The sequence below is a fragment of the Apteryx rowi genome, unplaced genomic scaffold, assembly GCF_003343035.1.
Source record: "Apteryx rowi isolate R43461 unplaced genomic scaffold, aptRow1 scaffold_43, whole genome shotgun sequence".
Taxonomy (NCBI): Eukaryota; Metazoa; Chordata; class Aves; order Apterygiformes; family Apterygidae; genus Apteryx; species Apteryx rowi.
The window spans coordinates 598,391-666,771 of NW_020450683.1; the positions used below are offsets into that span (position 1 = coordinate 598,391).

The 68,381-nt window shown below is 46.2% G+C and overlaps 1 protein-coding gene across 1 annotated transcript; it reads right to left on the minus strand.

Moving 5' to 3' along the window:
• Positions 1-18,786: 18,786 nt before the first annotated feature.
• Positions 18,787-53,033, minus strand: LOC112971161 (lethal(3)malignant brain tumor-like protein 3). The gene is made up of 17 exons (XM_026076302.1): positions 52,950-53,033; positions 49,496-49,584; positions 48,590-48,694; positions 47,789-47,924; positions 47,195-47,286; positions 46,063-46,214; positions 44,570-44,646; positions 43,009-43,094; positions 37,754-37,864; positions 36,912-37,026; positions 36,703-36,802; positions 35,177-35,356; positions 33,659-33,790; positions 33,187-33,248; positions 30,447-30,613; positions 25,980-26,042; positions 18,787-23,077 (listed from the first exon to the last, which is right to left on the minus strand). The coding sequence occupies exons 1-17, from the start codon at positions 53,005-53,007 to the stop codon at positions 22,949-22,951; spliced, it is 1,854 nt and encodes a 617-aa protein (XP_025932087.1). The 5' UTR covers positions 53,008-53,033; the 3' UTR covers positions 18,787-22,948.
• Between the last annotated feature and the right edge of the window lie 15,348 nt (positions 53,034-68,381).

Consider the following 68,381-nt stretch of genomic DNA (forward strand, 5'->3'; position numbering starts at 1 on the left):
ATATCGATTTTATTATTGCCGCTTCCCCGGGGCATTTCCCTGCCTCTGGCTGCGCTGAAACCCGGCCCGGCCCCGGGGACCGGCAGCGAGAAGGGCTGCGGGTTAATGCACCGAGCGAGGCTTTCGCTCCCCGCTCTGCCCTTTGCGACAGGGACCCCCGCTTCCAGCAGCAGGACGAGACCTGCCACTAAAGCAAATGCAGGGAGGCTGGTGAAGGGTGAGCGCTCGGGGGACGGGGACGGGACCCCTTCTTCCCATCCCGGGAGGAGGGAGCCGCTTGCGAGAGCTCCCAGCCGCACGGCMTACGATGGGCCATCGGATGCATTTCTTGCAGCCAGGGCAGCCTGCACAGGGACTGCGACCGTACTAGCGACACCCTTTACTTTCCCTCTTCCAGCTCTGAAGTTCCAGGAGAGTTTAGCACTTGGAATAAACGCGCGATACCAAAGTTAACTTTTGCAGCCAAGCCGTTTGCTAGCTGTCGCCTGCAGGCAGCATTTAAAGCAGGTTGCAAAGGCGCTTTCCCCTCCGGTCGGGTACAAAGAAAAGAGCTTCTGAGCGAAGAGGGCTTTGACCATGCTGGTTTATCAGGCCTTTAGTTAAAGAGGTCCTAGGCTTGGATTCCTCCTCTTAACCATAGTTGTGGTGGATCTAAAAGCATCAAACCGGATCCCTGCTCTCCTAGGAGAGCCGCCAGCCCCAACTCTCAGTGCTGCCGGACTGGAGAGGTGCCCGGCTCATCGCAGTGATCCAGGAGAGCTAGAACAAGACTTCGCAGGGAGGAATTATATTTGACTTTGGCCTTTTACGCTATTCAGCAACACATTCAGGTCTCCCTTTGCTACTGCTGGAGACCATCTGGGCTCTCCACAATCCAGGAGAAATTAATGCTTTGGAGAAAGATCTGATTTCTATTCAGGGGCTGTACCTGTGCCAGATGTAGCCAGCCAATGATCCAGAGATGGAAGTGGCAAGAGCTCAGCGCCGCCAGCCGCGGGAGGGAGCATTTGTCAGCCTGCATCCCCGCAGCAGGAGAGGGGAGGGATTCTCGCGGTCCAAACGCAGCTGGCCAAAGGGCTGTTGCACTGGCACCRTCACTGCTTATTCACTCCAGAGGAACGTGCTCAAGAGCAGGTCACCAATTCTGAGTCACCGGGAGCCAGAGCTGGGCAGGACACCCCGAGGGCGTCAGTCTACCCATGGGTCTACCATTAACACGATAAAGAGTCGGGGACATGGGAACTGGAGTCTGCCCGGAGGTAGGCATGGAGGAGAGGACCCTCTGCTATTCGTTGCCTACAAGGTCCTGCAGAGGAGGAGGAGCTCCACATGGTTCTTCCACCATTCCTGCAATACCCAGACCACCGAGGGGGGAAGAGGATGTTGCAGTTGCCCTCTTGCCTCCTGCTTTTACTCTTTGCAGAACGTAGGATAAGCCCAGGATACAGAGAAGATAAAATAACCCCCTGGGGGCAGAAGTGCTGCAGGGAGGAAGAAGCAGGGATGAAGAAGGACAAGGGCAGAGAGGAGGCTCTGGAGTTCGTTGCAGGACAGGAGATGCGTAGGACCATGGGCTCAGGTCACTTCCCGGTGCTTCGGGAGAGGGCGGGCAGTGTTCACTCTGGTACAGACACATCCCGGAGAGGGAGGAACAGCAAAAGACAGTGCGGAATAAAAAAAAATCCACGTCACTGGCTCTCTTTTTAAAGAGAGAAACAAAAACCCTCCTGGTCCTGGTCACCTCCCTCTTGATTTGGGGGAGGGAGAGGAATCCGAACGGGCCTTTTCTAAGCTCTTGCGGCTGGCGATCCTGGCAAAGCCTTCTCCGCTCTCTGCTGCCTCTTTTGGGGCTTGAGCCTGGATAGCAGGAACCCTGCGGAACGAGGCGGGAGAAGGAGACAGCGGCTGACGGCAGCCGGGATCTTGGATCGCAGAGCAGGAATGTTGTTGTGGAGCGGCTGAACGCTCGGCGCGGGGATGACTCACGCCGGAGAACATACAGCTGCCGGAGCTCGGACTTGGCAGCGGCTTGCCGAAGCTGCAGAAACCTTCTCTGTTAGCAGAGCCGGGAGAGAGGAGCCGCCGCGCGCCGGGGCCGGGCCCGGGGAGGTGTTTGGGGTAGCGGGAGGGCAAAGCAACGCGTCCCCCTGCCCAGCTTCCCGCGTGTGTTAGGACCGAGGCGTCGTGCTAGCAGGGTCCCTCTCGGAGCAGGGACTCGCACCCCTAGTTTTAGGGCTCTTCTGCTCCCAGCGAGGCTCAGCTGCGTCCTATTGCCCCAGCTCCGGTGCGTCTCCCACGGCGGAGACCCAGGCTAGAGCCCCGGAACGGAGGGCTGGGCACGAAGCGGCACAAGGTACGAAGCGGACATGCACGGATCTTCCCTAGTGCCGGGGAAACTGAGGCACGGAGCAGAGACGTGACTTGCCCCCGGCCACCCCGCCAGTGAGCTGCAGGGGTAAAAGGAGGCTCCCACTGGCCTTTGCCCGCCCACGCTCCACGGTCCGGGGAAGGCGCAGGAGCGTTTGGTGGCTGGAAGCAAGCTCGGGATGGGTCGGACCGCTRCACGTCTCCCGGGAGTTGATGTCTGTAGGGTGCAAGTGCTTTAATCTCTTTTTTTGTCCACGGACCCCTAGGAGAACAGAGATGGGAAGGGTGACGGCCATTATCCGGGCGGTGTTCCTAGCGGTGGGGATAGGAGAAGGCGGGAAGCGAGCCGAGCAGCCTCCCTCTCTGCAGGGACCGGAAAGGACGGATGCTGCACTAGGCCAGTGTCTTCCCAAAGTCCCTCGCAGCCGCATTTTCCGGTGCCGTGCGTGGCCGGAGCCACAGCATGCCCGTCTCCTCCTGCAGCTGGCCCGTCCCGCTTCCGAGGTGGCTCCGTTTCGGTGGCGAGCTCTGTAAAGGCTTATGCAGCCGAAGGGCCGGGTTAGGATGAGCTGGGGGAGGAAATCCGCATCGGAGCTGGTTTTAATCTCGCTCTTTAAAGCGGAGCGCGTCCGGTCTGGTATGGACGGGAGAGGAAGCTGGAATAGGGAAGGGCCGGAGCTCGGCCCCGCCGAGTAGGTACCCACCTCCTTTGGGGCTGGCTCCGCGTGGGGATCCGTGTCCGACTTTTAAGCAGCCAGCGGTGTTCAACGGAGGGGTTTGTGCACGGGAATAGATATGTCCGGCTGCACGGACCTGCCTGTTACCTACAAGAGTCGATGAAGAGCGGGCGATACTCTAGAAAGAATCAGCCTAAAATACGCCCGAATGGATGTCCTCCTAGCACTTTTTCCAGATTTCGTGCAGGCTCTTGCCGTGTTCAGCATGACTCCGGATGCACGAACGCACGGGCAGACGCCCCGGCTTTCTCAAAAAAACTCCGAGAAGAGCAACCGGAGGGTTTCTCAAAGGCACCGTCAAACTTTTCAGCACGAACGCATCCAAATGTTCAGGTTACGTTCAAAATTACTAAGCATTAGTACGCGCTGGTGTTAAAGGAACCGAAATAAAAGCCGGAGCGAAGCACCTCAGTGGAAGCTGGGATGGGATCTTGCATGGAGGTGCAATATTCGGCGATTGCCTTTTCGTTTAGAAATGAGCCATAACGTTTCCGACTCTGCCTGTGCCTTGTAGGAAGGAAATTCTTCTTTTCGATTCTTCTTTTCAACCATCTCTCTCAGACSAAGCAGCCACAGCAGCAGGGCGAAAYGCCGGACGGGCTCCGTTCTCGCCGGAGGCAGAGAGCTGCCGCCAAGCTCTGCAAAATCGCGGCGGTGCGGGCGAGAGATCGGGCAACGCGTCTTCGTTACGGCTCATCGTACAGGAGAAACCCGGGGGGAAACGCTCAGGCACCAAGTTTAACACACGCAGAGGAAAAACAACGCGTTTGCAGACCGCGCTTAATTAAATCGCGGACCCCGCCGCCGTYGGAGATCACAGCGAGCCCGGCAGGCTCGAAAGGCGATCGCTCGCGTTGCCGGAGAATTGCTTCAGCGGCAGCTAGTGAACGCGACAAGTCAGACGAAGCCCAGCGAAGCCTTTAAAGCACCGATCGAACGGGCAGAGCGCACTGGAAAGGGATCGCCCTCTCCGTTCCCGATTCCCACACCCTCTCCGATGTGCCTGCAGCCCCGGTCCCCGGCCGGGAGCATCCTGGATTCACCCCCAGGGCACGTTTGCATCCACGGAAAGCCAGAGCAGAGCTTTTGGGGGGTTTTTTTGGCTTCTTTGGGGCCATATGGCACGGCCCGACAGCGTCGCAGCCGGGAGGAAGTCGAACCAGTTCTTAAAAATTTCATCTTTGCAATTTCTTCTGCTGAGCGAGGAGATCGAAAGGAAGACGACACTAGCGAGGGGACGCTCGCTGGCATCATTTTCCTTCCCTGTTTGAAAGGCCGGACAGGAAGGATGGGACTCCGGCATTCCGATAATTTCCAGGAAATTATTATTCGGGCTACAGCATCTCACTTTGCTTGACCTGACAAGCAACGGCCGGGAAGGGACAGGAGYGCGCTCTCTAGAAAGACGGAGGAGAGCAAGGAGAAGCTATTAAAGCTAATGGGCGGGAAGTGGCCATGAATAAATCAGAAGCGACTCTCCAGCCATCAAAGCGGCATGATCCCGAAACCCTCCAGCTGGGAGCAGCAGGGCCTGGAAGCGGAGGGGATTTCAAGACGATGCACGTTCGTTTTATGATAGGGCCAATTTGCTGCCTTTACCTACAAGCGCAGAAGTCGGGTCCCCGGGGACCCCTCCGCTCTGCAGCAGCAGCGGCCGTTTGCTGGCTGTTTGCTGGCTCAGGAGAGAGCGAACAGCGAGCAGGACTAATCCTCGTTAGCACTGCTGGATTAATTAAGCCAAAGGGGCAGGTTGGCAGGGCTGGGTGCTCTTTTCCGCACCGGCTTTGGCGCCGCGCGGCCGCCCTGTGCCTCCGCCGCTGCAGGAACGAAGGGCAGGAGCCGCCGCGGCTCGGCTCRGCTCTGCCCGGAGCAGGGAGACGAGACGCGGGGCAGGACGGCCGCTTACAACCTCCCTTCCAGAAAATAAATTGGTCTGCCACAAACCGTCCAGGCTGGCCTCCGTAATCCCAAATCCTTCGGCATTAGGCATTTAATCTCGCATTTTATCATGCACCTTCTTGCCAGGGGTCTTAAATTAAAAGGGAAGGAGGGAAGGTGGAAGAGTCGAGCTGCTGCGTTTCGAATCAGTTCTGGCGGGTAAAAAGTCTCTTTCCCGCTCCAAAACGCAGCCCCGACGTGGCTTTGCTCCGCTTGCATTTACGGCAGCCCCGGGCCCGCGGTCCGTGCYGTGCCCCGTGGTCCTGGGCCACCGGGGAGCCCTGGGGGCACCGGCACCGCGGCCGGCCCTTGGCCTGTGAACCTGCATCCCTCTCCCCATCCGAGCGTTTCCAGGGGAGCTGTAATAAATTCAGGGAGAGGGGAAGAGCTACCGCATCCGGGGAGGAAGGGGAAAAGCACCCAGGCCCGGCCGGAGGAGAGCTCTGCGTTGTTTCTCGGGCGCGAGCGACGGCCGAGCGGCTCAGTGGCGCCGTGCCAGGGACCTTGGCCGGAGGCTCGCGACCGTTTTTTCCATGATGCAGCCGGGGTGGGGGAGAGAGGCCGAGCCGGGACAAGGGGGCAGCCGGGAGGGCGCACCGGGAAACGCTACCCCCAGATTCTGCAAAATCTCGCTACTGCCAGCTCTCCAAATCCGCTACCGACCTGATATCTTGGTGAAAGCCCGACAGATTCACTGCTGAAGCACGCGGCTCCCCTGCCGGCTGCATCAGGATTTGCCCCAGACCGTGCTTTGGGAATCAGTGACCCGCAGGAAGCGGATTGACTTTGACGCTTGTCTCCYTCTCTCGACGCCCTAGTTAGTGATGGACATCCCATGGGACAACCCGCGCTGGCACCCGATGGCCAACAAGGTGAGGACACAGCAGGTACTGCCAAGCCAAAGAACCACAAGCCAGAAGGAGCCGTTCCCTCCGGAAAGGGGATTTATGGGACAGAGCTGCAGGTAGGGGAAGGAACAGCTCCAAGGATGAAGAGTTGCCTGGAGAGAGTTAGGAGCAGCCATCGGATACCCGCCTGCATGCCAGGGTTATCCCGACCGCCAGGAGCACCTGCCCCCTTTGCTCCCTCACCAGCTGCCTTTCTGGCCAGCGCAGCTAGCGGGAACTCGCTCTGCTATGTGTCATCCCGAAGAGGATGAATTTTGGAAGAACCTCATGCACTTAAAAATAATGCAACCCGCCAGCCACTTAACGTAGGCCAGATAAATGAAGCCGACAGTTGGAGCTCACCCAGGTGAAACTGCCGGAGCAAGGTGGCTCCAGGGACAGGTGATTAGCTTATGAATAAAGTAGGACAGTTTAGGACCTGCAAGGTCTTTCCCTGTGCAGGCAGGGAAGGTTTTGCTCAGGAGCGTGGGCAAGACAGGCAGGTYGGACGTCTCTTTTCACAGCCCGCTGTGCTAATGCCCTTGCGAGCCGCTTGCGTTTGTGCAACCACCTTCTCCCACCTTCTGCCTGCCTTGCTGCCATTCAAGAGAGCAATCGCAAGGATAAGTGGATGATAAATGATCCAGAAATATGCAATTTCAGGCCGCCGGAGTGGCAAATCATTCCCCTGGCAGTGAGCCTGCTACCCCGGAGTACCTCCTCGCTAAAGACTGCAATTAAGATTAAAGTCAGGATTTTTACGGTGAACAATTTTTCTCCTTAAAAATAAGAAAGAAAGAAAGAAAGGAAGGAAAAGGAGCGTGATGGATTAACCCAGCTCTTTCTCCTTTTTCCTAGCGAGCTCCCTCAGCCTTGCATCTCCTCTCGTGCCAACCCCAGCATCTCCTATAGTCTCTAAGTCAGGAGCTGGTGCCTCTCCAGACACTTCTTTCAGGGCAGTTAATAAATATCCTCCCCATGGCAGAGCTCAAACCGAAGCAGATTGCTCAGAAATGAAAGGAATGAGAGCGGCTGGTGCCGGGGGGGTAACGAAAACCAGCACGYGTACGAGGGAGGGGAGTCCGGAGCACGGCCCTGCCCTGCGCTGGTCCGGCCCCACCGGCCGCGGGCTTCCCGCGCGGGCGCCCAGCTGCCTCGCCGGTGCGATTTAGACGAGGGCTGTGCCTCACCCTGGGTTTGCCGCTGGCGGGTGGACAAAACTCCCTTCCCCTCCTCCTGGAGATGGGGTTGGACATCCCCGAAGCGGCAGCTCTGCATGTGTTCCCGGGCCCACACGCGGGAATATTTTATGGCTCAAACCCATCGCGAGGATTAGGCTCTGCCCGTTCCCGGCAAGCCAAGTCTTCCGCAGACGTACTGCTCCATATGGCAGTCATTACTGCTTGCGGCAACCGGAATAGTTTGCACCGCGCACGCACACGCACGCTCTTTCTCCACCCCTGCCAGCCTCCTGCCCTTCTTTGTGCATAACGAACTACATATGCAGAAGCTAACGAGCAGGCTGGCGAGGCAAACCTGCCTCCTCCTGCAGCGAGCGTTTGCACGGAGCTCTTCCTAACCCAACACAAACACGGCCTCAGCATTTCCCTCAAAAAGAGCTGCAAAAAACACAGGAATAAATGACACGACAAATGCCGGAGGTGAGGCACTCTTCCAGCCGGCAGCCTGCCGTAAGTCATCGCTGCTCCCAGGGAGCAGCTGTGCTGGAGCCCGCGGGACCTGGGTCTGCGCCCAGCCCGGCGCGCGGCCCCGAGAGCATCCCGCGAGGGCACCCGCTCGGGGGCAGCAGCACCCTGCAGCGAGTGGTGGGGAACCGGAGCAGGAGGTCTCAGCTCGGTCCCTGGAGGGTTTGCTGCACAGCTCCCGTTCCCCAAAGCAGCAGAACGCACTGGGTACTTTGGTTCTCCACCACGGCAAAGGGATAACGGCCAAAACTCCTTCTCCGGCTGCGGAGAGCAGTCGCTGTGAGCTCCTGGGTGCTTGGGATGGGTTTGAACGCTCTGCTGGCGGAGCCGGACGGAGAGCCCATGCAATCGTGGCAGCGCAGGGTTCAGTTTTGCAAGCAGTGGAGATGTGAGCAAAGCCAGTAATGCTGTTTGCAATTAAAATTGTCCGACCCTTTCAACTACAACTTCTTGTCACTGGACTTCGGTAAGCTTCAAAGTCCTTGGCTGAAGTTTCTTGGCTTCAGGCAAGTTTTTCCCCCTCTTCACCGACAGCCTCACTAGAAGTGACTTGGCTACTCAGGCCAACGAGACAAGAGCAGAGGTGAAGAAAGCATACGCAAATGCACACACACGCGGAAAATCAGGAGGCGAAATAACCCAAGTTACTGTGTTTTGCTGAGAAGTTTTAGCTTCTTTGCATAGGGCCTCCCCCCTCCATAAGCTTCCCAAATTCTGGCATGGGAGCAGGGGTGGGGTGGGAACCTTGGCGTGGGGTGGAAACCTCAGTGTGTGCAGGACCTGCAGGTCCTCCTTGGACAGACCCGTCTCTTCTAGCAGGGAGAATGCCCACTCCAGCCCTGGCTATGGCACTGGAAAACCCAGCAGGGAGCTTGAACCACATCCCATGGCCCAGGAGCAGCTGGTTGAGGCTGCATGGGAGCCCYCAACAGCGGCATCACCACTTGCAAGGTGCTCACACGCACGGACTCTTACGCTTGTTCAGTGAACATCAGGTGGCTCCTTTCCCACCGCTTCCCATAGGTATTAGACCAAATAACTTGAATTTTGCACATCAGCTCTTTCTGCTCTACAGGCCAGAGGACACTGAGCAAAGCCCATCGCAATCCTGGCGTGAACGGGCAATCTATGAGCATGGAAGATCCTTGCACACGTGGCACCACCACCTGACTCATTCGCTGCGAACACCGCCAGGGAGGCTCGCAGCCCAATGGCCTTCAGCTTCTTCAGCGTGAAGGCAATGACAACCATGAAAAATGCTGACAATAACCCCCCCGGGGTTAAGCTGAGCTGATTTCAGAAATGAAGATGTTTTATGGTTACCTAACAGCTGAGCAGTGGAGAAAACAACACCAAAGAAACCCAGGATCGGTGGACCTACTGATTAGAAACAGTAAGAAACTACATGGGCAGGATGACAGCACTGGGGCGCTTCGGGCTGGCAGGAGGAAAAGGCTGCCTAAAGAAAGGCCTTGAAAAGAAAAAACAAAGCATCCAGCAGAAAGCATTTCCCAGATCTTCCTGGACACTTTTGTTGAGGCAACCTGACACTGTTCTCCCCAGCAAGTTTTCAATTATATAATGGCTAATGGAAAATCCTGTAATAATTATGTCAGCGTTGTAGTGTTATGGAAAAAATACTGTAATGAGATTAGCTATGCGTTGCATTCCTCTGGAAAAGAGCCTAACAAAGTGCACACGCTGCCCGCAGGTCGCCGGCTCCTCCTCCTGCCTCTCCTGCTCTTGGGGARGCGGCTGGGGCTTAGGAGCCCTCACGCCGTCTGAAACGCTGTCGGGTTTTGGGTAAGCGCTTTGGGTTCCTCCCACCTTAAGCATGGACTGGAGGGAATTAAATCAAGGCCCTAGTCACCCTAGACTCCTTCCATGGTCGATGGAGAGGGACAGGCTCCTTGGGGCTCCGTTACCTGCTGGACTTTGCTTCCCTACTCTCTCCCACTGAGCAGCCTTGTCCRCCCAACTCCAGCCTTCCCAGAATCCCGCACCACAGCTGTCCTCAGGCTGTCCGTGATGGCATGACTCTTGCATCTCTTTTCCTTTTTCCTCTTTTAAAGTTTGCCTCCTGTCACCAACAGACAGAAGCCCTCAAACAAGCCCTCAGTTCTCCTCAGTTTTCTGTATGGCTCTTTGGTGTCCCCAGCCCCTCGATCCTCTCTAAACACTCAGTCCCTCAAGTCCCTGCTCTTGGAGGAGGTTCTCTGAACTCTCATCATTTTCAGCTTCATAATCTCCATCAGTGATTTTTCCGGGAGATATTTATGGCTCATCCCTTGTTGATTTCCATGTCCCACTGAATATTGCATGTGCTAGTGCTCCCTGAGGACCGATAGTCTGAAGAAAGCTGATTCTTTGCAGGCTTTTCTAGAGCTGCTAAATGGCACCTCTTCTCTTCCCTGGCGTTATTACGTCTGTGCATTTACCACTGATTATGTTTGCAGGCAGAGCGGAGCGCGATTATTAGCTGAAGCCTGTCAAGGAGTCAATCGCAGTTGTAAGTGCATCTCTGGGAGCTGCAATTGGAAACACAAAAGCAGCATCTTTCCTTCCTACTGTGGCACACGTTGGAGCCCAGCAGAGCTGAATGGTCACAGCTCAGAGATGATCCACTCCAGGAGACGCCTGACCCACAGGAACCATTTGTTCCTGCTCCCTTGGAAGGGCAGTCGTCCGGAGAGCAAGACCTGGACGCAGATAGCTGGGCCTAGGAGATACAGCCAAGCTAGGACTAGATGCCAAAACCAGAGAAGAAACAGAGGACAGGAGACAATGTACAATGAGATGAGGGCAGAGACAGAGGCAAGGACCACAGGGCAGGCAGGGTCAGGCTTCTGGGAAGGTCACTGAGCGAGGGAGGGGATTTCCTAACAAACCTACCAGATGCGGTTGCCAGCTCAGCTCCCAGGGCAAACCTTAGTCTTCTTGGACCATGCAGGAGCTCGAAGGCCTAGCTTTGAAGGTCTGCTTGGCTGTGGCATGATTTGCATTGCGAGGGGGCCATGGAGCAGCCGAGATCTTTATCATTAATTCATGTAAATCCAGATTTGCACTCCAGCAGTGAGGAAGAAGGACTCAGGAACTAATTAAGTAGCAACTGAAGAGCAGCTCCAGCAGCCTGGGCCTCAGCTCTAGCCCTGAGCAAGTAAGTACAAAGATCTGGATCACAGATGGACAAATTTCCTGGACTGAAACATGCTTTAAGGAAGCTAATGAGAGTAGCAATTCCTAGGAAGAAATGATCCAGTACTGAGAGGGAACTCCAGCTGTCAGAGTGTTACTTTCTTCAATGTGCCGTTTAGACTTTCTAGAGATAATTTGAAATTTGTGATGATTTTCTGGATAAGAAATAAATGAAGAGACTTACAGACACTGGAGTTCTACCAAGGCAACTGTGCAAGCTCTTTTGGCGTTGGAATGGTATAAAATGGGTTCCTTCTCACTCCTGAACAGTCCAGGGTAAAGGGAACATCTGATTAGCAATGATCTTTGACACCACATTAAATAGAAAACTTGGATCAGATCTCCAAATGACCGTATCTAGATGAAAAACAGGGAAGGGAGGAGGTGCCATTTGGGAGAACAATTCACTAACCCTGCTAACAGATGTTAGAGCAATTACGCATGCAGTTCTAATAGGCCTGAAAATAATTAACACTGCCAAGGGCTCACGTAGTCGCTTTATGAGTTCTGCTGAACCTAAGCTCCCATAGGGGTGTCAGTGGTTTTTCTTTCTTTCTTTCGGGACTCTTTCTTGATCTCACATGCAACTATTGATTTTTTCCATCTAGTGGTTCATGCTAAGCTGATCTGAGCAGCAGAGAACTAGATGGCCCTGAAAGGCAACTGTCCCTGACGCGCAGAACAGGACGGGACGCACCTTGCCTGCCCGGGACAACCCGAGTCTCATGGCTACATCTCCCCCTAAAATTAATCACCATTTGCTGAACCCTGGAAGAGCCTTTCTAGGTTAATTACACTCCGATATCCTGTGCAGCCAGCCAGAAGGAAAAGGGAGAGTGGAGAAAAATCCTGCCATGTGATTATAAGAACACATGCAATAATAYTGAAAGCAGCCCATACATCCATCTCCTCTCCTGAGGGAACTCATTGCATCTGACCTCAGTCACCTGAAAGTCAGATGTCTAAACCATCCTCTGGGCTCTCCCTAGAGTTAACGGGAAAGTCAGTGGCTCCGTGCACCCTATCCTGAGACAGCTGGGTACAAGAACAGGATTAATTAATTCCTGCAGATGCTGGGCTCTCTTCCATTGACCGGCGCAGGAGCCGGGATGACTCAGACGAGACGTTTAACTTTTAGAGGGCTGATGCTAGCTGAAATGAATGCATTGTACTTTTGACACCGGCCTGTACATCTCTGGACCRCACTAGATCACAGAAAATCTGTCCTATCGCACCTCCCTCTGYCCTTCATGGTTCAGGGTGAAGGGATGACAGCAGACAGCACACGCGTTCAGTCAAAACGTGCTCAACATGGAGCTCTTGTCCTTATTTGCCCTTGAACGGGGCAGTTGATACTCTGGCGTTATAGCTACCAGCAGACAGGTCTCCACCTCAATGAACCTGGATGATGAAGATCTCCCGTACCACTCCCATCTTAATGGAGCACTAACACAACGGCGTCACCTCTCTGCTTCGCTACCCTGCTGAATCCTGACCCTGACTCTCTCCCCGCAGACGCAAGGTGACCAGATCAGCGTGTCCGACACTGCCGCACTGTCATCTGAATTGTTGTTCTACCTCTTGAAACTGGGGAAAAGCAGTACAAGATGGTCCTTTGCAGGCCAAAGCCAAAGTTTGGCTGTTGCCTGAGAGAACAACAGCGTGAAGAGGGTAACGGGAGGTAAAAATCATCCATTATATCTGGAGGTAGGTTTGGAGAACATCCCTGTCATTGCAGGTTTTATATTGCAGGATCAATGGAAGACTGTTTTTTTTTTATCCCCTCCAGTAATTCATCTATTTTATTGCTAAACAACGGTGCCTCTTTGAAGGGGAAGTCTCCTGTTTTAAATTCTGTTTCAGAGCAAAGGGTAGATGATCTTAACCAGACGTGTCTTCTTAAAGGGATGCAGATGCTACTGCTCTGGCTGAAAACTCTGAAAGATGAAAGGGTGCTCTGAGAACTTGCTTCACTACATCTTGTTCCTCTGAGAAGACACTTAGCTGATTTATGCAGACCATACATATATCCAGCTTTTCCCCCTGACAAAGCATATAGAGAAACGTAACATCCACCTCACCTGTGGRCTAGGAAGCTCTGAAGAAGGATGCGGGCAGTAGCAAATACCAGAAGCTCCATCTTCTCACCATGAAAGCAGTGATTCCCCCATCTCTTGGTGTCAGTTAAGCACATGTGGGATAAAGGGCAAGGCTTGGCGCTGGCTGCTTCTGCCATGCTGAGAGCCTCCAGCCAAGGCGGATATTTGTCRCTTAGGGTATCGGCATGTTATACTCCTCCAAGCTACTGGTATAAGCTCTYTGCAGACTCAGGTGGACAAGACCACTTTAGATGCCTTCTGTGCTCATGTCCAAGACTTTCTTTACAATTATAAGGGCAAAACTGTGCTTTTATCCCATCTGGAAGAGAGTCCTTGGCTTCATGAGCAGGTAGCTCCAGGTCCAAGTTTATAAAGGTTTTCTGTTCGACTGTGGCAGCCGTGCAGTACGCTGGCTGTACCRAGATGGAAATATGGCAGTAACATGAAACAGTGCTATCCATCGCATCTCTTTGGGTGTTTAATGTAATTTGATTGTAAATAGACATAAACAAGCACTGGCTTTAGGGCAAGAGAAAAGCTTCAGTGACTCTATCTGGGAGATAACCCTGTGCAACGTCAAAAAATAGTCTGCTTCCTGCTTCCTGTCCTGGTTACATAATGTCCTCATGCACRTTTTATAAGAGACATTGCCTGGGTATAAAAAAAATGACTCACCATGAAACTGATAACATTGAACTTAACTCTGTTTTGATCCAAAGCCAAAATGTTTTATTTATTTGAAGTGTAAATTATTCCTTTATCTATTGCTCGGTTCACAAGGAGTTTAGGGCAGTTTGCTTCTAAATGAGTCKCTAATCACAGGGTTTTGCAAAATGCTGTGGAATTTGAGAAAGTGGCTTGGAAGAACTTGAAACCCCTCCTGGTCGATTTATGGAGGCGATGTTTTGAAACCAGCCTCCCCGTCCCTCCAGCGCCGTCGTCCCTGGAGAGTTATTGCTAAGGCTGCTGCAACGGTTAGAGCCGAGGAATGCAGCCCGCGCCCCGGCTGCCAAGATTTCTCTCCTGCTAGCACCAACTGCAGCTCCAGCAAGCATTTCTCCTTCTGGCCTAGCCTGCARTCTCTAATTGGGGGTCACTGTAGGTGCACAAACATCCCAAGTGTCAGGAGATGAGTCCTTGCCTTTGAGCAACGGGGAACCAGCACTCGTTTTGGCACTGCCCTGGCTTGGCATTGCTCCTGCCCGCAGCGGCCGGGCGCCTAGGTCTTGCTCATGCCAGCAGCCTGGTCTCTTCTCAGGCTGGAGAGACTTGTTTGCTCCTATTTATTCTTTGCTTTCTGTGCTGCAGCAACCTGCCAGAGCTGGAAGATGGGCAGCTGCTGGTGCTGGAAGTGCTGCTGTCTGAGAGCATCCTCATCCTGTTTTGCAAAGGGATTTRGAGGAGGCGGTGGGGAAGCCACCAGGTGTCGGATGCTCCCTTTCACYACAGTCCAACTCCGTGCAATGCTTTCTCTTCCCTTTTTTCTTGCAAGTCCTCTACCTGCTGCGGCCCTCTAAGCACAGGCCRGCTATTGCTCGGATGATGGGGAAAGGAGGGATGGGTATAAAGAGARGGGGAAGCCAATGGGTTCATGCATGTGTGCGCAGCTTCCATAAATGGGGAGGGAAGAAAATTGATTTTTGGAGAGCAGCAGAATTAACTGATCACGTGAAGAACTGATTGGTGGGGAAACAAGTTTCCCAGGGAAGCTGAGCTGAACTTTGGTGGCAAGAGAATGGGGAGCAGGCAGGAAAAAAAAAAAAAAACACAGAGGAGGAAGGAGACCAAGGGAGAAGAAAAATAATCCAGACAGAAAGGGGAGAAAAATGGAGAAGATTCACACAGGAGACTCCCAGGAGAGAGGCAGGAAAATAACCCCTCGGGCTCAGAGAGCAAAGATGCAAAACAACTACTGCAGTGGATCACRGTAGAGTTGGTCTAGTCCCAGGGTCACAAAGCTGTTCAAAAGGGTTGAAAAGCAATGGAGAAGGCCTGGTCATTCGAAGAAAGCAGGAGATGCTGCCAAGTCACTTGAGGAGTATCTTGGTTCCCGCAGGAGTGGGGACAAGGAAGCRGCTGCAGTTAGGGGATGCAAGCACCGTGCCAGCCGGGGAAGAGCTAAGCACCTTTCGCTGCCRGCACCCAGCTGCTCCCACGCTGGCATTTCCGCCGGCTGCTGGCGCCGCAGCCYTCCCCAGCCCCAACAAACTGAGCCGGCCACCGACCAGCATCCAGCATGCTGGATCTCAGCCAAGCCTGGGTTTAAACTAGGACAGATAGAATGAAACAGCACCAGGACTGATGAGCCAAAGGGGAATTATATTTTGAAAAACCTGAAGAGCGGGTCTGGTCCATGGGCCAGTCTTCTGGYCTTTTTCAATTCCACCCATAAGAGAGACAAGTTCAAGATGGTTGCAAAAAACCATCTAGACAGACTCATTGAATAGTTGTGTGGTCCTCCTTATTAACACGGAGACATACCACGGCTTCCCAGCACTTGCCTTCTGCCAGAGATAACAAAACCCAGAGCTACATGCCACAAGTACCTGGAGACCAAAGCGGAAAAGCTTTACTCGAGTTTTTGGCCGGTGCTTGAACGGAGGGCATCTGGCAGCCCCAATCCTTAGGGCTGGAGGGTCCCAGCTCTGCACCGCAGGTCGTTGCCTGTGCGACTGTCACAACACAACCACAGCTCACACCATGAGCTGAGCCACGCAAACGATCCGAGTTTGAAACAACCTTTTTTTGGTTGGGAGAAGCATTTTTTATAATTTGGGTAACTTGAGTCAACTCACAAACACTTGGACAACTGAAAAGGAGACTGAATAGAAGTATACAACAAATACTTGGGGGAACTGCTTAAATCATATTTGTTGGAAAAGCTGCTTTTAGGTCCCCAAAGTGCCCACCACGGAGCATTCATGGGAATACCACTCACCACTGACCCTGCCGAAACACAAAGTGGCTCTTGAGAACAAACTGTACTCACAACTCAACGCTTGAGTGATTGAGGACACCAGTGAATCACTCTTAGATAGGATTTGGTCAGTCTTCACAGAAATAAGTTTGTCAGAGGAATTTCAAAGCTCCCCATGCCAGGATCTCTCATGGCTGTGGAATTAATACACTGTTTGCAGAACTCTTCAATGTGTTTCTCTGAGAAATGGCTGGAAATATTCCAGTAGTAAATGTATCCGTCTCCGAAAGGGGRAAAAAAAATATCTTGCTTACATTAACAGCGCCTGCATGGTGAAGAACGCAGAGACAAGAAAGCATCACGGGGCAATTAATAAACCAAGGCTGCRCTTGGTGGCAAGGATGTAAGGAAATATTAGGGAATGTGACATGCAAGACCAATAAATAGCGGAGCGAGGGCATTATTTGGGGAAGGGACCTGCAGTGCTGCTGATGACGGGGGGGCAACGAACACAGCTGGAAYTTGTGCATCGGCTCACACGACGGGCCCACGGGTTGGTGCATGGAGAGGACACATTTCCCCCTTCCCTCCCTGCATCCTTTCTCCCACCTGTGCTTGGACTATGAGGTTACTGCCGTGATGTTCACTTTTACGGCTCCTGCTCCTGGCAAAGCTGCTGGGGCTTGAACGTTTAAAGAGGCCAGATGAGATCTCTGCGTGGGAATCAACCCCAGAGATGGTGCCGGGGCCACGGGAGTCCCCAGAGGGGTCRAGCCCTGCGCGCACATAGGAGCAGTTAAGAGCTCACACATCCCTGTGCACAGCCCCTTTTATGCCTATCAGTAATAGCGGGTTAAGTGAGCACTGATAAAATACTAATTAAGAGCTGAGCACTGCTGCTAAATCACAGTGAAAACCAGTGTTTTTAAAAGCATGCAGAAGGCGAACGGCGTTGACYTCTTTTTCACTTAACGAGAGACGCTCAGCAACTTTCCTGCACCCGCCCCGCGCTGAGGCTTGCGGACATGAGGACACCGGACACTCGCCGCAGCCCCCAGCCTTTCCCCCTCGAGCCCTTTGCTCCGGCAGTAACAGCCACATCAGGCCCTTCGAGCACAGTCCTGACCAAACCGTGCGCAACTTTGCTTCGGGTTCCCCAAGTTCGATGCAATCACTCCCGAGCAGCGGCGGCAGCCTGCTCACAGCGGTGCAACCCAGCGGCTGCAGAGCTCGGACCAGCGAGCTCAGAGCTCCGCGCGAGCAAGGACATCACGCGGTTCCCCCCTGCGCAAGGCCGGCTCGCGAGAAAACGGCACGTTTCCAGCAAAAAAAAAAAAAAAAAAAAAAAAAAAAAAAAAAAAAAAAAAAAAAAAAAAAAAAAAAAAGGCAAGAGGCGGATGTTTCGGCCCATAACTCACCACGAAGCTCTGCACCGCCGTCCTCCTGGTAGAGCCACTGCGAGGGAGGGAGACGGCTCCGGGAGACGCCGGCCGAGAGGGTTAGGTACCTGCTCAGCCACCTGGGAAGCGGATTGCGTGAAAACGCAAGGCATTAACTCACAGCAGACGAAGCTCAGCGTAATTACAGTGGTTTGACAAGCGTTTGGGACAGAGTTCAGCATTTTTGTTCCAGCTAGGCTGGGCTTAACCGATGAATGATACGACCAAGATTAGTGGTTTGCATTCCTGCAGCAACCGGCACCGAGCTCAAAAAGGGAGCGATGTTAGGCAAAAGGACGATGAAAAATGAYGTGACACATCCCTTACACCGCTCCTTTGTGCTCAGCTTAAAACCAACAGAGCCCCCAAAACCTGGGGTTCAAACTCTGCCAGAACAGCGTGCAAAGGCCTCAGCAAAAATGAAAAATTGCTCCCCAGTAGCTGGTGGGAGCTGAGCAGGGGGTAACTCGAGCATTTAGCAGGCAAAAAATAAATGACAGGTCTTGCCTGCCTAAGGAGCAGTATGGAGCAAGAAGTCCCGCRTCTCCTTGAACGGAATAATCTGCAAATATAAGCAGCCAGTTTGGTATTTAATGTACCCCTCTGCATTAAAACCTCGCTGTCAAAATCTTGGTTTAAAAAAAAGAAGAAGAAAAAAAAAAAGGCTTTCAGCATCTGTAGAGAAATMCAGATATTAAAAGAGCGACGAGGCAGGCAAGCCCACATCCCAACAAACCCTCAAGGGAACCAACAGAGAAAGCAGAAGCAAAACTCGACGTTTCTAAGCAGGCAACAAGCATCCAAGCGAACCAGACCGGGACTCGGATCGCTGTAACGAAAGCAAACAAGCCGGGGTTTAAATAGAAGCAAAAACCTTGGGAGGGAAAAACCAACGCAAGCGACTGTTTACCCTGATGATGGGATAGTTTAGAAATTATGGCCGGAYGCCAACTCTCCAATATTTTTAGTTTCAGAAGGTCTAATCTCAAGTTAAAAAGTAAGTGCATCTGTATCTGCAGCCCCTTCTGGCTTTACATAGGGTGATGCATTACCGGTTCAGCATTTGGGCTGTATCAGAAACACCTGTTTAAAGGACAAAAGCTTCAGCCACCTGATTTKGGGGGAAACCAATTGACAGCATATTGCACAGCGTTTTGCAATTTATCAGATAAATGCCATCTGAACAGAAACAAAAGCCCAGGTCATTTAATTAGAATGATTATACGAGGCACATGTTCAGCAGGGAGCAAGCCCAAAAGGAGAGCACAAATACRCAGCTTTGCTCTGCCCGATAAAGAGCTAAAAGATAAAAATGCTCCCTACATTTTGCTAATCGGGTTTACGGGGGGGAAAATGAGGGAGAAACTCCCCCCCCAGGGACCTCTGCAAGGACCAACTCACCCCGATCCCGTCAGGGCAACGAGCCGCAGCAGCTTCCTTGCAAACGCGTGCCGGCGTCGCACCGAAACGCGGAAAGAAATGAGTCAGGTTCAAACTTATATTAATTTTATTCACATTTCCAGAAGAAAGCATTGGTGGAGCGCAACATTGTGGCTAGCATCAAAAAGCTCAAGTCTTCGTTTGGTTTCAACCAGGCAAACATTTCAAACCCTGAAACAAGCCAGCGGATGCACGCTCCTTGCCCCTGCACACGTTTCCAGTTCAAGTAATAGGAATTTCAAGAATAAGTGAGTCCATCACATGATGGGGAGACCGTCAAAACCTTTAAAGCTCTCTGTGGTATAAGTCCCTAAGCAGGGCATGAAAATAGCAGGCAGGAAATCTTCTACAGCTGAACTAGCTTATCCCCTGGCTGATTTTTTTTAAATTTTTTCTCTCTTTGGTTGTAAAATGTGGCTATTGGTGCTGCCAAATGCTTCCGCCCAGCTCTAATGCGATTCGTTACCCAGAGCAGAAATTTGCTGCTGCAGGATGACGAGGCTGATCATTCGTGCTGGCACGGGAAAATTTTAGCAGGACTGTCTACTAAGGAGGAAAGAGAAAAGGAGGAAAAAAAAAATGACCATTTTGGATTTGAGGGACACATACAGGAATAAGACACATTTTAATGTGGAACTGAGACTTCTCAATGCACTGCTTGGCCACGGGAAGTTTTCACAATTCTGCCTTGCTTTTAAGTGATATATTTGTTTTCTAAGCGACTGTTGGGTTCAGCTGAGCCCACAGCCGGCGTATGCTGATATTTAGGCAATTACGAAAACCTCCTAACCCAAGTGGCATTAACCAGTTTCAGCTTTGTACAATACGCAGCCACAACTTCAGGCTTTCTGCTTCGAAGCGTGTGCTTCGAATCAGACAACAAGGCATTAAACAAACAAAGGCATCTGCAGACCCCTTGCTCAGATACAGCCCTTGATCAGGGCTGGAAAAAAAGGCAAATTTTGGTAAAGTCTGGAGAGAAGAAAGTCACCAAGCCTCACATGAAAGTGGGGCTCACTGGTGCAAGCAAAACAGCACCAGCACCCAGTGAATTCCTAAGTCATGGGGCAAAGTCAGGGCTAAAAACATGTTTTTCTTGGAAACATTAGGAAATTTTAAACCTGTCCAGTTTTTTGCCCTTGCATTACTTTAAAGTTGCTTCATTTTATTAAAATATAGCTATATTTGGCAGAAGAGTTGCTAATAGATCTGTGCCCACTCTTGCTCGCTCTGGGAAGACAACTGTCAGATTAGCAGAAAGGCACAAGAAGCAGAGTCTTGCTTCTTCCGTCCCTAAGAGGTTTCCTCCCTTCCTCCTTGCCACTGCTGTAACTGAATAAACTCCAAGTACACATTTTCTTCTTTGATCCAGCTGGCTTGGAAGCCCCTAGGATTAAAGATCTCTCTGCTGTTTGAATAATTTCAGTGACTGGAATTTCACTGCTTGTTTCACCAATTCTCTTCATCCTCTGTCTATATATAGTAAAAAAAAAGAAAGATGAAATAATATTATATTTTGTTTTTTTCCCCGCTGGAGGCAACCTGCTGTCCCCACCTCAGTCTCCCAAAGGAAGGAGGTAAAATAGAAAATTCAGCAGGACCTGCCAGCTGGAAACAAGAACAAAGTGAAATTGCACTCGAACGTCAGCCGCCAGCTGCCGAAGACCTCAAAGCCCCTGCACCAGGCGGGGGGTCGCAGATGGGGAAACTGGAGCAAAGAAGGGCCGGGGGTTATTTAGCAAGTGAGCGGAGAGCCCCCAACGGAGCGGTGCGGCTACCGATCCTCTGCTCCAGCTGTCAAGTCCCGCTCCTGCTTTGCCTAGAAGGTGAACTGTCTCAGCTCCCAGGTCGTGCCRCTTGCAATTCATCTTTACACAGACTCGGGACCCTCTGAGCGGGATAAAGGAATGTGACTCTTTGGCAAATATCCTTGTTATCACACTAGAAATATATTTTAATAAATTAAATTCATCTCTTGTCTAGCCTGCATTTAATTGCTAAACTCTCCTGCAGCTATGCRGTGAGCTGTCTGTTATTTAATATTTTGGATATTAAATATCCCACCATCCTTACGTCTTCTCCATGGAAGGCTTAAACTCCTTAACTTCTCATACAAAAATAGAAAGCATGGAGACAAATTGCTCCGTATGTTAATCCAGGACTGAATGGATTCAGCAGCTCGGATTCTGCTCTATTGACAACTTTAAGGAACTTATTACTTTAAGAAGGTCACAAGGACCTTCTCAGAAGCTGAAAGGCTGGGCAAAGGACATGGAGCGATGAAGGAAGGAAGACGAAGCGTGTTCCTTGTGTCATCCCACCATTGTGTAGAGTGTGTTCATTCTCAGTTCGCTACAACTGCTGCAGTAGCTGCAGGACTGGGACTAAGGCAACAATGTCAGGGATAAAGATGTCACGGACAGGAGGGAGTCTGAGGCATCTGTGGATGGATGGATGACWCCTGAATCATGCAACACCCTGAGAAATTCACACAGCCTGGGCTGGATTCGGACAGCACACCCGTCTTCGGCAATGCTGCAGAAGCAAGCCCACGGCACGCAGAAGGGTTCACTCGTTCACGCGCAGAGGTTTCGCCTCGGCAGCTTTGCACAAAGCGGTGGAAAGGCATACCTAGCTAAGATGACTCCAGCTGAACYCCAGAACAGCCAAATATCTAACAAGGAGAAGGGCCAGAGACAGAGTCGCAGCCTCGCGTGCTGCCAGGCACAAAAGGAAACATTAAACAGAGCTCCTAAAGTGCTAAGCACTTCCCCCAGTGCTTCCAGGGCAGGAGGAYGACTCTGGGAGCAATGGGGGAGAAGTCCCTCACCCGGGACAGCCTAGTCCTAGATGCATGCTCATAAAACCATGCTCTGACTCCCAGAGGARCAGGAAATACTAGTGCTCTCCTACTGCCAGCAAAGCGCACAGATTGCTACCTACACGCAGGGCAGAGCCACAAGCTTTGCTTCCTCCTGGGTACAGACAGATTAGCTCTCTCGTTTAAGAATCATTCGCACCTCGTTTTGCTGTCTGTTCAAACCCTGATCCCCCTCTGGTCAGCCTTTCTTTCACGTTCTGCCTGACTCGCCACTAGAGACGTGGAAGACCTGGTGCTCTGCTGTTAAAGCACGCCGTCTCATTGGCAGAACAGACCAGAGTCCACCTGGAGGCCATAAAGGCCGAAGCACTAACTGTTCATAGGTTTCAAATAGTAGGAAATCAAAGCAAATTGTTTGGGACATCTGTTTGCATCTGTACGCACATGCTGGCCATGGCCGAGTTTTCAACTTGGACTGTTCCTAGCAACTGGCTGATGGGTGAGGAGAGTCTGGATGAACCCAGCAAATTCCCAAGTGCGCCTGATCGTCTCATTTTGCCGTAAGGTGTTGATGGTCTAGACAGCAATGGCCCCAAAGCACTGATGGGAGAGCTAGAGCTAGGAATGTTTTTCTTTGCCTCTTTGCGGGAGATACATTTATGAGATCTCTCTGCCTACCCCAAGCCCATCCAAGGACAGGGCTCTCTCCTCCAACCGTCTGGTGGCATGAATGAGAAAGTCTTACTTGTTACCAGAAATAATGTAAGCCATCACTGATGAAACCCTTTGCCCGTGGTACCCTTCTGTTGTGGTGCAAGCAGTCCATTAGCCAAGATCAGTAAGGAGAAAGTAAGTAGTAAGATCAGCAGGAGAAACTGGAATTTAAAAATCAGTCTTGAAAATGTCAGCGCAGGTCACAGCTCTGAAGGATACAGGTGAGTTGCTCTGAAGTGCATATTTTTCCTATTTTCTCACTTTCCTTTCTCAGAGTTTTTATATATACATATGTACATACACATATATTAAACATGCTGGTGATAATTCAGTCTCTCTTTCAGGCACTGTCATGGGACACAGCAGTCATTTTACTCATAGCTTTTTCTCGCTGTTTCAGCTCCACCAATGTTACCCTGGATTTCCCCTTATAACTGGAGGTTTCTTCTAGATCTCAAAAAGAGATGGATGTATCAAAACCAAATGCAATTACAAAATATAATAATCTCTTCTTCTTGGAAGTGAAGCTGCCCCATATTCCAGATTGTGGCAGGATTTTTATGTCCTCAAAATAGTTTTAACAAGTTCTACTTAAAATATGTCCGAGCCCCAATCTGCCTGTTCGGCACGTTGTAACGCTGAAGATGTTCCCTGTAAATCCTTCTTGGGCTCTGGCAAAGRACTCTTCTCAGTGCTCTTCTGCGGACTTGAGCATGAGGATGGCATTGTAGATTTTCAGGGCAGGACCCAGCTTGATATTGAGTATTTTAACTAAGTCGGTCTGGTTCAGGAGTAGAAAGGCCTCTCCATCTATTTGCTAGAGGTTGGAAACACAACAGAAGATAAGAGATTATTATCTAGAAATGGACAGGTTTCTTCTCACTTCTAGTCTTTCCAATTAAACAACGTACTTAGAGCTGAGGAACAAAAGCACAAACACAGCCTTGAAGACTGMAACCTTATATTTCTCCCTAGTTCCCACACTGGTATCAGCGCGAGCTCCCAGGCACGCTGCCCCTTTCAGAGGTCTCGGGCCTCATCTAGAAGCTGGCTTTCTCCAAACAGAGAAGCCAGAGCATGGTCAAGGCTTATGGAGAAATCACGAGGAGGACGCCTGATCATTAATTAGACTTTATGTTCAGTATWAGGATAACTACTCTGAAATCCAACAACTGTCAAAAATCCTAGAGCTTATTCACAATCTGCGGCCAGAATTTTGATGAGGAAATATGGAACACAAGTCTTCAGCAGGCAGCTATCCCAGAAGTAATATATTACGCTGATCTACAACGATCAGCAATACAGAATCACCATTTCCTACTGTGTTCGTTACACGCTGTCACTGGAGATTTCTGGGCTCCTGTTAAGCTGTTCAGGGTAAAACTTAAAGCTGAATGCCCTCTGTGCTGACGTTTTGGTCAGCTTTGCTAAAAACCTTCCAGATGAGAAAAATTCCTGAGATGTGMACATCTGGCTGTTCTCAAATCTAATATGCCCACAAACGACAAGTCTCCATTTAAAGGAGAAACAGAAGGCTATTGCAAAACCATTTTCAATGGCAGCAAATGGGCTTGTTTAGCCCAAGGTAAAAGAGACGATGCCCTGTATAAAACAAGGCCTAGTAAAGAGACATAAGCTGTCTGGACTTGCACATACACTCTCATAATACAACAGCAAGGAGACATCCTATGAGACTCCAAGTAAGCAATCTAAAAACTATGCTACTTTGTGAAAATATAGGACGTTCTAGGTACCAGTGAGTGAAATCATAATTTTTTTTATTTTTTATTTTTAAAAAAAGAAGATTAGAAATTTACTTGAGTTCACAAGAACATCTGCAGTTACCCAGAGATGACAAAGATATAATTAATACAAATTCCAAATGCTTCAGGGAAGAAGCCAAGGATTAATGGACAGAGACAGGGAATGTGCATCTCCCCAAGATACATTACTCCATTAAYATCCATTTACAGCGACCAACAGCATCTCATCCTCTTCTTTGATGATCACCAGTTACAGTGGATGACACGGGACATTCATCTGATCCAGAGCAGCAACTCTCCTACCCTTGTAGCTCTCCCAACTAGAACTTCCTTGCATTTCAACAACCGGTAGAAGTGGCTACATTTAATTAACTCGGACAAACATATAATTAAAGCAAAGAGCTGGGAGCCAGGAGATTTGATTTCCCCTTTTCTGCTCTAACCACATGGGAGACCGTTGGCAAGTTACTTAACCTGCAGGTAGCTACACTGGAAACGACAGCAGTGCTCCCAGTCCACAGCTCGCTTCACCGATTCGCGTTTGCAAGCTGCCTAGAGTCTGCATTGCTGCAGCGAACATGCTAAAAATACCTTGAAATAAACGGATCACTGCTTCACTTAGAGTCAAGAGTAGACTAAACTGCTGGAAAACAGTCCTAGGTTTCAAAATGCTTTTGAGTCTAATATTACTATGCTTCGCTTTCACTGTGTTGCCTCTAAGATGCCTTATTTTAAACAGACCTGCCCTGGACACAAACACAATACACTGCCTGTGGTTTACTATGTGTTTCTTTGCTCCATCTTATTTGAGTGGTTTTTAAAATTCTGCGCACAATTTGTTCTCTTTGTTCCTAATGTAAGCAGCAGCTCAGGCCTCTTCCCCCCGCCAACAGAAGTCTGCAAGGGATTTATTTATCCTAAACAGAGAGCACTCGAAGGCCTGATTACCGCTAATGGACAATTCTGGTGGAGTTCAGCAGCGCTGCCACTCACACATGAATTCTGGCCAAAGCCAAACTGCTAAGAGGGTTTTAATTTCAAACTGGCGATTTAGTTTGAGCATAAACCTGAAAAAAAAAACCCAAGCCCCTCTCGCTTGACAAAGGGAACGACACTCTGAGGCTGCAGAAAGTAAGATATTAAAACAGAGCAGGGCTACACCTCTCTCTAAAATAGAAAACAGCCACTGGAACTGTGGTTAGGACCACTGAACTTACGACTGCAAGAAAATAATAAATTGTGAATGGTCAGATTAGAAGACTGGCTAGCTACACCTCACTTACCAAGCCCTAATCGCTGAATACATCTTCACTAGGATTTAGGATGCATCTTTTACGCTCAGCTATACTGACAGACTGGTTCATTTGGATAAATTCCATTATTCCCACCATGTTCAAATAAGCAGTATCCTCCTGTATTGTTGCTTTGCAAATAGCTCAGGAAGAGGCAGACAGAACTACCGGACAGCACGTGCGGGAGATGCTCCGGTTCCCCAAACAACTGCTCGTTCGAGGAACGGTTCCTCCATTGCGCTCATCTCAGGCCACGGGAGCGGCCAGCGATTCCTAAGAAACTCCGCTTTTGCCAGCCTCGCCAAGAGGAGCAGGCATATGTTCCCATTGGAGGGAGCAGATGAGCTCCTCATTGCACCATTCCAACAGGACATCTTTATAACGGTGCCAAAACCACTACACAATAGTCCAAGACAGGATGTTAAGCATAAGCTAAGTGACTGGAACTGCAGGGAAAATTTAAAGCAGCAGAATGCAATTAACCGTGCTGCAATTCAGCTCGATGCTGAAGCTGCCTCCTAAATGCCAGAGGCTCTTTAATGACAACTCTGAGCATGTCTAAGCCATCAGCACCGTAACTCCGGAATAACACGGGCACAAAAGCGCCTAGCTGCCGTCGGACCCTCCAGTGTCTCAGCACAGGATCTGGGCAGATTTTACTTACCTCTTCCTTGAACACAGCTGCTTGTTCTTTGCAGCCGGGCAAACGCTGGATAAAGCTTGCCACCTGTGATTAAATGTGGGAAAAGAGAAACACGGACAATTAAAATGGGACATCATCAACTAAAAAGATCTTATTCCTGTATGCGAGTTTTATATGCAAGAATTTTTTCATACTTTAATACTTTTAGCTCTCCCATTAATGAAGGAAACCCAAGAAAAACAGCACTGGGGTGTTCCAACACAGCCCTGCAAAGTGTCTTCTGGTTACCAGTAATGCTCTCTGCATTGTCACTTAACTGATTCTGCAAGCGTCCAGTTTCTCTGTTGCTCAAGAGGGTCCTTATAAAATACCATCATTATTTTTACAAATTAAAATCTGTATATGGCTACACTATTCTAAACTCACCTACAAGGTTCATTTTCTGTGTGGTTTTGTCAGAAAGCGAAATCAAAAAGAAAAAGGATTTAGACAACTTCACATGACAACATCTCTTTGAGAGACAAGATTGAAAACTGGACTACRATATACGGATGACAATAAGCGCTATGAAGGAAAGGAGTTTTGCTTTTCTTTAATCTGTGGTGGTTTGATGGTCGGGATCCATGGAATCAATAGGATTAAAAGAATATAAGTGAACTTGACATTTAATATTAGGGAAAACATTTCTAAGGGGGAATCTGTTAACATTTGGAATAATCGCCCCRGAGATGCAAGCAAGCAACCCATGGATTATATCGTATAAATGATGTACGGAGCATTCCTGAACTCAGTGGAGGATGACTTAATATGTATTGTCTTTTCCATCTGCAGCTCCACCRGTTCGCGAAAGATTTGTATCGGAGGCACAACAAGAACAAACATCTCACGCTAATTGGATGGGCCCTTGCAGGAACAGCTCTATTTCGTGAGGCATATTCATTTGAGTTATTACAGATGTGACATTGCTCCCACGAATACGAACAGACAAACGGTCGAGAAGGGTCGCTGTCGCATACTAGCTTCCCTTTAACTCCCGATTGTCAGTCTCTCCTAAATCATTTCAGCGCGTCTGCGGCTGATCCCTTCCTCCACTCCAGACTATGCAGGAACGTGACTATCAAAGCGCCCTCTGGGTTCGCGCTATCCTGGCAGAAGCTGATTTTTGGTGAAGAGCTCCGACTCCCGTGGTTTCTGTTATGTAATCTGAAAAGTCAAGCATCTCTCCCACYGGGTACGATGCTTTGCTATTATTTGGTGCTAGCAGGGAGGGCTCCGTTTTTAGGGGAACCCCCTAAAAATCAAGAGCTTCATCATTCAATGACTCCAGATTTCGTAATGCAGACGTGCAAACTCCTACTATGAGCAAATAACAAAATGCTGCTTTCTCTGTATTTCCTTTTGAAACCTCCCCCATAGAATTAAAACGCAAACCTGTCTGCTGGGTCAGTCTGACCTTTGARCAGTCTGACCTTTGAGGGGAGGTGATAAAACCCTTAAGGGTCGATGGTATTTAGAGGCTGGTAGATGTCTCAAGGGAATAGCATACGCTTGCACTGCGCCTCTGTCCTTCCCGGACAACTGCAGCTGGCCACTGTCACAGACACTGGGAGCAACGGGCCTTCGATCTGTCCCCAAAGAGCCACCTGGCTCCCTGGTTGAGGGACAAGGGAGGCTTAGGGGCACAAGGCCAAGACACAGGAGCACCAAGGGGTAGAGGAAACTCGTCTGCCCCACGACGATGGCCGTGGGACCTTTAACCAAGGGGAAGGGTGAGGCTGGGAGGGATTCAAGTGGGGAGAGAGAGAGGTGTTGGACCCAGGAGGGAGCTGGAGGTCTGTGGGATGGTCAGGAGTGCAGGAAAACTTGTTCGGGGATCTTCTGGTTCCTTGACACCATCAGGAGACGGCAGAGCTACCTGTGCACCTCAGGGCTTTTGCTCCGAGAAGGTGAACTCCTGCCCACCCTTCTGGCTGGCAATGACTTGTAAGGCAATGCTAACGGAGCTCTCTGGTGGAAGTGTCTTCCACTATGACTTCTCATATTGAGAGGGCAGGGAGAGGGAGGAAAAGAGGTGAGATTTACTTGCAGAGTTTTACGTGATTTTGAGAGCACCTTAAAATTCCTTGCAACCCACAAGGAAGGCGCTCATGAGATCCCAAATGTGTGCGGCATATTGAAAGCAGTACAAAATCGCTGTATGCGTYTGGTAAACTTTGAAGGTAGCCTGACACAGCACCCCTTTAATATCGAGCTATAGCAGGACTGACAGTGCCTGGTGAAAACATGCAGATAGGAGCTGGCATTAACTTGGATTTAGTAATCCACAAGCAATTAGCACAAGGACGCTTCCCCCCGCAACGTAGTAGCATCTCATGCAGGATTAACTAATGAGCAATTCAACTGTGTGACCTATCAGTGTTCTTCTGCGATTCAATATCCTTCACTGACTGTGCTTTGAAAACATGTAAGGAAGCTTTCAATAAATAACAAGGCTGCATTAAAATAACTACTCCTGTTGATTGTTCAGCGTTACTGAGAGTCTCTTAGTTTGAGGGACTTTAAATACTGCTGCTGCTCTGCCAGTTCAGCTTTTCTCAACCAACAGAGAATTAAAGAAAGACTTTTTTTTTCCCCCTTAATGTGGGTTTTATAAAATGAAAACAGTTCTTCATCTGAAACCAAAGGAGAATTTTACGCTCCCTTTGCTCATGTTTCAGACCAGCAGAATGGTCTCCTTTGTGCCAGAGTTCAAAGCGCAACTCATAAGCAAATCTTTGCCCTGTAGGAAGATTTTAGGAACCCAAGCGCCAGCAGATCAGATCTACTTTGGACTCACTAAAACCCAGAAAGTCCTGCTTGCTCTCCTCTTCACAGACCTGCGGCTACATTTAATTGCACATGCTGATCTTGCAAGCGCTCGTACAGAGGCCAAATTGATTCCTATGGGAATTTGCGATGAGCATAATTTGCAAAATCAGATCCATTTTATTGAAATTCGAGACAAAACCTGCAATGATTTTAGCTGGTCCGCTGCGATGCTGCAACTCATCTTGTTAATGCGCCATTCACTCTCGCTGGTGGCCACTTCACCTGTTTTTTCAGACTGCAGCACAGTTCAGAGTATTCTGGGTTTTGAACCACCATGTCCAAAGCGCCTTCATTCATTCACTGCTTACGCTCATCTGTTACCTAACTAATACCCCAGTTAAATTTACCCTGCAGTTGCTTTAAAGGTCAACTGCAAAGGAAAAATTTTATTTGGCTTGTGTCCTGACTCTGCTTTTCCATGAAACGACCTCCATGTTTTATCCAAAAGAAAGGTATTCTGCTTGTTTTTATGTCAGAGGATTAACTGCTCCTGCCCTCATTGATTTACTATAAGACCTTTTGGAAAAATCCGTGCAAGCTTTGAGAAAGGATATGAACAGCAAATCTCTCACAGAGAGATTTTTTTTCCTCCATATGTTTGCTACAAATTCAATTCAAGCACATTTTCATTAAAACACAAAACAAAACAAAACAGGACCGAGTTTTAAACAGTCACACTAATTGCTCTAGCCCCGTCCCAACTGCTCTGGTTCCCGTCTCCTGCGATACTGCAATCCAGTACCAGACTCAAAGTAGTCCTGCAGCATGAAGAGCAAAGTCAAGACTGGATTTATCTGATGTAAGAGGCACTTAAGGAAAACGCGCTTTCTAAAAGTCTCTGAAGACCCTCGATGCTTCGTAAAAAAATGGCACCTTTTTCCTGCTTTGCGGATTAGCTACTTCCTTGCAAACGTGACATTACACCATGTTTCTCCTGATTTAAATGGCCTCTGATTAAGCGCCAGGATCCAAATTGCCACCGCCTCCCGAGCGGAGGTACAAATATTATTTATGCCCAAGGCACCGAGGCAAAAACATCTACTCAGCACACAAAMGATACTAGCTTTGTTACAGGCCACCTAATTACAGGAGACATCTCAAGAGCTAGGACTGCCGAGACACATCCCCGGGCTGCACAGCTACCTCGGCCAGAAACCAGGTCAGGCTGTGGGCAGTCTCGTTGCAGGGGAAGCAGGCGGGGAGACGGAGGAGGAGGGGGCAGGCACAGTGCAGTCTGGAAGTATCTGCAGTGTAAAAGTGAATCAGCAGCCAAAGGCCGGGAGAGGGGGAGGGAGATCAGAGAGAAGCAAAATCCGCTGTCGGAATCATGTTTCGGGCCTGAGGACTCCAAGATCAAGGAGTAAATAAACAAATGCAAAAAAGAATCCTATTCAGGGAAATACCCCATGGAGAGCAGAGGGTTAATACAGATCCTTCCCCTCCCTTTTAAGGGGACTTGGGTCTAACTTCTGAGTCAGTAATTTATTGCATATGCCATAGCTGTAAAGCAAACCGAAAGGCATTGCCTGGGAAGGGAAAGGGAATAAAGACGTCTCCCGAGGAGCTCTAGGAGCGCCTGGCTTCCCCCCAGGCCCCGAGGGCACGGAGCGGGGGACTCACCTCTTCCACGGTCCATTTGGCCACGTGCTTGGCTGTGAGGCCCGAGACCTCGGGCAAGAGCTTGCAGTGCTGCTCCCAGCAGAGGTGGAGGCGGTGGCTCGGGTTAGAGGCCAGGGAAGGCATGAAGATGGACTGGTGGAGGGCCTGCTGGAGATCGAAGTCAGAGTCTGGAAAAGGAAAGGAGACAAGTCAGAGCGAGTTTCGAGAGCAATTACAACAAAGCAGGGTCACACTCTGGAGGGCGAAGCGGAGCAGGGCACGCGAACACAGCCGTGCGCTGCCGGTACATGGCACGCGGCGATTCAGGGCCTTCTCCCCAGCCTCCCGAGACAGGGAAAGAAAAAGGCAGACAAGATTGCCAGGGCGGAGGCTTTATCGTTAGCTTCTTCTCAGCCAAACGATGTCACGCTGCTCACACGGAAGATGTTTGCAGCGTTTTATTGACAAGGTGGAGGAGTTCTGGTAACAGCATCTTCAGCTGGAAACGAATGGCATCGTTCCAGCTCACAGCTGTAGCCAGCCTGCTAAGAGCCCTACACACGCCAGCCGATGGCCCGGGCTCGCTGCCTCCCCAGGAGAACCCCAGGCCAGCAGCGCTGCAGGTTACCTCCAGACATCAATGCCATCCTCACACGTCAAACGATGGAGGCTTTTTAAAAAAAAAAAAGGGAAGAAAAAGAAGAAAAAAACATCACCCCTCCCCAGTGAGATCACTTGGGTAGTGCAGAGTCATGGTCCTACAAGGATTTGGCCGCTTATCCAACAGGAAGCGGAGCAGAGGCTGGAAACAACGTGCACCGCGTTCCTGCGGTTCGCAGCGGTCGCGGGCCCTGTCCCCTCGCCTCCCCCCGCACCGCTGCCCAGCCTCRCACCGCTTCGCCCGCGCTGCGCCAGCTTCCAGGCGCCATCGCGCGGCACCGGCACGAAACACCCGGTTTCCGACTGTATTAACAGTCATCCACAGCACCGAGAGCGCCGGGTCTAGCACAAGGTTACTGCCCTGTTCCCAGGGGTGCCACCTGACCTCATCTCCGTTCCCTAAAAGATCTGGGACAGCATCAAATACAGGTCTCTGTTTTTAATAAGGAGACCAAAGGAGGAAGATTAACCTGATTAAGAACCGCTCRTCACGTAAGACTGCACTTTAAGCAGGCAGCAACCTGAAATGGGGATGATGTACGAAGGTGCATCTGGGGTTAGGGAGCATCCTCTCAAAGCGGGGCACATACAAGGGATTAGGTCTTTAGCAGGTCAACAGAGCCTGAGGGAGCACAGGCTGGTCCAGCCGGTGGCCTACAGGCTCCATCAGCTCTGCGTATACTCCCGCTTCTTCAGAGAGATGGCCTTAGCCCCACCGCTCCGGGGCTGGAGCTCCTGCCTGCGCCCAGCGCTGCTGCGTGAGCACCGCTTCCATCAGCGATCAGCTCCCCRTCACTTTACACCCTCCTCATCCTCATGTCTTCTGCCCACATTCTTCTATTCCCACCCTGATCATCACCATTAATCCTTCCAAACTTCGGTCACACTGACAGACCTGCAGGTAACAACGAACAAAAAGCATGTCTGCTCCAAAGCGGGCATGCGAATGGTGACAGGCACCTGGAGGGACAGGGAGGCTCACGGTACTACTAACTGCAGTACCTTTTTCTTCACTGAACCCAAATCCTGGCGGGGAAACGTCCAAACTACCATCTGAAGAAATTATTTTCTTTTTGAGAAGGAAGCAGGGTTCRAATAGTTTAAATATAGGTGGGCTGAAAGCTTTGGGCAATTGTGAGATTACAGGTCAGTGGATTATTGGAGAGTTTCCCTCCCCTGATTTGTGCCGTTCCGTTTAAGGTGAATGTGAAGGGAARGGAGACAGCTTTGCCTGCCAACCGCAAGCGCAGCTCAGAGCTGGCAGACTTCTCTAGCTCTGACTGCAGAAGTCAGCACTAGCTAAAAATGAAGAGAAGAAAAGCTAGGCACCTGTCCCAGTTTGTGCCTGCTTAGCTATTTTTTGACTGGAGACTTATTATCATGTTAAATCCTCCTAAAAGCCTGGTCAGCTTGGTTCCCTGATATGGCTTTTTATAGCAAATCTGAAAGTTAAAACATATGGTTTGCTAAAGTGACAGCAGAAAGCTTCTCTTAAAACTTAACCTGTCACATACCAGAAAAAAAATGATATTGTTTTTCCATTTGATTTTTTTAATTTCTGTTTCATTCTCAGGAGAATTTTAAAAGAGTCACTGCCCCAAATATCTGAACATGTTTCTGAGAGTCCAATGGGCTCCATAGAGAGAAGTCAACGAAACTTGGTCAAAGCCTGGCAGACAGATGTTAAATTTAACTTGTCACCTCTCAGCAGAACTGTCTGCAAAYGTTTCCGGGTGACTTCGTAGCTACATTCTTCAGCAGCTCAATAAATACTGTGCCTGGCACAGACTGCCTGGGGAATGAAACAGAAGAGTACGCAGTGGTACAAAAATTGAGGCAAGCTTGTCTTCTCGATTAATAAATAGGAGGCTTCACCCTACAAAGTATTCAATCTTATATCACTAAGGGATTTTACCCTTCCTCCTCTTTTTAAAGGAAGCAAGGGGGAAGAGAGTTAAGACTACTGTGACAGCATCCCCTCGCACGTGCATTTTCTCTTGGCTGTGGAATCAAAGACAAAAAAAACGTAAAGCTTTAAGCGGTCCTTGTGGTTTTTGTATTTAACACATACACACGCGCACACAAAAAAAAATCAACCAACCTTTTCCGTCGTCTTCCTCTTTCACCAGCTGTAACTTTATATAGGCATGCGAGCAGCCACGCCTGAAAGCATCAATCACAAAACATTTCAGAAGATGCACAAATTGAGATAACTACTCCTTTTTACAAAGATYAATGGGACTTTTAGAAACTAAGACCTTTTCCCTCTTAAAATTGGCAGTTGYGCCACACTGCCCCAATCACTCTCTCTGTCTCCACGAGAAGGACTGTGCTATTAAATTCATGGCCAGAACTCAGACGCAAGTTTACAGCAGGAAAAAGAGCCCGCAAAATAATGGGAGGAAGGGAGGGGATTTAAAGTTAACATGTCATTCTAAAACCCTATGCTACAAATCTCTGATCAAAGTGGGCTGTTCGAAGCCAGTGATTTACACCTGTATTTCAGATAGAGCAGCACCATCAAGAAACACAACTGTTAATACATGAAAACACATTGCAAAAATCTTATTTACTTTTTCGGTTTGGTTTGGATGGCTGCRGAGGATTCCTCTTCTACACAGTCTCTCTCTTGACTGTTTTCAGACTGTTCCGACAGACTGGGAAGGCTGCTTTGGCATGATTTTTCACTGCCTTGTGCAGATTTTCTGTAGAGACAGATAATTGACACTAGCTAGGCCAGCACGCTCTGTTCCCCCTTTTCCCAGGGGAGAGCAAAGCTGGCTGTTTCTTGCAAGCGGAAGCACCAACCACCATCTAGTGGTGGAAGCTTCCCTCTCTCCCAGGATAATTACTGGTGCAGCACAAAGTGCTTTTTTACTCTTTAGCACCAATTCAGAGAGATTATGGGAAATACATTTTCCCCTGTGGACCGGGGATCTGATCCCAGCAGCTACAAGAAATCCATGGAAACATGCATTCTGGTGAAATCAAGAGATTTAAGATTTTTGAATCTTGATAGCTCTGGAAAACATTTAAGAGAGTTTCCATGACTGAGTTTGATGCATAAATGGAGCTACACAGTTGTCCAAGGAAGGGACAAGCAGTAGGGTGTTATAAGATTTGCATAGTGAATTCAAACCTCCCACTATCAGGAAATGAAATATTTAGAATAGAAATATATTACAGTTTTAAAATGCCTTTCTCCTGGGAGGATCCTGAAGCTCTGAGAAAACTTTATGGCAACAGTGCTATTGAAATGCAGTCAATTCTGGGGTTGAAGCTAGCAAATGGAGAGCCCTGCATGCTACTGGGATGAGGGAAGGGAAACTTTGGCCATGTATACCTAGGGGGAGAGAAGTATTCCTTTTGTTTTACCAAATACAGCTTGAAAATGTTAAAAATCTAAGGCACACAGACTTTAAAACATGTAAGAGTCCTCATCTTCTACAAAGACCAAAAGTATCRCTGGAGATCGTCCTAGTGAGACTGGATTCCTACAGGCTAAGGGTGACAACAGTTAAAGCCTTCATGTCCAAGTCTGTCCAGTGACACATTTTAACTGCCTCCTGCTGTCAAAAAACTAATACACAGATAATATGTACATTATTTCACAATACTCAAGTTTAAGATTTTCATATAAGACAATAAAATATCTGAAGGAGCTCAACTTGATTGCCAAGTGATACACATACAGTCATTACACCAACCAGCGTAATGTAGCCGGCTCTGGGGTGGAATGCAGTTACAGTTTAATAGTGCAAAATAATCTTGCTTGACAGTTTTAGGACAGGAAATGAAAGAAAAGAATATATATTAAATTGAAACAGCAAGGAAAAATTTACGGAGAAAGAATGCAATTTCCTTTGTTGGAATGTGACCAGAGCAGCAGGATTAAGGACTCAAGAAACCTATTAAAGCATGTGAGGGTACAGAAGTGCACTGTTCTGTGTTAAGGCTGTCTGGGGCATGGGTCAATATTACAGACAGATTAACTCAATGCTTTACTGCTTCTCTGTCGATTCCTGTGTTTTTCAGCCCTGTAAAACAGTTTTGCTCCCTGGTTATCTGCAAAGGAAAAGGGCTGAGCTCACCTGGAGTGTGGAGAGTCCTCCTGAGAAGGCTCTCCTGCTCCCCCCAGAAATGGAGCAGCCATATCTGGCATCTTGTTTTTCTGAATGCTCTGGCTAGGGAAGAGTCTCTCCCCGCTCAGACGGTCCTGTAACAAGTTCTCTCTGTTGAGATTTACATCAGAATATGGGCAGCCAACTAACCTGCGTTACCAAAAAAAGAGAGAGAAAGAGAGATTATGATGCATGTTTTTAGGTCATCTAGTCACACCAGCCTCAGGCAGACACATTCATCAACAAACACAGGAAAACAACAATTCTGGGGATGCTGCATAAATCTTTAGTGGAGCAGACTGTAGGCTTAATAGCTACAGGTGGTCCTGGGTGGCACAGAGCAAGAGAGTAGCAGTGGGCCAGGAAAGCAGATGGAGATGTTGCTTCATGCTGTGCTGGCAACTTAAATGGATGAGCATCAATATAAGCAAGAGAAAAATTAATCCTAGGGTCCAGAGCAGAGGATGGTAGGGAGAGAAGGAGAATAGCAAGCTGAAAGAGTTTTAAGGCGGGGGGTTGTCAGAAAAAGGAGCACAATGCTGCAAAGCTAATGGCATGAAGATGTTTCAAACACACAAGACAGGTTCTTTTGAGAGAATGAATGGGAGCATTAGGGGGAGCTGATCTGACATCGAAACTGAAATGACATTATCAAAACACAGGCAGGTGAACTTCTTCAAAAGCAGTGTTTCATGTATTCTACCACAGCGCACGACTCCACTACTGCTCAGAAGGACACAGCCTTACAGAAACAAAAGAACTGAGGCCAAAAACACTTCTGAAAAAGAGATGCTATTACCAAGTTTTGGGCATGGGAAACCAGAGGACTGCATGCAGAATTAGAAACCAAAGGCACCTAATTCATGTTTTTAAAGTCAGCCTAGTCAGAGAACAACAGCGCTCTTCCTCTCTAGCCTGTTTGAGCAATATTTCATGAAACAAAAATCAGTCCTGCAAATTTCACTCTGAAAACTTCAAAGCCCTTACCACGTTATGTGATACTGGATTTTCAAAACTCCTCCTATCTGAGAATGTTTTTGTACTCTGTAAGATGATTTAACCAAGAAAAATCCTCCTTTTCCAAGAACACATAAGAAATTGGAGGCAGAGCACAAAACAAGAGCTAGCTCTCCCCACACCTATGCTATAATAATTTATCCACACTTTCTCTCCTTTTAACCACCTGCTGGCATGCTGCTCTTGGATATGTTATTTTACAAAAAAGAAATTCCTTCGCTGATTCTGGGAAGTAGAAACTGAACTGAATTAACCTGTACTATTGCAGTTGCAATGATTCTACTGGTGTAAACTGAACTGACAGTGGAATAACACATTTAGACACAAGAGGGAGCTACAGTTACAGTTATAACTATCTCCAGAATAACCACCCTGTGATAATTTCAGTGTAGTGCAGGAGCTTGTTGCTGCATTATTCCTACGGACAGCAACCAGAATCGGAGAGGCAGAGCACATATAAGGAGACCTCACACACGTACGTATAATGTGTTCCATATCGTGGTCCTTTGACATGACCGATACCGAGACAGCCTGGAGTAGGACATGTTTGTCCTGCTGTTCCCACTGGACCAACAGCACCTGATAATGAAAAGAAAGTTAAACAGATTTGTAAAAGCTTCCCGCATTTGAAGAGCAAGTTGCACTTAAGAAAATGTACAACATGACAATATGATGCCATCTACTTTACCTAGTGGCACTTGCAAAGCATGTCCAGTTTTTGCACACCAGCCAACTGGGTGAATGTCAGGGCTGTCCACATCGATCCAGAAATCGTAATTATAGTCCCAACCATCAAAATGTATCTAAAAGAAGCACATAGCACACAGCCTCAGTGAGGGATACAGTTAAGTATACGACTGAGCTTTTATTTTAACTTCTCCCTTTGTTTCACCTTGCCCAACTTGGGCTGACTCATTTGATTCTTTAAGTCGTGCACAATCATCCTTTTTATGCTCAGTGTAACTATTTGTTTTCCTGACCCCTGCAGTTATGTTTTACAGAACAAAGAGGTTCTGGTGACACGGTCAAATCACACGGCTACAAGAAAGCAGAGTATGGGTTTCCCCATCAAAATCTATACTTCTGACTAAATATCTGCAAAAAGAATTGCAGATTTTTTTTTTTCTTCTGAGAATCCAAAAAACACCATAAAAGCCAATGAGTTTGGCCAGTTTTGCAGTGAACAGATTAGAATTTTCTACCGGATGAAGGGACTAGTAACAAGATTTGAAACACTTCGCATTGTTGGTTCAGCTCCAGGTCAGGTTGACAGAGACTAAAGATCACTGCTGTTTAAAGGCTGCTGGGTTGTTTATGTTGTAGCGTTGCAGCCAAATGTGTGGCCGCACTGCAAATCATGCTACTATATTTGGCAAAACTTGACTTTTTCCTTGCAATCACAGTGATAAGACTGAGAATCAAATGGCCAGTGGGGAATAGACTCCACTCCTGCCCATGTGTCATCCTTCAGGAAGGAGGTCTGTTGCCGAAGAGCCTCCATCAACACAGCCTTCATTTTCTAAGTTGTACCTTGATACGACGGTCGTCTTTGTCAACTATTGTTGCCACTCTTATCAAGACGGGATTTCTTCTGTCCACAGCCTCTAGCTTCATACTAACTTGGAATCCATGAGCAGGACGCTGGAAAAGAGAATTGTGAGTAGAATGTAAAATGCAGGTGAGGTTAGGAGAGCCCAAAACACCCCACTGTTGAGCATCGCTCTTCACTACCTATTACGTGATGTGGAAGATCTTGTTTCGGTCACTGTGGACATTGTTCATGCCCCACAAGCCCCCACTTTAATGGTTAGCAAATGGTTAAGGGCACTGTAAGCTCCTGAGCACATGTGAAGAGTTTAGTGGTACAGGAACCGCATCATCTCTTAATAGGAAAAGGACTTCAAGTTAGGGGCTGAATTACATCGAGGCACCTCCTGAGCAGCCTGTCTTGCCGCCACTTGTCCTCTTTTCTTTGCAGGGAAAAGCACAGCGAGCCATCATCTGATGATCTCAATCCCACCAATTCTACCAGCTTGAAAATCACTTAACCATCTGAAGATATCTGAGTAATGTATCCTTCTTGGCATCAGATGCAGCAATCTCTGCCTAAGTCTTTGGATACTACTGGGAGTCACATTCTCCTCAGCCTGCATTTGGCGGGTGGGCTGGAAAATGCAATTGGTTTCGCTTCACTGCAGTGCGAAGTTTTTCTCTTGTACAAACATTTTGTCATACCTGTAACTTCACACTGAGGACACCCCCCTTCCTTCCCAGCATGAGAAGAACTCATAGTGGGAAAAATCCCTGTTACCAAGACAACTAGAGGTATTTCAGATCTTTGCTTTGAGCCTGGGCTTAGACCTGCTTCAGGAAGAGCTCTCCAGAACAGTATCCAAAGCTAAAGAATATCAAGCTAAATACAGGTTTAAAAAGTGCTATTCAACTCAACTTACTTGCAGCAGAGCACTGACATCAAATGTAGGGAATGCAAGGATATTCTTCCCTTTCAAAGTACTTAGTGGACAAGCAATAGGTGGAGGGTGAAAAAAAGGCTATACAGCACTGGGGGAAGGGCAGAAAAGTCAGTCCTAGGAAACTAGGAATTACATTAAGGAACTCGTTGGCATCGCAGGCACCAAGCTATGGAGCTGATCTGAGCTCAGTAGACAACGTAACCAAGGGGACACACTCCAATCTGAAGTGTGGCTGGTGAGGGACAACAGCGGAGGGCCAGGGACTGAGCCGAGAGGTCAGGATGGAAACTAGCATCTACTCTAATAACTAGCATCTACTTGTTGCCAACTGCTGAAATGAAAGCGCTGGGGAACAGCGCTGGGAATCCTGAGCGGTTCCAACTGGAGGAGTCTCACATCTGCAGTTGTCAACTTACCCTTTCCCAAACCACTTCCCTCAAACCCTAGTGTCTTTAAACTATTTTGTAAAAACACCAGAATGTCCTTTGATCTGACACATCCCTTTGCAACATCCACAGATGTAAACCTCCAAATAACAGGCAGCATTTACGATTTTTTCCATTTATCTTTAAATTCCTCCTCTGAACTCCTTAGCTGGGGGTTATGGAGCACCGGATACTCATTCAAGATGTGTCCTCCTTCACTTGTGCACACAAAGGTCAGGATTTTAGGCAGAGATGACAGTTATTTCTAACTCATGTGTCTGAACAAGACCAGAAGGTTAATGAAAAGATGATTATAATCACTCTTTTCCTCAATCTTCCTCACCTTTTTTACTGTCAGCAGCTAGGGGGAGGGAAGGAAGTCCACTTCCGAGATAAGGGGATTACAGACTCCAAATCTAAAGTTCCTCTCTGTTTTTTTCACATGGATGCAGACATTTATCCATAGGCTTCCAGCCATGTGACACACCAGAACCTGGACAACCTAAACCCCTTTTAGTTTTAAGAGCGTCTGGCTGACCTTGTCTGTCTGTCTTGGGGAAGAAGTCTGAGTGTTAGAGAACAAAGTTCTGCCCAGATGATGAGCAAGGCTACCTGTTTAAGCATTGCTGGCATTTTGGGCATTGGCTTCTGAATACTTCTGAATTTACAGCCCATGACAATGGACTGAAACAGTGACAGAAGTACTGACAATGAAGCTGTCTCCTCCTGTGTTTTGGGTGGTGAAGTCCAGATACAGGATCTGCTATTTGTGCTGATGATCAGCTTCTCCAGACTACATATGATAGCTCTCGAAAACTGTTAAAAATTAATTCAGTGAGAAATGCCAGTTCTGGCTCTCAACCCATATTTTTATGTACTGATTTGCTGTAATTGCTAGCTGTAATAATAATAATAATAATAAAATCAATAACTGTGCCATGTATTTGCACTGGAGACCAACCAGGCCAGAAACGAAATGAAATTTGATCTTGGAAGAGTTCTATTAACCGTTAATGAATCAAATGCCATTTTTTCTGTCTCATTTTTTGAAACAGAGTCTTGAATACTAATTTATAGTCTGGAGTTTCATGAGAGCCATAATCAGCCCTCCCTACTGCTCTCTCAAAGCTAGATTTTTGAAGGAGCAAAGCAACGGCTGCAGAGATAATGGTAATACGGGCTAAAAATTCAGACAAGGCAGGCGCATCCCCCTTGGAAAGACACTGCATTTTAGAAGAATACAAAACAGGGAGTAGCCAATACTGAACAGGCTCCCTGTCCCGAGGGAAGCGCTCGTATCTTTGGGTGTCATTTCTCATCATGTTTTCAGAAAGTTCTCTTTCATATTCTGAAAATTTGAGGGAACAGCACCGCAGTGATAGATTACTGAGGATTTAAGACTGGGAATTTTAAACGGGTCGTATTTCACCGTTTCTCGTTGTGTCTTAAAGAATTTTATCACCCTTCCATAATATTTTGTATTTATAAAAAATTAGTCCTATCGTTCCTGCGTAGAGCAATTACTGCATTTTTTCCTCTCTTGATATATGGAAGGTTCCCATTTTCCAGCACGGCTGGGATTTTATCAGCACGGCTCAGAAAAAGGCTGAGCCTACACCAGGGGCAACAGATGAGTCCTGCTGACAAGCTTCATTGATTATCCAGTGCCCCAGCTCTGAGGTGGTTCATGTGCTGCACTTATGATTGAAGACGTCGTCTGTGGAAAACCTTAATCCAAAGGATGCTTTGGAATTTCACTTTCCTGCAGAAGACTCCAGCTAGGGCCTTCCCATTCTAGAGAGGCAAGATCGGCCTCTTCCTACTCTGCAATACCCCCTTGCAGCCTACAAATGGACACCTGCTGAAATCTAGCAATTATCAGTCTTGTCTGGCCAGATTTTTACCTTCCTTATCTGAAGCCTCCCTGATTGCTTTTCCCTCCTCACTCCCAAAGAGCTTACCAACAAAATATACTGGAGGGCAGCAGGTATTAACCTGCAAGTCTAACTTCATCGAGCGCAACCCAGACAGGTGTCGCAATTGCACAGTTTTCATACATACTGCCAAGTTTAGTGAGGTGAGCCATCAGCCTGGAAGAAGCCTGGAAAAATCAGCATTAAAGTATGGGGGTTTTAAACCAAAAAAGCCTTGAAAGTAACTTGTTTTTGCTCACAGCGAGCTTCCATCCAAATAAATGCACTGAACTCCTCTACAAGAAACTGAAGCCCACGTTCCCAAGGTTGAAAGAACTATCTTCAGATTCAGTCTGAAGGATGGTCTCGCACCATCTAGGAGTCTGGCAGAAATGCTCTATCATCTGGTATGCTTATTACTGTGGAGGGCACAATGGGCTTCTCCTCAGAAGAATTTCAATCTATTTGATAAGTAAGCCCTTGACAGGAAATTTTCACTCTATCGTATTTCAGCCTCACCAACCAGGGGAAGAAGGATCTGCACAATTTGCAAGGTGAAAGTATTTTAGAAGAGTTTCTTGAAAAGACAATTTCAGGCAGTAACATACACCAGTTCCTGATCGACCCCAGGGGGAAGTGGACCAGATCACCCTACCCACAATACCAAAAGAGAAGCAGGCAGGCACAGATCCTTTCTTAAGCTCCTCAAGGAAACTACAGCCGGTTTTGACTTCCTTTGGGATCACCAGAAGGCAGGCAGACACCGACAAGGTCCATTTCCCAAAGAGGATCTGAGTGTCAGCTACTAAATTCAAGGTGGAGAAAGACCATACAGAACCACTGGGTACCATGGAGACTGTGGGACCCAGCAGCTACAGCATAGCAGATATGCAGGATGTGAGAAGGAAAAGATGCTTTGTTGTCTCCTCATTTATTTCAGTGCAGACTTTCCCTATAGCTTATCTGGCAACTAGAATTACATCCCCCAAGTTACTACAGAGAGATTTTCTCTTCCCCCAGAGTTAGGCAGCTCCACTGAAGTGTTCTTGCTTGTTCAGCAAACTGCAGAAAGAAGGTATTGCATCAAGACCCCATCCCTTTCCATTTCTCTGAAGTGCCTCCAGTCCCCGTTCCCCAGTACTGCCCCACGCCTGCAAACTACTCGCTGGGCGAGACGCAGCACACGTGTCACCTAGCCAAGCTCAGCTGACACCTCCGTGCTTGCAGTGCTGCCTTTCCCTCTCTATCATCTCTCACGCATGCATCAATATTCAGAAGATCTGTCAGGAAACATCTTTGAGCCCACTAATTCCCACCAATTACAGGCATATTTGAGGAACAGGTTATCTAGGGGAGAGGGGGGACATCTGACGGAGGAATTATAAATATCTTGTTCTCCCCCAAACACCCACCCACACACCTCCTCCTCCCCATCCCTGAAAAATGTCCCCAGTTCCAGGCCAGTGACATCCTCTTCTGATCCCAGTGGAGAGAGAATCTGGAAAGTCTGCTCAACCAGTGTGAGCCCTGCTCAGATGTCACCTGGGAGGTCCCCTTTGCCCACCCAGTTGGAACATGAGCAGAACACCAGCTCTTTCTCCTCTCCGTGCCTTCTCTGAAGTGTGGCACTGTCCCTCACGCATTCCTCCAAAAGCTACAATTATCTGTATGCATTGGAGGTTTTTCCCTTAAATCTGCTAATGGAGGAACTGAAGACATTTAGTCAAAAATCCTTTTAAAGACAGCTTTTCGCTGTGTTTTTTTTAAAGTCTCATAGACTGCTCTTGTGCTTTCTTTTAGCAGCAGAGAGGGATGATCTTAAACTCAGGCTCAAAGCAAAAAAAACACAGTTTTACCCATTTGGCACAGACATGGTGAACCACTGTCACATAAAAGATCTAGCAAGAAAGGGTAAAGAGCAGCACAGTTTCCTCTACTCTCCTGACTTAAGAAAATCAAAGAGATTCACCAACCAGTTTGAATGCTCTTGCTGGGGCTGCCTGAGAATTAGTTTCTTCCAAATACTTCTCCCATGAGAAGGCTTTGGAATCCTTGTATCCTGGAGGAGGGGGGGGGGGAAAAAAAAGGAAAGATTAACATTTAAGAAAAATCTGCAGTTATTTGTTACAAACAACAGAGAGGAAGCTATGTAGCACATGGCTATTACGTTAATTTAGCACTTATAAAGGACGGCACTGGAAAGCGGTCCGTTTATTCAGACACACCACGTACAGCACGCACAAGAGCGCTGCAGATTTCCACAGCTTCTACACAGGGCTTTAACCCTGACGGGAAGAACTCGAACAGTTTATTTCTGCACAACTTAATCAATTCTTGTTCTCTAGAGAAAGCTGCCAATTAAAAGCTAGTCAGAGGATTTTGTGATGTGGAATGGCACCACCAAATTAATTTCTTGTTTTATTAACTATTCTGTGTGAGTGGCTGTCAGATTGTAGAAACTTCTCATCACCTCCTACCTACTCACCCATAGCTGGGTAAAATTAGCAGCCTGGAGATAAAAGACTCCATCACCATTACCATAATTTCAGGGACCTACATGGGTTTGCTGCTGTAACAACCATGGAACGTTTCTCTCTGGCAGCAACTCCTAAGCTACATTTAAGAAACGTTTCTGCTTTATTTTCCTTGTTATTTCAGTATTTTTGTAGCTTCCGTGTTCTCTTTTGGCAGGAGGGCCCATCACAAAATGCATAGGACAGTGTGCAAATTACTCTGCATATGAATCTCTCAGCAGAGAAACCAGAATTGGCTGCAGATCCTGCTAGGGGCATAGGCAATTCTGATTTTAGCCGAGGAGCTGCTCGCCATAGCCTTGTCGCATGCTGCAGGAGAGGGAACGGATGGGGTGCTGCTGAAGAGTACGAGTTTATAACCCCTTTAGCAYCTGCAGCAAAGCCACAAAGGCTAATCCTTCACTCTTGAGGGAGCTTGTATTGCCACCCACTCTACTAAATTTGATAATCGGTAATTACAGAACTTCTTGCTCCAGGGCTGTCAATCTAGCAAACAGCAGACTTTTTATTTTTTATTTTTTAAGGTGAATGAGAGCTCTCAAGGCCTGAAAACAACGTTGATTATCCTGTAGGCTCTGTCCTTTCTCATTCGCCACCATTCCTTTTCATTTACTGAATGCCAGTGCAGCAGCAAAAAAATGTGGCTTCAGTTAATCCTTCATTTCCAAAAATTCCATCTTACCATCGACAAAATCGTGATACCGATTCCTTTTTCTTCCAGCTCACCTTAGAGGAAATATTGAAAATACTTCAAAACTCTCTTTCCCTTCCGAAATCAAATTCAATTGCAAATTACCAAACCTCATTCTACTGCTTGAAAGAGCTATAAAACAAAATAAGCTACAGCAGCAACAAGTACGAACAATAACATTGTTCAGTCAGTAGAGAAAAAGAGAACTGAATGGAACCTGTAACTTGCAAATACATAGTTAAATGGAAGATGGAGCTTGCAGGTTTTTTAAGGTTTTGAGGCAGGAAATAAGTCTCACTTTCAACATACCAGGTGGTGTTGTCAGTGGGGTTCCAGTTTCTTGGCAAAAACCAACAGGACGAATATACGGGCTGCTAGCTTCGCACCTGAATCAAAGAGAAAAAAATTGGCACCAGCCAATTTCAAAGCAAGAAGAAACACAGCAATTCAAATGCTGCCTGCTATGCCTTTGCTGGGGTAACAGATGCTTTCAGTGGGTGTGATCACAGTGTAAAAGACAAGCATTACCTTCTAAGAATTGATAAAGTTAAATTTTCAAGGCATTCAAGCTGCCCCGAAAGATAGGCAAACACAAAGAAGCCTTAGAATATGTTTGGTGCTTAAAAAAAAAAAAGTGAAAGCTGCATGTTTTTTTAATAAAACATGGACCATACAGACCACCATTCAGCCTGGACACAGATTGTCAAAGTTAAAACAAATATGAACCAAAACACTCACCCCCAACAGAAATACTATTAATTTGGCAGAAGGGGCAATGACTTTTAAGGCCTTAGCTTAGAAATGCATGTTAGCCATTAATTATAGTTGAAGACTAGTGGTATTTGTCTTGGCTCCTAATTTTATTGCATGTTTTGATCTTCTGAGTCCCTGAAGAAGATGGGCCAATTTGAAATAGCTCCTTTAGTCGCATCTGCTCTGAGGAAGCGACCACAGCAGTCTTTCAGATCTGGGAAAAGCCTGTGTGGTGTCAGCCAAACTATACTTTGAAGCTTTGTTTGCTTGTATTTTGCATTGCAGTTTTCAAATTCAAAGCAAAACATGGCATGGAAACAAAGCTTCACAGACCAAAATAGTAAAGGAATGAGATCTAAAGTCCTGTAAATTCAAACACCGGTATTACAAAGCTCTGGGTGATGTATCTAAGGCAAAGAAAGAAAAGATCAACTAGCCACCAAGCAGGTGCCTATTCTGAGGAGCGAGCAATACAGGGCACCCCCTTTTGTTTTTTATAGACAAATTCAAAGAAAATGTCTCATTTCATGTGGGCTGGAAAACATGGACCATAGAGGGAAAACATTTCCTTTATTAATACTCCACCTGGCCCCAGAACGAGGGCAGGAGATCAAGATTCTCAGGTGTGAAACAACTGAAGTGCAGGTCAGGACTTAAAAGCCTAAATGTTGGCAACCATTTTTACTTCAAAGGTACCTTTTCTAAACTCCACTGAAACAAATGGAAAGATTTTTATTGACTCCAGTACTGCCTGCTTCCAAATACAACCTGCAGAGAGGCATGCCATCACCTGCTGCTAGTTCTGGAGGAGAGGATGCCACCACTTCCAGATGTCTGTCACCATCGAGTGGAGCTTACCCTTCCTTCAGCTCTGCCAGAGCAACAGATAATGTGAATGCTCCTTAATTTTCTTATATATATATTTGAGCGCTGATTCAAGATCCCAACTTTAGTGACTACGTTTAAAATATTAGCTAATACCACTAGCGAAAAGGTGAAATAAACCACAGTCTATTTGCAGATATATTTTAAAAATACATTTCTTTTACCAGTAGTCAAAACTCTCATCCCAGTTATCAAAGTGAATCAGCAGGCGGTTATCCAATATGTCAGTGATGGTTGCGACGCACATCAGCAACGGATTCTTCTTGTCCACTGCCTCTAGTTTCATTCCCAGACGAAAACCAGATGGCGTGACAGGCTAAGGAACAGGACACCAGGAAAGGGAACATCAGCCACGCTGTAGATTAGGCTGTTTAAATCACTGTTATAAATGCATTTGTTGCAGGTTTTAACTCCGAAATGCACAGATCAAAATACACTACAGTTACTAGTCTGACGGTGCATCTGGCAAGAGAGCTACAGACAAGATTTCCGTGTGTTCTGACAATAATTGTTACCATTTCTAATAAAGGCCTGAACAACCGGACCTCCAGGTACACAACAACACTGCAGACTCCAAGGAGGAGATGCACGCAGTCTTCTGGTGATGAGGGTCAGCGGGAGCATTGCAGGCCCTGCCTTATTAGTGGAGAAGTTAGAGAACCTTCAAGGTTAAAAGGTGAATCGGTCAGAAGCAGAGCTACGTGGTCAGGCCCTGATCCTACCGAAGCCAACGCTCAATCCACCTGCAGCGTCAATCCACTGTGTTGTGGATTTTGTGTCATGTGAGTGACATAAAACGGGAATGAGTGCTATACAAGAACTGAAGCCAACAGCTAAGAGAAGAACAGTGCTGCGTGAAGGATGAAAAATGGTCAAGCTCCGTAACCTGATGATGGATCCCATGGTGCACATGAGCATGCTGCTGGAAAGCAGAAATTATTTTGAAAATTATTAAAATAGAGGAAAATAACACAAATATTTTGACTGTGGGGACACAGCAAAACAGATTGTTGTAATATATTTAACAAATGGYCGTGTAAATCTTTTCCTCCAGTATTAAGGAGAAGGGGAAACAAATTCTCCGTCTGGAAAGCCAGTGACTGAGGGAAGGAAGAAAAATAGCACTAGTTTCCCGTCTTACAAATAAATCACAGCAGGAAATAGCTTGCATCTGATTGCACGCCACAGTTGTACCTCTGGCATGAATGTATTAGAAAACCATGTAAATATTCCGGTCAAAACTTGCTTCACATCAGACCTATTTGAAAACATATTGTATTCAATACCACCACTTACTGCGCTGAGGGTCTTGAAAAGGCTTTTTGGAGCAGCTTGAGCTTTGCAATTCTTCAAATATGAAGTCCAATTAAATTCTCCTTCCTTGAAACCTAGAAAGAGAGGTAAAAGATTGTTTTACATAGCCCCATTACATTCAGATTGGTTTTTCAGAAATGGAAATTACCTGGGAAGAATTTGAACTTAGCATAACTGCCCTTGCACAATCTCCAAGGGTTATGCATTTTTGTTAAAACACTTCTCTCTTTTTCACTGCACTTTTCAATGCCTAATCATTAATCTGAAACTGCACAAGTTTCTAGGAAATGGAAGGCAGGAAAGAAGGAAGAGCTGTGTACCCCAAAGAGATTCCCTGATTTACACACTCATCCAATAAATAGTTTCTAATTTGACTAACAACCTCAATCTTCAGGAATACTGAAAGGAAGCTGTTTTGCTCTTCTGTGATTCACTGCCTTAATTACGCCTCTGCCCTCTAAACAACTCAGATTGAGCTTGTCAACAAAATCTTATTAAAAATGAAACATGGATAGCCAGGACAACTAGTTCTTAGCAGAAGTTATGGCTTCTTGTATACCACTATTGTTTGCATACCTTTAGGAGGGAGCAGCTTACGACTTGTTTTTTCACACCAGCCGACAGGACGGATGTCTGAGGAATCAGCATTAACCCAGAAGTCATAGCACTCCTGATAGCCATCAAAATGCAGTCGCATTCTATACCCTTGTACCTATAAGCAGGGGAGCTCTTATTATCACAGAAATTCACAAAGAAGTTAAATAAAAATATTAACGAAACCCTCCTTCCACATTTGGATTTATAAGTAAAAGTAAATTTAAGATCCGATTTATTTTTTTAAAGCCTAATTTTATTTTTCCTCATTTACATCTCCTAGTTTCCATGCTCCTCTTTCCTCTTTTCAAACAGTAGAAAAGAAAATTGGCCAGTGTAACTTCCTTGGCCTCATATTCCACATTCCTGCGCTGTAATATCTGGAGTACAAACACAGCAGGAGAACATTTATGTCTATACCAAATCAATGCAGATTTCACAGAACTGAAGCAGCTTAAAAGCTTTTCAACTTGTTTTATATTTACTAAGTCTTAGAGTCTAATTTCATCATTCTTCTTCATATTCRTTCACTGCATGGAATAAATAGGTGCATTTTTTCTGAATTACAATTGCAAAAAATTTGACAGTAGGTTTTCAAGTATAGATCCTTAACCACATAACACTATTCCTTTAACGTCACCTTGAACTTCTCCTAATCATTTAATTTATTCGAATGTTATTCTTTTTGTGTTTCTAATTTTTTTATAAGACAAAAAAAAACCCCAAAACAAAAACATAAACTTAAATGAAATCTTTGGAATCAGAGACAGGAAGAACAACTACCTCAGCCACAGTAAGGACACAAAATCGAGATGGGTGTTCAGGATCCAGCCCTTCTAATTTCATTCCGACTTTAAATCCATTTCGGCCTTGTGGGAACGATTGATACTGCAAGACAAGGGGAAAAAAGGGGGGAGGATGGGAGGAAAAATTTGTTTTTAATTCCTGAAGACAAAAGACTATTGTAGAGCAGCCATCAAGTATACTTAAAGCTTTAGATTTTCAATTCACAGAAGAAAAACCTATCACTAAACGACTGMTACTTTAATAGACAAGCACAGGTAGAGAGATCGATAAAGGCACAATCACCGTATTTCAGATTTACTTGATGTAACATTCTAAACACTCTACGAAAAAAGTTGGTTTCAAAGAATTCCCTGGGAGGTGAACTTTTACTTTGGGCTGATGCAGTGAAGTGCTGAAGCAGCTTCACCAAACCTAAATTCGTTCTCTCTCAACTTAAAGGTATTAGACCACGAATGAACGCGACTTCCACCCTCCCCTGTAACAACTGCTTCTCGTTGAGATAGTCCATAACAACCCAGCATTCAAAGAGCAAACTGACTGTCAGTTTTYGACATAGGAAGGCTGGAAGGGGCATCGTACAACCCCAAAACAAGTACAGGACATAAAAGAGACATTAAAATGTCCCCCTCTATGTTACTTAGTGATTGGCTTACAGCTGATTTATTCAGAGCTACCCAAAGCAGACTAAAACAGTCTTTGTTTATTTGTGAGGGACGTCTGATTGGCTTTTTTGCGGGGCTTTCACTGCCTGCTTACGCCAAAACAACTAGTAAAGATAACTGCCGGTCTGATGGCAGTCTCCAGTTCTACTTCCGTGAAATTCTGTAATTCTGTGATGTTGCCCGAGAAAAACGTAGGGAAAGAGTTCAAAAAGCTGCCAACCTCTCTGAACAGTTTTAGGGGAGCAGCTGGCATCCGTTCCTCTTCTAAGTAGGAAACCCAGTTCCACACCTTCTTYTTCGCAGGAAGAGCTAAGTAAGCAAAAACGGAAGGAAGAATGAATGTTTCTCTCGGACACCTCCCGTTCTGCCCTCTCTTCTCTTTCGCCTCCCATTTCTGCAAACCATTTACAGTAACACCCAGATCCAAACACAGGCACTGCTCTCTCCGATCAGGTAGAAGGATATTTATAGAGCAAGGAGCAAGAGCAGTAGAGGACCTCAGAGTTCACCTCGCAGGCCACATACGTGCCACGGCTGTTATTCCCTTGTACCCCCCAAAGCAGGCAGCGGTAACCAGCTTTTGAGGAAAAATATGAAGTCCAGCAGTAGGACAACTGTGTTCCTTTCRCATTAAAAAAAAATTTATTACATCATAGGTCAAACAAATTGTGGCACCCAGACCATTGGCAAGCTGCCGACGGAAAGCTGCCACTGCAAAGTTTGGACATGATATAGGAATTCTGGAAAACAACTCCTTCTCCTGATATTTCACAGAGGAGTAAGGGGTTAGACATGAACTAAAAGACAGCACAGAGAGGCATACAATTGCAGCTGAAATAAACCTAAAACAAAACAAATGAAAAACCAAGTGAATTTTTGGTCAGTTCACAAGATTACGTATATATTTATAACCTGCTAATACCATGATGTATCTACCAGAAAGGCAGCTACCAGTACAGAGATGAAGACAACAACTTGGCAGGTGTTTGGATTCAGTCTAGCAGGACCACACTCATACACACAGTAAATTCTATTTTAAAYGCATGTTAAAAATCTCTCCCCAATTTACATAAACCAACTCCCTGAAGGTATATAGTAAATCTAACTCAAAGTCTATAAGCAATCACATGTTGTTTACAGCTCATTTTCTATTTAGAATTTGCAGTCTGTGGCTTTGAAGCTCTCTAAAGTCAACGGACAAGAGATTCGTACCGGCTCCAGGGAGCTTTGGACCAGGCTGTCTCCTTCCACATCCTCTGTGCCGTGCCCGTCATGCAGGCAAGTCTAGCATATTCTAGCTAGCACATTTCAGAAGACTGACTGCGGTAAGAGGGTTATGTACCTAATAAGTCATAAGCTATTCTGAATGTGAAATGAGCTCCACTGTCCTTTCCTCTTCTGTTTACTACTGTTCATTTTATAATAGCTACTTAAAAAATCTATAAACATTAAAGAAAAGAGACCATGAGCTTAGCTCACCTTGTTTTATTGGTTTAGTGTTTCTGCGGCCTTTCTTATTATTTGATTTATTCTTCTCCTAGACACAGATACGTTAAAAAAAAGTTTAGCAATGTTGTTGTTTCCTCCCTCTTTGATCATCTCACAATGCAGGTACAATAAGGACGTAACATGTAACTAAAATAAATATTAGCTATCATTATTTCTTTCTAAGCAACCCTGCAAGAGCTTTRGTAGACTATGTTACATATATAATTTTCACCCTGCAGCATCCCACAGTGCTTTACAAGTTATTCAATGYAAGTTACTAAAGTTCATTTAAACTTGGCCACTGAAGAGCAGCACAGGACCAGAATCTCCGTTATGATACACAGGATTTGCTCTCTGCACTGCAGGATTTACGGCTCGCATAAGCAACCTTACTGCAATGCTCCATTTTCCCTTCAGATTTTCTTATGTTCATCTATGCCAGAGAACTGATAGAGAGAAAAATTATTTACGAAGCCCTGAAGGAAGCAGAAGCTTCAAGTAACTACTGTCATAGAAGAACACCCCAGAAAATTTGGTCTCCCTATGTCACACATGGTGTCAGATTGCTATTCACATTTCTTCCGTGTGGTTTTCATACTCATGTTAATTCACCCAGGGCTGCTATTTCTCAAAGCAGACCAAGAAGGGCAAAATCTGAAATGCAAAGCTGCCTGCCAAAACACGTCCCAAGAGAGACAGTGGGGCAGTTTCAGATGAGGAGTAGAAGKGGGAGGAGACGGAAGGGAAGCGTGTCTGAAGTCACACGTACTTCAAAACATCTTACACCCATCACGGAGAAAAGCTGAGCAACAAGATGAGTTGAACTGTTCATGACATCAGAAATTTCAGCTTGCATAGCCAACAAGCAGCTATGCCAGCAGCTCGGAGCCCAGGTGAGGCCTGGGATGCTACGCGCACAGCGGCGGAGTGCAGACTTGCAAGAAGAAGGGTCCTACATGGACTAAGATGCCTGATTAAAGTTAAGAAAAGACCTAGTGTCTGGACTGAGGTACTTCTCTTCAGTTGTCATTAATATGGGTTTCTAGCAGCGTACGTGCAAGTACAGGTACTAACAAAGCAGTCAAATTCTGCTGTCTGCCACTCATCTTCAGCTCCACATAGCAGTTCGTGACTGTAGTTAGACATGGTATTTTTGGGGACACGAACCTCACTGAATGTATTTTTATGACTGTGAAACATACTYGGGGCACAGGCCTGTAACTTATATCTATACTAAGTTGTAGTCTGAATTCTGACTTTGACTCCATGTGAGCTATTCACCAATGTCTCCTCCTTACTGATGTGAATCAGGATCAGACCCAGACCCTTCCCTCCTGGGCACAGAACAACCTCTATCGGCTCCGTTTTCTTTGCATAGTGAAATTTCAGCCACAGAATTGATTTTGCTCTTTACACTTCTCTTTAAAGAAAATGCATGCAACCTCATTTACCTCATCCTCATCTGCATTTTCCTGCTCCTCCTCAGATGCCAGAAGCAGTCTTCTCTTCCTTCGGAGACGTTTGACAGGTCTGCCAGCCTCATTCACCTGACAGCCATTGCTGACATTAAGATTTCTACTATTTCCCCTGTTTCTGCAATCATCTGGAATGTCTCTGGTATCACTAAACACCCAAAATTGAGAACAAAATCAAATTAAAAGCCCAACAATACTCTTGCAGTTTCCCCAGTATCTCTGTACCTCTTTGGCAGAATGAGGATGGTTGGGCTGAGAACCTAMCAAGTGAATCCCATTTGCAGGATTTTTCCATTTATTTATKTATTTATTTTAAAGCACCCCAAAGCACCTGTATAGCTCTCACTACCACAGCAGCTCAAGCGGGTTTTTAATGTTGCTTTTTTACAACTTTACGGAAAGTAAGACATCATCCTTATCTGCAGAGATGGGGAGCGGACGCATCAAGCACACAACTGGAGTTTATGCAGACTGGGAAGAGAAGTTAGGATTGAGCTCAGAGAGAGGATGCTCTCCTCTGTCTGGCACGGGAAGCAYCGAGAGTAGGAGGAAGGTCATCAGCAGAGCTTTGCAGGCGGCTCTGCTTCTGCCGTGCCATTTTAACACTTGCTCTGCAGTTTTCGTTACTGTCACAGCAAAACTTTTCTCGAACGCTACACTCTCCTTGAACATTTTTAAATACAGAAGAAGAAGAATCTGGGGTTTACTTACCTGCCCCTGTACTGCTGAGAGCATGTTTGAGCACCAAACCTTCCATGCTCAAAGCCATCCATTTGCCCACAGGCTTGGAAATCAGAACGGGGCACTGCAGAAGCAAAGAAAAAGAAAAGTATTAAATTTAAATATTAAAACTTTGTACTTTTTAACACCCTTCATGCAAGAAGTTCTGTCAAAGCCCCTTACAAACTTTAAGTGAATCTCACTACCCCATTGTGAGGCAAGTAATTATCTGTGCTTTGGCATATAAAAATATGTACCATCTCATTAAAGAAAACCACATATAACTGTAATATTTTAATTTCAGAGAAACCTTGCCCTCTGYAAAAGTGTTAAAGAAGGATATAATCTCAAGGCTGTAACCAGGATACAATTAGAAACCTTTTTATTTTTTTATTCCTAGCAACCCTCTAACTTGAAAGACAAATATCAAACAAGTCCACCTTTTTTGCATGCTTATAATACAAAGTYGGTTAAGTTTTAAAACTTCAGCCTTTTCATACACTTTGGACTTTCATATGCAGCCTCTAAAAATATCAACATTAACAGGAAAATAAAAAAAAWTAAYAAAAAAAAATTATCCTTATGTTTAGCAAGAGAAACATCTGAATGAAAACACAGTGATGTAAGGAATAACCCCAATGTACCACTTMGGTTTACTTTCTGAAACGGTCTGAGTTCTTCCTAATGCAAATTAAACTCTGTATGTTAAATATGTTATGTTTCCACGTTATCAGGAAACCGCACTAGCTTGATGCATGCTTCATTTAGGTAATCTTATGCACAAATTATGCACGTGGGCTCCTATGCATACATCATCATTCCTCTTCTGGATTTAGTGGCACAGTTTGCATGCACTGGTTTGATCAACCCAGTTTTGAATGCACCCTTTAACAGTTTTAAAAAGCACAATCCAAAACACTGAGATATCAGTTAGTTTGCTTTTGTTTAAAACCATTTTCCTAGTATTCTTACCAGTATTTGTACTTACTCTGTTAACATGACTGAAATTTTTCATTTAGATTTGATTGTTCCCAATAGCCCAATGCGGATGTCAGATGGTCCTGGCTGGAACTGGGCTGACAAACTGCTTACAAATAGAGTGCATGCATGCCTGGTTCTGCTACAACTTAAAACCTCTCCATATGTCACTGGGGACCAATGATTCCGGTCATGGAGAAGATAAAACAGGGAAAACTTGCAAGACCAATGGTGCCTGAAGAGCTTTGCTCAATTAAAAGTCACRCTGATATATGGAACAACCTTGGATTAAAAGGGAGAGAAAAACTCTCTGTGCTGTGGTGACCATCTAAGAACTAACTCTTTGCCTGATGGATTGATATTTCCGCAACTGTCTCACACGAGGAGGAGAGCTATCCTCAATCAGTGCAAGTATAAGCCAACGCCTGGAAGCATAAGTGAATCTGTAGAGCTTACAGTGAATCCTGAGATGAGAAAAGCCAGCAGGGAGACAGGTACAAAGCTTTCCTACCAGAAGCAGAACTTTCCTTCAAAATCCCAGGGAAAGCCAACTGGCAGATGCTTGTCCAGGCAAGCAACAAGAGGAGAGAGGTTGTTCTCTTCCCAAACCAGAAATTCCCTCCTCAGGCGTGTATGATGTGAGTGACGCAGTCCTGCCTTGACTAGCAATCCAGCATTGCTAACAGAAACCTTATATAAAGAGTTAACGTCCTTTCAGTTACCGTACCAGGATACATTGGTGGTGCCTAGGAGAACAAGACACTGAAGATGGGCTTCAGCTGTGGTCTTGTGGTGCACCTGTGTGCCAAGCTAATTCTTATGCCTCATCACATCCCAGTAGAACAAGATTCATTTCCTTACAAGGAGGCAGGCAAACACRTCCAGGGCTCCCTATGCCCTGATTCATCCTGAACCAGGAATCCCAGCACTATGCTATCCATTCATGCTCCGCACACATAAGGCATGCGACCAGAGAAAGARATACACTGGAAGCATCCATCGCTCCCAGGAGCGATCCACTAAGGCACATCGAGCAGTGCCAGGTCCTGCAACTCAACTATGTGCATCTTTAGCACAGCCCATGGGCCACTCCTGGCCTAGGCCACCTAGCGCTATCCCAAACAATTCCCGAGCACAGTTCAGGATTCAGCAGGGACAAGGAACTCTTCCCGGTGGATGTGACCATTCTTTTTTGGAGGCTGAGAGAGTTTAATATGGTATATAAGGTCACACTGTCCTGGTCTCAAGGCCCAAAAACAGACCTTGGCACAGTTTAAGTTAACACAGATGTGGCCCCAGTGGCTACTGTGACAAATAAATCAATCATCTTAAGGAGAAACAACAATGTCATTCCTGATGCACTACTCTGGAAAGAACAGGCTCCAACTTCCCCGTGTCACCAGTTAAGGAGACTCTCAGTATGCAAGTTAAAACACTTGACATGAGAGGGGTGTTCAACTAAACCCAAAAATCTAACCCAAAGAGTTTACATAATCCCACTTACCTTCCGGAAAGCAGAGCACAATACCTGAGCCAGGTACTGTTATGACTCTGCGATAATGAAGTTCTCCCTAAATACTTCTAAAATATTCGAGATAGACAGCGACTCACCACAGAGTCTGTGCCAGGGAGCACTGTGCTACCAAAAGCAACGTTTTGGTCAGACCTGCTTCTGGAAGCTTTTCCATAAAACAGTATATTCTGTTGCGCAGCAAAAAGCTCACCTGTCAGACCAGTGCTAGAGGTAGCGGGAGCGTTGACAGCAGCAGAACTTCTGGCAAGGCTGGCACTTGCTTTTAAGGCTGAAAGAGTTTTTATGGCTTCTACTTCGGCTTCAGGAATGATTTCTAGCACCCCAAACTCATTGACGTAGAACTGCAGGCAACAGGAAAAAAGGCAGGCAAATAAGCAACAGTAAACTGGCTAGAAAGGGGGGCAGGAGGGAAGAGGATTCCTTGAGAAACAAGTAGGTAAGAGACAAAGAAATGGCTGTACATACAAAAGCATTAAAAAAAAAAAAAAACACACATCCCCAACACAGCTCTCCCTCAAAAYGCCAGAAATGGGCCTAAAAAACCCAAGATGCATTTTGTTGCCAAAGAAGGAAAATGATGCTTATTCCACCTGTTTGGACGTGTTCCCCTTACACATCCCAGCCCTCCRACTGTGCAGAAGCATAGCAGAACGTGCACCCTCGCAACAGAGCTTTGCTTAAATTGCTTTTCTGAGGGTCATCCACACTCATCCACCAAAACACAATCACATTGATTGCAATTATCAGATACAGCAACTTCCCTAGAGTCTTAGGGCAAGCAGAAATCACTCAGCTGTTGACACACAGGCCACGTTACAGTAACTAGCTTTTTGGAAACTTTGACCGTTAAGTCCTCCCAGCTGGTGCTGGCTGAGCTTTAAAGACCTCGAAGCACAGCGACAGTTGGGAGCGCACAAACACCGCGTACGTCTGGAGCTGGAGTTTAAGAGGCCAAGCAGTTCCCAACCTTMCTGCAAGTCCCCTTGCCAGCCCTTTGGGAATGAACTCCCCAGGAGGGCAGAGGAATGGGGGAAGACGCAGAGGCAAAACTGCTGCAGAGCTGTAGATGCCGAGCAATAACTAGCCTTATTTTTGCTCCCTGCACAATATCACTTACAGTTTGGTTACTCAAGTCCATATCTACAGCTCAGAATGACCTAGAAATAGCCCTAAAGTTACAGTGAAGATGCCGCGGGCAGCGCAGGCAAGCTGTGCCCAGGAGTCACAACGCCCGAGAGAAGCAGCAGCTCCCAGTCCCGCCGCCCCGAGTTTTGACTTGTTGCTGACCCTCTGCCTTGCACACAGGTAGGAAACCATCCGTCAGCCGATGGGGTGACCCTGCCCTACCCGAGGCAGGATTATGCACGGAGATTTTGTTAGCACACAGCTTCTCTGCCCCGATGCAGCGCCTGCTTACCGGTCCTGCACACGCACCATCTACCCTACTGCAGCCCAAGCGTAAACTTGGATGCGGAGCAAGAAAACCCCTCTAGACACACAGCAAAGCAGTCGCACTGCRGGGTAATTATGGAAAACGAATGATATGCGGCAACCTTCAGAGACTCTTAGCACTTCAGCTTAAAAAAAAATTCTTGCCTTGTGAGGGAACACTTCATTGGTCCCCATAAAATATTATTAAAGTGTGCCAAATAGTATCAATGTGCATCTCTTAGTAGTGCCCATGTGCAAAGGCAACTGCACACCAAAAGTCACCATTCTGATGAGCAAAGAGCTCTAAGGATTCGTCGCTTCCTTGATCTTTTTTACTGGCTGCAATACAGAGCTACCGACTCCAGAATGAAAGACACAAGTCAACAGCGGCTCGCGTTTGCAAGCCTCGCTCCAAAGCTTTTATTCACAGCAGTTTATTAGTTTGAGATCTTTTCTCAGCCATACGCTCTTTGCTCAAACCTGGTAAACCCAGTTTAAAAGCATCTGCTGCACCTCTGAGACCAGCACGTCACCGCGTTGAGAGAAGCACTCTTCTGCACGCTTCCTGCTCTCGGCTCCATATCAAAGCCTTACCCCAAATGTTCTCCCCCCCTCCCTCTCTTTTTGATCTGAAGCCTGTACTTAAGGCTTCAAAGATGCTGGACTTGTGTCTAAAAAGCTCACTTCTTCCTTTGGAGCTCAAAAGTAACAGAGCATCATTTTTATTTCAGCGAGAGCAGAAATAATGCATTTGAAAGAAATGCCAATTCTACGCGGGATCAAGCTTCCTCTAGGAGATGGACTAGTTTAGAGAAGAAACCTCTCGCTTTCCCGAGAGGGCAGTGCAGCAGGCTGGGATCTCAGGAGCTCCTTGCCATCAGAAATGGGGACAGCTCCCCACCAGGGACACGAGGCCAGCACAGCTAGGTATTACGTTCCACCTAAACACTTTTACCACACTCACCAACTGTGGTATTCAATGCTCTTAATACCTGATAATCTAATATAAAATAATATAGTGTTATTTGGTGTCTTTCAGTCTAATAACACGGTGCTTTGTTGCCTCTACTGTTATGAGGAATCAATAGACGTGACTGTGTCTGTAAAGGAACATTATTGCTGTTTAAGAAGAAACCTGGGGTGAATCACTGTCAGGCTTCTTTTAGGAAGCAAGGTATAATGGCTTCAATTATAGGTGTAGGGCAGAAGTCAGGCCACTGCAAAATATACATCCAAACGACCTCCTAGAAAGTCGGTGGACCCAATTCTGAGCCAGTTTTATGAGAGTGTAAACCACCGATTTCCAAATACTCCAAGCATACAAATTATCCATGTTCTCTCGATGTTTATGGACAAGCATTTTCCCCATAGGCTAAGCCAGGTTTGACAGCCCCCAGAAGCAGACTTTTCTAGAGAGGGGAGGAATAAGGGGGGAAGATGGTCGATATTTTCAGAAAATGGGAGGGGATCCTAATTTTGAATGCCTGACGCGATACCAACAATCTGATTTTTCAGTGCTCTCATGTCCCTTCAGCTCCAATTTATTCCATTTGAAATTGATTTTTCTTTTCTTTTCCCCTTAAAGATTCAGGACTCGCACAGTCTCGAGGACAACGTGATGTATTCACTCTCAACCATCAGAAGCGCAATCAAACTGAAACAGCAGTGGAAGGGAACTGGGGAAACAGTCGACCAACACTCTGCCTCCTCCACCACAGTACACCGCACTCACGGCCATCGTATCGTGGTTCCCACTTACTTACGAGTTGTCTTCGAGTCCCTATCATGAACACGTAAGCTAGATACAGACAGCCCTCAAAAGCTGCAAAAATAACAACTGGCGTGAAAAGAACCTGAAGGCCCAACCCTACAAATATTCACTCACGAGCAAACGTCTCTCTCATGCTGGGCTGAACTTAATGGGATCTCCTGCCTGAGAAAGCTGTATTGACACGGCTGAGAGCTGGGAAGATCAGGCCCTAAACGTCTCTTCTGCCATATAGATTTTTTTAAAGAATAACTGCCTACCTTTAGAAATTCTAAATCAGTTGAGGGAAAAAATAAGGGGGGGGGGAGAAGAAGACTATCACCAGGCTTTCAGAAACATTACTAAAATGTCACCACTTGCCTGGGAACTCCAACCCAGATGTTTAAATCAAAGTTTTTTCCATACACCTAGAGAATATYTGCAAGTGTAGTGTGCTGCCAGCGGCACGGTGGCCACTCATTTTTTGTGTTCCTTRGTTTCTTACATTTATGTTGCTACCAGGCAAGGTACCAATGCCGTCTTTCCACTCTAAGGCACTCATTACATCGAAGCCTGATGTCAGGGCGGTGGTGAGTCTCTCCAGGATGTTCTGATCCATCTTTCCGCCTAGACTTTAGGCTCTTTATTTAATTTTAAGAAAGAAAATTAGTGTTTGAAAACAAAACAAAACAAACAGAGGCACAGAATAAAATGTTGCTTACATTTCATGAAGGGTTTTTAGAGTGATACTAGTTTCAGGAGATGGGAGAAAAATCGTCACACTTGCATTTTGCCCAAGACACTTAATAAAAAGTTAAGAGTGTTAAGCATATATGCAGTTTGAGCAGAAAAAGGTAAATAAGATGCAACAGTTGCTTGGTACTTATGACGTTAACGCCCGTTTCAGTTCACAGGCAAAATCCTGGGTTCTCTGTATTCAACAGGACCTTTGCTCTGGATCTTACTAGTATCAATTTATAATTACAGACTCACACATAGGCAGGTGCATGCACAAACTTAAATACACTGTAACAAGTTTGAACAACTTGGATACTGAAGAGCAGCAGCACCTAAGAACTGTTGCCAGACCGCTCCATACTGCGATAACGCTTAAGCTCTTAAAACACCTAAGCTCTACCCACGGCTGCGTTGTCACAGCAGATGAACTAATGGCCTCCATTAGAGCAATCGACTAAAAGCCATACCGCTGTATGGACCCCCCCGTACCCAGTTACTCAGCTATTATTGTGGTAGACACCAAAAAACTACTGACTATAAGTTAACTGTATGTTATTGTCCTTCAAATGCAACCTGAACATTTTCAGCTTATGAATGTAGCTGCTTGTTAAAATATATATATATATATATATATATAAAATAATATTCACAACCTTCCCTTGAACTGGCAGCTCTATTAATTTTTCCAGTGCCTTCTCACTCACTTGGTTGCCCAAGTTAGACTTTGGGCTCTATGCAATGGCAAGACCTGGCATCATCCAAGATGACAACCTGTGAGAGGCAGGTCAGGTAAATTCTTCTTCGACATCAGAAAGTGCCTTGCCGTGAGGTGGCCAGAGGTAAGTTTTTAAATGCTGGGTGCTTAGAATAGGGCAGGGGAAATGGTTGACATGTTAAATCATCTACAGGTTGAGAGTGCAAGTTAACTGCAGTCAAAGGCAAAACCACAGATCCGTGGTAGGACAATTCATGGTGTCTGAGCACCCCTGCAGCTCTAATTCAAGCATCACAAGCTCGTTATGGTTATCTTAATTAGGTCAGTAGCAAGACAGGCATCTGGAGGCTGCACTGGCAAGTATCTTTGGGTATCACAGCCTAGTCCCTGGAGGAAGCCTTCTCCCTTCTCCTCTTTTTTCCCTCCCCAAGTGTAAAAATCCAACTACTTACAATCCCGCACAATTGCGGAGACCAGCCRCATACAGGACAAGTCAAAATAAGGTCGAAAACAGGAATCGGCTAACCGGAGCAGCGATCAAACTGCGGGCACCAGTTCAGCTCATGCTGAACTAACAGAAATTCTGAAGGCTGGAGCTCGGAACCCGGTGTCCGCAGTTACGTACGCAAAGGGAGATCCGCGGCAACCGCGAGATCACAACCGATGTTTGCGGTTCGAACTGGAGTTTTTGTTTGAATCAGACTAAATAAGCCAGTTTTAAAGTGAGAAAGGCTCACCATGCAGGAGCGTATTTATAGCCTGTATTTTGATGGCAGTTCCCACAAAGACAAGCAAATATCACTTTTGAGTTGTTATTCTTTGAATTTGGGCTTTAAAAACAAAGAAGTTCGAGCACCAAAACTACTTGTAGAGCTCCCTCTAGAGAAAGGGGTTTTGAAGATACTCGGACAGGACTCTGAAGTAGTTAAGCTAGGGAATTTATTTAAAACTGGACCAGGAAAACCATCAAAAAAGCACAGTGTATAAAAATAATATTGTACTAACCAGAAAAGACCCGATAAAATAGTGGGTCTTTTTCATCTCCATTTTACAAATCTATTAAAAACCCCTAGAAAAATGTAATAAAGAAATTACTACTTTTATAATGCTCCCTATCAGTACAATGTACAATAAAACCAAGATAGCCCAATAAAGGGAAGCGAACTATGCTATTAAAAAGACAGCAAAACCTAACTTGAAAACTTTTAAAAAGCCATAGTCACGCACAAATGTTTCCCATTTGTCCCCCTTTGTGATTGCTTTTCATCTTTAAGATTTTAAGACTCAGAAACATTAATATAAAAGAAGATAGAGCAAAACTCAGATGAGACACTGGGCCCCAAGTTGCAGATTCTGATTTGTAAAATGATAAGCAACCACCACGTCTGCAGCGATAACGGTTCGTAGTTAATACGCTACCAGCCAGACCTCTGTGCTTTATCTCTAGAAGCAGGGAATAGTCCCTAGAAAGAAGAAATCAGAAATACTCAGGTTTTGACCTTGTTGCTGCCACTGAACCACTGTGCGGCCTCGGAAAACTATTTTGTGATTACTGTAGGAAACCCAGTTTGGCTTTTAACATCCATTTTGCCTTAGCTGAAAAAAAGGCAAAAGTTCATGCAAGCAAATAAAAGCATTAAAGGCTAAATGGGTTGATTGGGCTCACTGTATCTCTCTATAAGCTAATCAGACCTAATGGGAAGAAAATCATTTCAACAGAAATTCCATTTTGCAGGCTACCAACTTGATTTCCAATGACACGAGGATTTCAGGTCTTTATACCAGCGTAAGAGTTGAGAAATGCAATGGCAAAATAAACCCCAAAATTTTAAATCAAGCAGCAACAATGTGAAGTTATCAGCCCTTCTGGCTAAGCCTCTACGTAACAGGCAGCAAAATTCCATTCAAGAAACTACTGGCATTGTGAAAACCATCCGATACTGTGCTGTTCTGGGAATAGCTGATGTATAAGTCTCCTTTCTTCCCCAAAACAGAATGGGAAACTAGGAAAGCTGGTCATTTCATTTAGAGTAATACACATGCATGAAGAAAAAGTCGAAATTCAGAGCTGCCTCCATCCTCAAGCTTCTTGTAATGTTTGGTTAAGGTATCTAACAAACATGTTAAACTAAACGCCTGCCAGGCACTCTTATAAAGCCAGTGGAGAACTGAGCTGCAATTTAAACAGAAGCAAAAAACTTCTAAGACTTCTAGCAGGGCACAATTAMTCTGGTCTCAAAAAACTGCCAGGAAGGTTGAAAAAATCCACAATATTTTTTTTCACCTAAAATTACAGAATCCCAGCCTCCATCTGTTGCATTTCCCTCTATTTTGGGGTTCTCAAGAAAGGAGAGAAAAATTATCACTAGAAAAGAATGGAAACATTAGTCTGGAAGACTAGGGGAAAAGGATGGTCTAGGATAGGAGAGAGATGCCCCAGGCTTACAGCACTAGGCAAGAGCTGAGAAGAAACATGTGTTTTGTCTTAGCTCTGCCATAGGAACTCTTATGATAAACTGCTTTGGTTTTCCCCAGTTTGCAATGTTCATTTGTACAATACGGACCTTCCATGGTCCTTGCAAGTACCCATTAATGGATGGATGATGCTCATGCGTTATGGCACCRGGAGACAGATAAACAGGTACCAGGGCTATGTGATTTTAACCAATTTATAAGATCAGACAGTAATACTGTGAGTTCACTCTAAACCTAAAAGTTGATCCTAGTGCTAAGTCCAAACCAGCACAGTAGCTATCTCTTGGTTTCTTGACATGGTTGCATCAAAAAATTCATACACACACACACACACACACACACGTCTGCTCAAGCTTTGGTTAAGCTTCCTCCACGTACAATCATACTCATTTTGCTACCTTTAAGTTCATGTGACAACTGGAAGCGAGCAGGAAAGCAGCCTTTTCCCTGTCCTTTTTGTCGCCGAAGCTGAACGAGGCATTCGGTGCCACGCTGAAGATGATTTCAGTCTATTCCCACCAGAAGGGGAGGGAAACAAAAGAAGTCGCAAAACATACTTTCACATCCACAGAATTCATGCTTTCCTCTTCGTTTATTGAAAGTGAGGAACAGAAGCACAGTCTTAACTTCGTTTTTATGGCTTTCATTAAAATCATTCACTGTTGAGCCTCATTTCCCTAGCTCTTCATCTCCTCTCTGCTTCACTCTCATGCCCTAATTTGAGGGCTCTGTTGATACTTTATTGCTCTTGGAAAAACCAGCAGTCCTGGGGAAGGAAGTCACCTGCTCAGCCACAGCCATAGCACAGTGCAAACAGTAATACTCCAAACTTGTTCTGCCAGGAGACCTAGAGAGGTGTCCGTGACCACATACATCCTAATGGATTGCACTCAATGCCACATAGGAAATACACACCTGAATATGTGTCGAGTTCATAAGACCTTCTGAAAAAGTGACCTAAAATAGTCCTTACTGAGAGGCGATAGCTTTGGACATTTCTACATCTGACCTTATTTCTACAACGGCAGATGCAAGGGACAAATACTTTCTATCATCCTTAATCAGAAATGTTTTCACTCAAAAGTTAACGACCTGTAAGTAAGCTGTAAGATTTGTGATTTAAAATAAAGTCAGTTTGGTGACATAAAAATTGTAGTGCTGGGGGGGAAAAGCGATTCTTTAAATGGACAGCTAAAAACGTAGTCACATCACTTAAGTTTAACTATGATACAAAGAAGGAGTTTTGCAATGAGACATGCTCTTAAAGTAGTTAATGAAAACAACTAAGAGGATCGTGCCACCACCCATAACACTCTGGTGTTCTTAAACATTTTTGATGTCCAAAACTATCACATATTGGATGTAGACTCCCAAACAGAAATTTCAAAGGGATGCCAAAGCTCTGTGCTAGTTCTTCTATTTGCTTCTGTTCTGAAGCTGCCTTATCACATTGCACTTTTCTCAATATTTATCTCATGCTTCTTTGGGGAAATATATAATTAAGGTTGGCTACCTAAACTCCAAATGACTGATGTTAAGGAGAGTGATAGTTCTAGAGGTTAGCAGTAATAACTACTCCAAAACAGTTCTTAAATGYATTATACAGACTTCAGTAGCAATTGCTCCAGACTGAATAATTCACATTTAGGTCAAGTATTCCAAAAGAAAAAAAAAACACCACAGAATTGACATAGTAAGCTTAARAAATATATATATACAAACAAGTGGAGGCTTGTGATTCAGATGCATTTGATGTTGAAGTCAGTAGGCAGCACCAGCCAGAGTGTCCATACCACCCTATGTACATAGTTGTGCAACAAAAATTGCAAAACAGAATTTTTTTTCTGGTACTTGTTTTCTAAATGGCTTGGAACTAGTATGCAACAGAAGCGTTATTTGCAGATTTAGCATTACTAACGAATGAAGGAATTAAAGTAAAACCTGGCACAGATGGCCATATAAAAATATCCCAAGCGTCCTTCAATTAGCTGTATGTATGGGAAAAAAAAAAAGAAAAGAAACGAACAACAAGAAAAAAAACAGCAACAATTAAGCATCACATGCCTTGCCTGTGCTAAATGCAATGGAGAGTTACAAAAAACAATTGTCCCTGTTGCAAAAAAAGGTTAGATCAGACGTGAATCTTCTAAGAAAGTCATGTAAATCTGAGAAGTGAAGTGTTCAGTCAAGGAACTAATTAAACAAACCTAGAAAAGTACTTTTTCAGATAATATGAAATAATACAGTTTATACACCTACACGCATAAACCATTTTCCATCCCACCTTTCCCATCAGAAGTATAGAAATTTGTATATTATTGTGTATTTAGTATAGTGTTAATATTATAGTTATGAAGGGTAGGCAGAAGAAAAATATTTGCAAATTTAATCAGCAATATTGCTATTATCTAAGGCCCATTCCAACAGTGCACTTAAGTATATGCTTAGACCTATTTGATATCGTAGAGGATTCTCTGTATGCTTAAAGCCATACGTGTGCTTCACCGACAGCATCTACTCAAGTGTCCGGAAGGTCATGCTTTCTTTACAGACTGCACAACCTAACTTTCTGATTAAAAAGGTGTAATGCAAATTCCCAGAAAATTCTTAAAAACAGTCTCACACCCACACAGAAGCACCAGCATTTTCCAGATGTGATTTATAAACTTTGTGATTTATAAAACAAGGAGAAACAAAAGATACTTTGGGTCCCGAGATCCCTCCTTCAGCTTGAGTATAACAAGAGTTATAAGTCAGAGTTATGATGATGTTTTCCTCAAAAAACCCAATACTCTGCCCCCGATCTTGCCAGTTCTGCTCTCTCAGCTGAGCGAGCAGGGGCAGCAGTAGGCTCTCTCTTTTAATGCAACTGCATGACACCGGGGGAAGGACAGCTGACCAGGCAAGGGCCTCTTGCTCTTCAAAAGATAACGGAGTACATCTAATGGGATTGGCCCGTTTCCTACGTATTTGCTTTTTGGTTTTTTTAAAACCACTTCAGTGTTCCAGTCCTACATTACCTCAGTTGAAAAGCCACATTATGCTGAACTTAAATATCTTCTCTCCTGGGAGCTCCAGCATCGATGGGGAAAAGGGAGCCGAGCCTCCTGCCCTTCATCCCATCATACCCATGAGCTTCCCGGACTCTTGTTCTCCGCAAACCCCGTTGCAAAGGGGCAAATGAGTCGCACGACATTTAACGGCGGGGACCGGCTGTTTCTGTACCTGGGATCATCTCCTCTGCCAACAGGACCTCAGCTCCGCACCTCCCTGCTACCGGCCGAACGTGCAGAAGAGCTTGGATCTCACTCACACTGTTCACGAATGAACTCTGCTGCCGATTTAAGCGAGACACCTGGACATAAGCAAGTACTTTGTTTTGTTTAAAAGCTAAAGCATAAATAGCATTATCAAACCCTGTACACTTCATGAATACAGCTTCTGCCTCCATTTGCTTACATATACCTTGCTTTTATTCCACCATTTACCCTGCTTCAATCAAAAATGAATAAAAACGACACGAGATGAGCCAAAAGATGCTAAACCTAGAAATAAAGCATGCATTCTAAGGAGGTAAAGTATTTTGCCAATAAATTGAACTCTCCTCTGGAAAGTAATCTGCCAAATTTAGAAACTACACTGCAAGAGAGAAGGAATTAAACTTGAAAGACAAATCTAACCATCACGATGGCAGGACAACTTTTGCAATAATGAACATACAGTCCGGCCAGAAGATACAACAGATCTGCCAAAAACGCAACCATCATGTCCTTTCCACCCAAAAGGATGCTCAACCCAGGGATTTACCAGTCTCCCCATCAAACTGTTCGCAGTATCTTTCTGTAAGAAGAGAGGAGTATATCTGCAATATCCCTCATCCACAGGGCAGTTAGTGCCACTAGTTAGGAAAGACGGGGTTTGGTAGGATTTCTCTTCGTTTCTACTGCTGATCGGTTCCAAGCATCAACGTTTTGTTTTCGGTAGCCATCGTTCATTGGTGAGTACACATTTGGTCATTTTTTCCCCCCAGTCTCTGATCTCATTCTTCAGTCCCCGACGCTACCTTCTTCCATCTCCTCCACCTCAGGACGGCAGCCAGCACCGAGACACATTGCTGGAGGGTCTAAAATAACGGATGTTATGCTTCAGCTTGGTTTTGACCCAATTTAACTATGTTCTCTTGATATTCAAATCTTGCAATTCTAGTAAGGGAACTTAGGTCCCCCCAAACCCTTTCCATCGCCCTCCTGCACGGGGACTCACGCAGGAGTGGACACAAACGCGCTGAGAACACCCTATGTGGAGCCGCTGTGTCCATCACCGCCCGGCGAGAATCTGCTGTTATTACCTATCTCCAAGGGTCAGACTTGCAGCCTGCTGCGCTTTGCACCTCTCCAAGAACATCGCTGCCCATACGGACGAGGACAAGGGGATTACACCGAGGCTTTCACCCCAAATTCATTCGCTATTCCCATCACACCTAAAGCGTTTAGGCTTAGAGCTCTGCACGAAGACGTAAGAGAGGCACGAGGGAGAGCTAGCCCTTCTCCTGCAGGAGGAGCAACATTTCAAGCCAAGCACTGGAAGTAAAATCATAGATGYTGTCGTAAATAAATTCTAGGTGTTAACTTTAAATAATCTGCCTAAAGACTAACTCTCCCACCATCACCCTAAATCCCCAGGAAATAAAGCAGCGGCGTTAAAAGGTACCGACAAGCAAGGCCTGACAAACGGCACGGTTGAGGCAAGGAAAATACAGCCGCAGGTCACGAGAAGCCGGTCGGTCAGGGATCAACCGCAGAGCGCATCCGCTCGCAGCCACTCATCCCATCGCAGCTCATGTACTACGGCCACAAAAACGCCACGAGCAAGATAAATTAACMCGGGCCGCGACGAGTTGCTCCGCACAACCTGCCTGATTTTTGTACTGGGCTTCTATCAGGCGACTCGAATGTGGAGCTCAGTTTTCGCATCCACGCTCAGGGTGAATTACTAGTTGTTTCACCCACGTTCGAGCTTAATGGGATTACGTGCGGAGCAACGTGCAATCAATTTTAGGCCAAAACTGGACCACAGAGGACACAAGCATCCTCTGTTTTAATTGCATCAGTGATTACTTTATAAGACTACAATCCAGCAAATCACCTTGGGGACTATATATTAATTATTATTACAACGTATCTTACAACTCCAACCACAAACGCTTGCCAAGATCACTTAGGAAAAGACTGTCCCACCCTAAAAAGATTGTTTTATCTAGATAAAACAAGGAAAAGTGGAGCAGCAAAACAGTGACATTCATGAGAACTTGCAAGTGCTCCAAGTAGCTCACGTAAGAAGAGTTTGCAGCATCGAGCACCAGTTTTCTCTCTTTTATACTTCTGTCTCATTACATAAAGACACGTTCCAGAGATGCTTTACGCAGTTTGGCATGAAAGATCGGAGCTCCTTATCCCTTAATCCCAAGTACAGACCAATGYGTATGAGTTTTTTTAAAAAAATGTATCTAGTCAGTATTTGAATAAATTACAGTAAATGTTTTCATATTAAAAAAAAAAAGAATCTAATTCAATTACTTTCAGCACCAAACGCCAATAAAACCGCYCTAATCCCCTTCTCCAGGGCACCAGACATCATTACCGCTGTCCCACGCTAATCCTCACCCGGGGCACGGATCGATATTTTTGAAGTATTAAAGTTCTCCGGCACCGGCCTTCCCCCCGCTCTTGTCATCTCGGTATTATCAGCTCCGGTCTTTTCTCCCGGAGAATTTGTTTCAAGAAAGCTCGGTATTTCCCCCCCCCC